General features: G+C 29.7%; 5 protein-coding genes across 6 annotated transcripts; all 5 read right to left on the bottom strand.

Annotated features, from left to right (window-relative positions):
- Window positions 1–16612: 16612 nt before the first annotated feature.
- On the bottom strand, window positions 16613–21298 carry LOC124922158 (protein STRICTOSIDINE SYNTHASE-LIKE 10-like). The gene is made up of 3 exons (XM_047462886.1): window positions 20937–21298; window positions 17717–17995; window positions 16613–17340 (listed from the first exon to the last, which is right to left on the bottom strand). The coding sequence occupies exons 1-3, from the start codon at window positions 21275–21277 to the stop codon at window positions 16773–16775; spliced, it is 1188 nt and encodes a 395-aa protein (XP_047318842.1). The 5' UTR covers window positions 21278–21298; the 3' UTR covers window positions 16613–16772.
- Window positions 21299–37072: 15774 nt separating this feature from the next.
- Window positions 37073–42286, bottom strand: LOC124919241 (ethylene receptor). The gene is made up of 6 exons (XM_047459438.1): window positions 41311–42286; window positions 39606–39974; window positions 39252–39518; window positions 38791–38918; window positions 38498–38695; window positions 37073–37797 (listed from the first exon to the last, which is right to left on the bottom strand). Exons 1-6 carry the CDS (start codon window positions 42214–42216, stop codon window positions 37434–37436), a joined length of 2232 nt encoding a protein of 743 aa, XP_047315394.1. The 5' UTR covers window positions 42217–42286; the 3' UTR covers window positions 37073–37433.
- A 4352-nt stretch (window positions 42287–46638) lies between these two features.
- On the bottom strand, window positions 46639–49619 carry LOC124919239 (magnesium-protoporphyrin IX monomethyl ester [oxidative] cyclase, chloroplastic). The gene is made up of 5 exons (XM_047459437.1): window positions 49068–49619; window positions 48940–49004; window positions 48521–48848; window positions 47134–47232; window positions 46639–47051 (listed from the first exon to the last, which is right to left on the bottom strand). The coding sequence occupies exons 1-5, from the start codon at window positions 49560–49562 to the stop codon at window positions 46788–46790; spliced, it is 1251 nt and encodes a 416-aa protein (XP_047315393.1). The 5' UTR covers window positions 49563–49619; the 3' UTR covers window positions 46639–46787.
- Window positions 49620–51760: 2141 nt separating this feature from the next.
- On the bottom strand, window positions 51761–55881 carry LOC124922155 (probable protein S-acyltransferase 4). The gene is made up of 5 exons (XM_047462884.1): window positions 55453–55881; window positions 55175–55363; window positions 54103–54411; window positions 53188–53409; window positions 51761–52430 (listed from the first exon to the last, which is right to left on the bottom strand). The coding sequence occupies exons 1-5, from the start codon at window positions 55564–55566 to the stop codon at window positions 51993–51995; spliced, it is 1272 nt and encodes a 423-aa protein (XP_047318840.1). The 5' UTR covers window positions 55567–55881; the 3' UTR covers window positions 51761–51992.
- A 3359-nt stretch (window positions 55882–59240) lies between these two features.
- Window positions 59241–67458, bottom strand: LOC124919238 (rhomboid-like protein 15). 2 transcript variants are annotated; one of them, XM_047459435.1, is made up of 12 exons: window positions 67240–67458; window positions 66728–66893; window positions 63394–63697; window positions 63214–63246; window positions 63043–63134; window positions 62864–62937; window positions 61666–61760; window positions 61523–61595; window positions 60392–60558; window positions 59878–59923; window positions 59737–59793; window positions 59241–59558 (listed from the first exon to the last, which is right to left on the bottom strand). In XM_047459435.1, the coding sequence occupies exons 1-12, from the start codon at window positions 67261–67263 to the stop codon at window positions 59475–59477; spliced, it is 1215 nt and encodes a 404-aa protein (XP_047315391.1). In that variant the 5' UTR covers window positions 67264–67458; the 3' UTR covers window positions 59241–59474. The 2 variants fall into 2 exon arrangements, with proteins under 2 accessions (XP_047315391.1, XP_047315392.1); XM_047459436.1 differs by having other exon boundaries at window positions 61523–61592; window positions 67240–67457.
- Between the last annotated feature and the right edge of the window lie 4631 nt (window positions 67459–72089).

Here is a 72089-nt window from a genome sequence, read left to right as displayed (position 1 = left end):
GAATGTGTTAACGTGAATTATGAGGATAAATGTGTTATTAAAATGTGAACTACGATCCGGGAATGTGAGGAAGTATTTACGACAAAATGAAGATAATGTTAGTTGTTCGAGGTCCAATTAAGATCATAAATGAAAATGATGTATTTCCAAACGAAAGTGTTCGAGGTAGACACTTTTCATCTTCTCTTTATTTAAAACAAAAATTTTGTATTTATTAATTAAAAAAATGTGGGTCTAGGGCAGCCCAACATTGTGGGCCGGCACTGGTTTAGATATGGAGCTCGAATGCTCTTAGACCATCTTCAACCGAAAATCTCATTTTCAAACTCATTTTGATGTAAATGTCACATCAAACAGTAATTCTTTTCCAATCAAAAAACTCATTCTCAAACTCAAAAAATATTCTTATAATATTATTTTTTACATTAACTTTTATAACTTTTTAATATTACTCCATATATTTTACAAACTTATAAATTACACCACAATATTATAATATCATTCAATTATTTTAAATTTAATTATAAAAAATCATTAAAAATCTAATATAATTTTTATAATTATATAAATAAATTAAATTAATAATTATATAAATAAGTTTAATATAAAATATAGGATAAAAATAAAAATAAAATATATAACAAATTAAAATATAAATAACTTATATAAATAAGTTTAATATATAAAATTAATTAAATAAAAGTTGAAGGACTAAAATATAAAAATATAAAAAAATATGCGAGTGTGTACGGTAGCCGGGACAAATATGTAGGGGAGCCCACCCTGAATTTGACTATAAAACCCTTTTTTTTTTTTTTTTTTTTTTTTTTATTGTTCAAATTTTACTATACTAGCTAATTATTTAAATGTTTTTTTTATCAATTTATTAAAAAATGATAAAACTTAATTTTATACACAAAATTTTCTCGTTATTTTTTAAATCTACCTAGAAATATTTTAAGCTTACCCCAAACCCTAATTCCTGGATCCGTTCATGATGTCAATAGCAACACATATTTGCGTAGAAAGAAAAAATGAGAAATCTCATTTTGAATATACGTTTGCAGTTCAATTGAAGGTGAAATCTCATTTTGGGTATACGTTTGCAATTCGGTTAGAGAGGGTGTTAATACTCCAAATGAACGAAATTCATGTCATAAAAAAACATTGAACAACACAAGAAGTAAATGACAACCTATTCAAAATGATTCAAATATATTCTGAAACCAAGTTAGAATCTTAGTATACCCGTTCTTACGCTTGGTAATTAGTTCACCATATTAAGTTTGAATCATACCCTCCTCGTTTATGGCTTGATATATATAAATTTTAAATAGTTTTTAATAATTTATTATTAAAAAATAAATTAAAATATTGTATGAATAATTTTTTATTAGCACATATTTTTTTATTTAATTATTATACTAATTTAATTATTTTTTAATATTTATATAATTATTTATTATATCAATTAAATTTTTTTTTTATTTTTTTTGATAAATATTAATTCTTACTAAATTTAAATAATTAAAATTATTATAAATATAAAAAATAAACACTTAAATAAATTAGTTAAATAATTTTTCAATATTTTTATTTTTTAAATAAATATATAATAATAAATAATATTAGAGCAAGTAAGACTTTATATAATTTGATTGGTATTTTGATTGAATGAATTTTTTTTTAAACTATTTTTCTTCTCACGTCATGGATGTTGTTAATTTATACGATTAATCTGCATGCATTATATATTTAAGATGTTTTTCAAACTTTATATACTTAATAAATTTAATAATATAAGTAAATATTGAATTTAATTTTACAAATTACAATAAATTTCAAAAATTTTAATAATATTATTTTTGTTTAAAATATTTATATATAAATAAAATTTTGTTTATATTTTTTTTTACGTGATCATGCTAGTATATTATAATGATAATGGATTAAATACAAAAATTTAACTATTTTAATGGTATTAAACATATTTGTTTAAATACTTAAATAAAATAATTTAAAGTTTGTATGTAATTGTTTAATAATTTATTACACCTTTTTCATATTACACCTTTTTCACATAGAAACACAATTCCAAATCAATCTGAACTCTATTCACCACCTGCAATTGAGATGAATTCTTAAACAAACACTAATAAATTTTGTTCTCTAATCTTTCTATATATTAGACAAAGAATATTGGCTATATGGATATTTGAGTCATAAAGTGGGTTTGAGATAGAGGTCGGCAAGGCTGGTCCGACCAGGCCCAACATGTCGTGCCAAACAGTTATATGTGTCAGTTATATGTGTCGTGTCTCGTGTTAATTATGCCGTGTCCATAACTAGGGTGAGCATATCTTGGGTTGACTCAAACCCTAACCCTAAGCCAAACCCAAAATATTAGTTTGGATAAGTTAATTTGGGTTGGGTTGAGTATGGGTTAGGTTAGAGTTACCCAAATTAAATAAATTTAATTTAATTCTCTCTTATCAATAAAAAAAAACTAACAAACTTACAACTCTAATATATTCTCTTAATTTTTAATACATTGATCTTTATTACAGTCAAATGAAAAATAATTAATACTTTTAAACTCATTAATAATATATTTATTAATTATAGGCTAACCATACAGAACTAACATATCATTATTATTCTAAAACTCTTTACTAAATTAATTTGTTTCTGAAAACTAATAGAGTTTTCCATATTCAATACTTTATTTAGTATAATTGATTTAAGTAATACATATTAATTGCACCTATTATTTCTTCAACTAATTTAGTAATCAAAATATCAAATAATTTAAAAAAAACAAAATTATGCTAAACATATCTAAAAAAGCGTATAATAATGTTAAAAACATATTAGACAGAGCAACAAATAAATTAAACGGACCGAAAATGTTAAATGTGTCAGAAGAGTGTTAAACGGGTCAAAATGTGTTAAACGTATCAAAATGTGTCAAATGTGCCAAAACGTGTTAAATGTGCAAAAAATGTGTTAGACGTGCCAAAATATATATAAAACATGCCAAAAACGTGTTAAACATGCCTAAACGTGTTAAATGTGCCTATAACGTGTTAAATATGTCAAAAACGTATTAAACATGCAAAAACGTGTTAAACGTGTTGAACATGTCAAAAACGTGTTAAACATACCAAAAACATGAAAACGTGGTAAACGTGTTAAACATATCAAAAACGTGTTAAAAGTGTAAAAAAATGTTAAACATGTCAAAAACGTGTTCAACGTGCCAAAAATGTGTGAAATAGATTAAAACGAATTACATACTTATTATAACTAAAAATGTCTTAAGCAAATCAAAATAGGTCAAACGAATCAAATATTAGTTAAACGAGTTAAAAACGTGTTGAATAAGTCAAAAACGTATTAAATTAGGTAAAACGAATTAAATAATTACTAAACGGATTAAAATGTGTTAACCGGGACAAAAATGTGTTAAATATTAAATGAATAAAAAACGTAATAAATGTGTTACAAACTAAAATTTAGTTTGGGTTACCCAATCCATACCCAACTCAACTCATACTCAACCCATATTATTCATTAATATGGGCTGGTTAATGGGTTAACCAAATTTAATTTGGATTGAATGTGGGTTGAGTAATATATGTTGGGTTTACCCATTTGCACACCCTACCCATATCGTGCATAATTAGAAAATATATCGGCCCATCACGGCCTGTTGGCCCATGTCGTGTCGTGTTGTGCCGTGTCGGGTCGTGCAACAGGTCATTGTTAGGCTTCTAAAAAATTAATTTTAAAAAAATGGAGTCGCACCCTTTTGAGTTGCGTACGTATCTTACAAATTTGCGTAGCTCAAATTTGTAAGAATCATACCCTCACACAGTTATAACTTAGCTTGGATTAAATCTGATGTGTTCTAAAATCAGTTGTAAATCGGTATCGAATGTGCCTTCAGTTTCTCGCATACAACTTTGATATTGTTCATTAATCTCCGTATTGAACAAATCCTTCAAAAGAATACACACTTACATATTCGACTCTTTCATATTTCTTCTCTTCGGACTGAGCAATCTCTTGAATTTAGAGAATGCTTGTTCTGAATGAAGACTAGACAGGGACGAATGCACACATGAGTTGAGGTGGGCTTAAAGCCCATGCTTAATTATTTAATTATTTTTTAATATGTATTATAAAAAAAAAATTGAGATCCCTAATTCTCACTCCATTTCAATGTTTCTCACTCATTTCCAACTATATACATAAGAGCAATGACAGGGAACGGAAATTTGGTGCCGCAAAAGTCCGCGCGAAAATAGAATATTCCCTTTTAATTATTGAATATTCTCTCTTCTTATTAATTAATTTCTAACTATATCTCTACTAACTAATTTATCTCTATTCTCGCGATTAATTATTTCACTCATTTTTTTTAATATTTATTATCTCTCATTTAACTTTAACTTTAACTGGTAAATAAAATATAATGTGTTGTATTTATTAATTATTTTTTTCGCTAAACCCTAATCTCTAACTCTTAAACCTTAAATACTAAACCATAAATTCTAAACCCTAAACCCTAAACTCTCTTTTTATTTATTCTTTATGCGCTTTTTTTTTTCTTTCTTATTATTTTTTTAAGTTGACTTATTAATATTTTTTTAGTTTTATTAAGTTTATCTAATATTTCTATTCTCACGATTAATTATTTTCTAATTAATTAATTTTTTTTGATAAATTCATAATTCAACTAAATAAAAATAAGAGATATTATTTAGGATTTATAATTTATAGTTTAGAATTTATGATTTAAATAAATTAATTAGAGATGAGAGAGATAAATTAATTAATTAGTAAAAGAGAAAGAGAGATAAATTAATTCATATAGATAAATTAATTAATAAGAAGAGGGAGAAATTAATTAATAAGAAGAGAGAATATTCCGTATTTTAAAGGAATATTCTATTTTCGCGGACTTTCGCGGCCCAGATTCGCGTTCCTTATCATTACTCATACCAATATGTATATATATAGACACATAATATTATAATATTTGTATCCTTAATTATTTGTAATAATTTATTTGGATGAAAATCTTTAATTAGTGAAATATTCTACTATTTTTTTATTATTTTATTATTTTTATTTATATTTTTATATTTATTTTTCTAATTCTCAAAACAAAAAGAATCTCATTTTAAAAAAAAAATTCTAATTATCTTCTCTAATATCTATCTTCTTAATTATTCTTAATTAGGTATATTAGGTTTATAACTGATTTAATTTTATTATGTTTAATTAAATATCACAGCCTTGAAAATGTATAATATTAACATTATTTAGTTTTTTCTTTTTAATTTTTATTTAACTAGTTAATAAAATATTTACTAGTTTTAACATTACAATTGTTACCCGAGCAAATATTTTCAACAATGAATAGAACTTCGCAATAAATAGAGGATAATTTGTTTTGACTATTTGACACTTTATATTAAACGAGATTTAAGTAATTATGTTAATATATATTTTATTATTAATGAATTTTATGTTTTAAAATTCGGGTAAATATTATAATATAATGTCTTCTTTTATATATAATTTATTATACAAAATTTAAGCCCACCCCAATACAAATTCCTGGATCTATCCCGGAGAGTAGATACAGGAGGGGTGAAAAATCCCAAGCTACTAATTGTAAAATTGGAAGTGTAGAATCCTCTTTGAAACTAGTTGGAGAAATCATCGAAATTCATCATCGTAACTCGCCGCTCATCGTCGTGCAATTGCGTGTCGTGCAATCATTGTGTGGTGTCGTGAAATCATTGTGTCGTGCAGTGCAATCGTCCATTCGTTGTGTCATGTTGTGCCGTGTCGTGTCGTGCAATCGACATGTTGTGCAATTGATCTTTCTACTTAGCATCGATCCTGATCTCTTGGAATATTGAAGAATATACACTCAATTGTGATTTTTGCTGTAATCATCTTTTAGGGTTTCTCTACTCTCATCATCAAAAGCCATTCATCTTGAAACCCTGGTATTATTTTTGAACTTCTTGTGTAGAATATATAATTGGGGATTCTTCTCTAATAACAAGATCTAGACATTCTTTTAGTTGTATTTGTTCTGTTTTCTGCTATGAGTAAGAAAACAAAAGAATTCAAAGAAGTAAGGGAGTTAATTCTGGAAAAAATAAGAATGTTACAAGAAAAAAGATTGAGAGGATAGTTGATGAGAGTTATTCAATAAAAGTAGGAGGGAAACAATGTTAAATCAATAGATCTGCATAAATTCTTGTAAAAAATAATATAGGAAAACATAGCAACAAAGAGGGAGTATGGAAGGTTGGTTATAATGAAAGAGTCAACCTGTTTGGTCTTAAAACTAGATTACCAAACTCCTGATGCATGCTAAGAAGGGAGAAATCACAATCAATAAAGAGAAAAATTAACAAATAATAGTCCAACTCAATATTCATTATCTCTAGAACTGAAATTTGCTGAAAAAATTAGAATATGAGAAGATAGTTAAATGGTCAGTTGATGCAATAAATGAGCTGATGAAGGCTCCAAAATCCAAGATCTACACTATCAGGATTAATTCAACATGGAAAGTCAATGAGGTAAGTAAGAATAAATCGAAAAAAATTCTGAAAAACCATGCCTACAAAGGAAAATTCTACTTAGGGATATCTAAACAAATGTAAAGGTACTCAACTCTTCTTTTGAATTCAAACTGCCTTCTAAAGTAGAGGAGAAATGTATTGTGAAAACTAAGAGTTTGTGGTGGTTGGAAACTTTATTGGAAAAAATAGAGTATCATTTCTAACTATCAAAGAGTAGGGATGTCAATGAAGCGGTTCGGGGCGGGGAATGCAATTACCATCCCTGCCCCGTTTTAATTTCGGGGACGTTTTTAATACCATCCCCGCCCCGTTCGATTTTTTCGGTTTCGGGGAATTCCGCGGGGCACCGTTTATAATTTTTATTTAAAATAAATAAAAATTATACAATATAATTATATAAACGAATTTTTTAATATAATAAATATTGTAATATATTAAAATTTTATATTATTATAAAGAAATAATTTTAATACTCTTATAAAATATAGTAAATAAATAAATATATTGGTGATTTAATATATTTAATTATGTTTATGGTATTCGGGGCAGAATCGGGGTGAAAACGAGGTGAAATCGAGACGGGTCGAGGCGGGGGACACAAATACCATCCCCGTCCCATCCTTGTTCGGTTTCGGGGAAAAACCGTCCCAAATAGGGCAATTCGGTTCGGTTTTCGCGGGGCGGTTTCAAATTGTTATCCTAACCAAAGAGGCTCTAATTAAACCCTAGATGATACTTTGTTTTTCCAAATAAAGTTTTCAACCACCACAAACTCCCGGTCTTCACAATACATTTCTCATCTACTTAAGAAGATAGTTTGAATTCAAAAGTAGAGTTGAGTACCTCTACCTTTGTTTGGATATCCCCAAGTAGAATTTTTCTTTGTAAGAACAGATTTTTTTTCTGCTTTATTCTTTAATGTCTCGTTGACTTTCCATGCTGAATTATTCCTGATAGTGTAGGTCTTAGATTTGGGGCCTTCATCAGCTCCTTCATTGCATCAACTAACCATTTAACTATATCCTCATATTTTGATTTCTTCAGCAAATTCCAGCTCTGGAGATAATGAATATTGAGTTGGACTGTTATTTATTGAGTTTTTTTTTACTGATTGTGATTTCATTTCTTGGCATGCATCAGAAGTTTGGTAATTTGATTTTTAAGACCAAACAGGTTGGCTCTTTCGTTATAACCAACCTTCCATACTCCCTCTTTGTTGTCTTGTTTTCATGCATTATTTTCTACAAGAATTTATGTAGGATCTGTTGATTTAACATTGCTTTACACCTGCTTTTTTTGAATAACTTCATTAATTATCATCTCAATCTTTTTTCCTACAACATTCTTAATTTCTTCTAGAATGAACTCCCTTACTTTTTAGATTTATTACTTTTGCTCTTTCCCTTCCCCATGATGGCATAAACAGAATAAAGAACATGGTAATTGTAGAAACACTAAGAGATGATAACAAATAAACTGCAATCGAGGACAAATTCTAGTGGCGCTTACAAATGCGGAAAAAACCCTAAACTAACAACACTTAATAGCTGACTTACATCGAAAGACTATATCGTGCCACTAGTGACAATCGTGTTGTGTCGTTTGTGCCTATTGTGCCGCCCGTGTCGATCGTGTTGTGTCACCTATGACGATCGCACTTCCTTTAATCAATGGTAATTCCGACGCTGATTTAATGACTTACGGTACAAGACAAAATCGTGCCGATCGTGTCGCCTGTGCCGATCGTGTCGTGTTGCCTATGCCGATCGTGCCTCCGTGACGATCGTACCGTGTTGTCTGTGCCGATCGCGCTTCCTTTTAAATCTCCAGAGCTTTTCTCGTATTTTATATTTTAAAAACTTTAATTCCATGTGAGGGATAAACTCAATAAAACTGGATTAATGAGAGTACTAAAAATTGAGTATTGAGAGTAAGGACCTGTGGAATTGGGTCTAGGGTTTTGAGGCTCAATTTAGTGTGCTTCAATGTTAAGTAAAAAAGAAGGAAAAAATGATATATTATATTATATGGAGAGAGAATGATATATTTTAAAAGGGAGATAATATATATATATATATATATATATATATTATAATATAATATATAGAGAATAATTATTTCCTAATTATGAATTCTAAAAGCCTATATATATTTTACATGGTAAACGAGTTGTAGAAGGTGGTGAGACTAAAACCTAGAACAAATAGAGAGTTAAAATTTGTAATTATAACTCTATTAAATCGATTTTTCGAAAGAAGAACGTAGGACATTGTTGGTTTGAAACTGGGTAAAACGCTTGTGTCATTATTTTGTTTATTCTTTGCTTTTACGTTATTGTTCTACATCCATTACGATTGCTATATTTTCGCCTTTCATTCTTCGAGTGATAGTTTTCACAACATGACCTATAAGTGAGAAATGAGAATTTAGAGTAAAAACTGAAAGTAAAGATCAATTAATGATTGAAAAAAAAATAATTGAAAGAAGAATAATTCGAAAATAAAGAGAAACATCAAATTTATAATATTTGTAAAAATGTTACAGTTATTTATGTTACCATTTTTTTTTTCTTCGCTAACGGCCGGGTCGTGCCGTGCAAGATTAACAGACAAAAAAATCAAACCCAACAGCCCATGAAATATTATCGTGGGGCCGGTCCATTGCCCCGTCAAAAAACTCATTGTGCCGTGCCGCTAGCACGGCTCACTATTGACCTCTAGTTTTAGGCCCCATTCGTCATCCATTTATAAAAATAACTTTAATAATGGATAGACATAACTCATTTAATGAGTTTAGTTATATTTTAACAACTTTAAAATTTATTTAGTAGGATAGTTTAAATGAAAAAAAAGTTTGTATAAATTTAAGAATTTGATATGACTTTATAAGTATAAGGATTGTGCTAGTTTTTTTTTTTTTTTTTATCATTTTAAAAGTATAATTATAATATTATTACATATGAGTTATTTATTTAAATACTTAAATAAATAATTGAACTTATATATAACATCTTATTCATCAATTTCAACTATTTTACTCTCTAACACAACTCTAAGTTATTTTTTTAAATATTTTTTATTTAATATAAATAAATTAATGTTATACATATTTAATTATTATTCTTACATTTTATAACCAACCAAAATATAAATTTAGGAGACATAATGATAATTATCACATCACTACTGAGATAAAATACCACTTTCTAAAATATAAAACGTCCCATTCAAACATGAACTCTCATCTTTATAGATTAGAGTTACGGTGATAAATATCCTTAAATTTTCAAGAATAAGAATATAAACAAAATATTATTTATTTATAAATATTTTAAATAAAATTAATATTTTTCAAATTTAATTAATTTAAAATTTGTTTTAATTTATAAAAATTAAATTTAATTCAAAATTTAATGTTAACTTATATTTTAAAATTCATTAGATATCTAAAATTTAAAAAAATTATAAATTTAAAAACACTTAAAAAATATGTAGGTTTCTTTCCTAGTGAGAATCAAGTCAATTACATAATCATTTAAGTTATTATAGATCAAAGATTTGTTAATATATTTTGTTCTACTCTAAAATAATATTTAGACGTGTTTTACACTATTAACGACCTCTTATCTATTATCGCGACATTTTTTACCACTACTTCGACAAACCAACTATCAATCATACCATGAACATATCATATCGTGACCTCACACTTTCACACACCTATTATCTATTTCAAACAATCACCAATCTCAATCGACCTCTCATATTATGACCTCACATTTTTCACAGATCTCTTATCACACTCGATAAACAAAACATCAATCTCAATCGACCTCTAATATCGTGAGCTCACACATTTTCACATTTTGGTCAATTAAAATTTCATCCATATTATTTTTAACCACCGATATTATTTATTAAGCATTATTAGATATATAATTAATTATTAATATATATATATATATATATATATATATATATATATATATATATATATATATATATATGAATTAGCTATAAAAATTTAGTCGATAAAAAATAAAAAATAAAATAATAGATAAATTTGTTTTCACTATTAAGATTTATTATATATATATATATATATATATATATATATATATATATATATATATATATATATATATATATATATATATATTATACTATTAAATTTTTAAATAAATTTTGAATTATTAATTTTATTTGCTTAAATTTATTATTAAAATAAAAATAAAGAAATATGTCAATTTTTCTCCTAATTAACTAAACTCTCCTTCAACAAATATTTTGTATAAATATTTAATTTTTATATGGTTAATTATTCAAAAATATATATATTGTATTTTAAAAATATTTAATAAATAATAATTATTATAATAAATTTAAATTAACTTTTTAAAATTAATTAATTTTTTATTGTTAAGGTTGAATATATATATATATATATATATATATATATATATATATATATATATATATATATAATTTAATTAAAAAAATGGTTAAGGAAAAAGAACAAATTAATATATAAATTAATTAGGATAGAGAAACCTAATTAATAATAAGAAATAATATAAAAGAAAAAGTCAAATAATTTGTGGATGAAATACCCTTCCAATATTTAAATAAGTATCATATTATATATATATATATATATATATATATATATATATATCAAAATCTTTTAAAAAGAGAAAAATAAATCATATTTATCTTCTAATAATTTTATATAATAAATAAATAATATGAATTTATCTAACTAAATATTTGAATAATTAATAAAAAAAACTTATTATAACTGAAGAATGTCAATTTTACCTTTGAGCTATAACGGAATATTCACGTATATCACTGAACTAATTTTTGTTCGTTTTTACTATTGAAGTTGAGTTTAATGTTCATCTATGTCACTGCTGGACAAAAACATCCAATTCCGTTAAGTTTTTCATATATTATATTTTTATTTTTTTATTCATAATTTCTAAATAATAAAATTTTTATATTTTTAAAGGCATTAACCAAACAATATAGACATTTTGAGAGACACTAACAATAATTTATTTATTTTTAAAATTTATTTTTATTAGCGTTATTATTTAAAAATGTTAATAAAAATAAAGGTTAAAATTGACATTATTCCTGTTTAAAAATAAAATGGTTACAAGTTATTTTTTATTTTTTTGGGGATTATTAGTGGCCCAACCAAAAGAGCAGAAGCATATATCCCCACTTGGGCCACTTCTATGACCCCAATAATTGACTATTAAAATTTTAATTAATTAATAAATATATAAAATGAATCAATTACTATTATTTTTTTCTCAACTATATTAATATTTTTAATATATATTATAAAAGTTTCATATAACAGATGTTATAATTATATATTTAATTTATATTTTTTTTTGTTAGTGTTTGTAATGAGTATAATTCTTGTAATTTTATGGTCCAAAATTTTGTATTAGGGAGGGTTGAGCCCTCTCATTCTCAAGGTCATTAGTCATTACTGCTTATGAGTTATCGTGATAATAATTATACTTACAAGTTACTGTTTTAACAGTAATAATTGTACTTACGAATTATTAATGGTTGTATTAACGGTTACGAGTTATGTTTCGACGATAATTGTTACACTTACGAGTTGTTTCAACTTTAATAGTTGCATTTACGAGTTATCGTTTAGACGATGATAATTATCTTACAAGTTATCTCGATAATAATGACTTTTCTTTATGAATGATGAGATGACTTTAGGAATTATTATTATTATAAAAAATAATTTGATAATGAAATGGTAAAAGTGAGGTGTTTTTCTTAGTGTTGTAGAATATTACTTAACTTTGTTGAGAAGGTTTGGATCAATAGTCCTATAATGACTTCTTTGTAGATAAAAACTTAACTAGCTGAGAATGACAAATACAAGAATCTATATATATAATGATGCTTAATTTTTAAAGTGTTCGGATTGCTGGGTCGAGAGTTGTGGTTAATTTGGATATATGTGAGAGTAATTGGATACTTGGGTCGGATTGTGGGTTGACCCGCCCATAAACTTAAAACGGTTAAAAATAAAATTAAAAATGTTATAGGTATGGTTCGAACTTGCAACCTAACAAAACAAGTACAATCTTTTAACCAACTAGACTAATAACACTTTATATTTTAAATTAAACCCAAAATTTTATAAACGCGTGACATTTTAATAATATAAGTTCAACTTTTTAACTAACTAATCTATATAGATAATGATGCTTAATTATTAAAATGTCTAGATTGTCAGGTCGAGAGCTGTGGTTAATTTGGATATATGTGAGAGTAATGGATACTGAGAAATTTGATTAAATAACCTCAAAGATGAGGTTATTTGATTTGGTGGTGGCTTGCTAATTTTTTTGCGCTCGTGGTCTTTTTATTTTTTTTGGACGATATTGCCCTTGTAGCGAAACGCTAAGTCCCTTAACGTTTCGCTAAGTGGATTAGGGTTAGTATAAATACTCTAATATTTTCATTTCCTTAGTTTTCTTTCTCTCTCTTCTCCTGTCTCTCTTTCACGGCGGCCGGCGGTGACGACGGCGACGGAGGTTGCAGGCGGCGGTTCAGTTCATACAGATCTATACAGATTTACAAGATCTAACCTAATCCATTTATGTTTTTATCTATACATATTTACAAGATCTATATAGAACTAACCCTAAATCTATTTTGCATGCAGGTCTTCGATTCTAGGGTTTAGTGTATACAGGTCTCCGATTCTAAGGATTGAAAGGTCGATAAAGATGTTCATTTCAAAATCTAATTCGAGTTATGTTCATGTTTACATTTTATTCATTTCAAAAATCTTTTCATATTTCGTTCTGATTCATATTTGGTCATATTTGTGGATTCTTATTTGTTATTTGGTTCATATTAGTTCATGTTTGAGCATTTCGTTAGGTTATTATTTGTTATTGGTTGATATTTGCAGAAAATCTCTGATTAGATCGTATGTGTTTCCGTTTTAGATCTGCTTAGCGTTTCGCTAAGTGTTTAGCGTTTCGCTAAGTGCTTAGCGTTTCGCTAAGTGCTTAGCGTTTCGCTAAGTGCTTAGCGTTTCGCTAAGTGCATTTCGCTAAGTGCATTTCGCTAAGTGCATTTCGTTAAGTGCATTTCGTTAAGTACATTTTGCTAAGTGCATTTCGCTAAGTGCATTTCGCTAAGTGCATATTTATTTTGATTAATAAATAAGTAATGTAATGCTTATTTATTTTGCTAATGATGTTTGAAGGATGAATATTGTGCTAATTTAAAATATATTTTAAATAATTTGGTGCAAAAATTACTGTAAAGTGTAATTTAATTTATACTTTAATTTTTGACAAACATAATTTTTTTTAAAAATTTACCCATTTATCATAACCAAGATGAAAATAATAATCCATAAGAAATATTCCAATAAAGATTCATATAAAGAAAGTAGACTATTATTGGTTAGATATATCATATATATCCTGATCATAATGCACTCCTTTCATTACAAAGTTGTATACATGCATTTAAAACAGGAAAACACTGATAAAATCAAACATAAAACCAAAAAAACTAATAAAAATAGGAAAGAAATTCACATAAGTTCTCCATTGAAGAACCAAAAGATGAATTTTAGATGATTAAAGTCATGAAACAAGTGAGAATTACACACATACATACATATTATTACATACATAGAAAATAGCAAAATCTATTAAGGTTCAAGCTTCAGCGACACAACTCTGGCTTGCCGATTACTCTTCGCAGACTTGACGAAAACAACCGCCAAACAAGGAGGTGCCCACCATGGCCTTCGTACTCTGTGTTCTCCTTTCAAACAAGCCACTGAAAAAAAGTTCATTTTTTATTATCAACAAACTAAAGCTAATAAGATTATAGTTTTGGAAGAGAGTAAAGGAAGGATAAGAAATCGACCAACCTTTAATTCGCCTCAGTTCTTTGCAAAGGGTTATAAAGTCACCCCATTTCATGTGACATTGTCTTATAAACCTAAGTATATGTTCTATCGTGAACATTGACATGCATTCTAAGTATTCCCCATTTACACTAATTTCTTTGAATATTTGACGATAACTTCCTAAATTTATCTCTTCTAAATTTTTGCACCAAATTATTTAAAATATATTTTAAATTAGCACAATATTCATCCTTCAAACATCATTAGCAAAATAAATAAGCATTACATTACTTATTTATTAATCAAGTAAGTTATCGTTAACTGCATTTCGTGAAATACACTTAGCGAAATACACTTAGCGAAATACACTTAGCGAAATGCACTTAGCGAAATGCACTTAACGAAATGCACTTAGCGAAATGCACTTAGCGAAATGCACTTAGCGAAATGCACTTAACGAAATGCACTTAACGAAATGCACTTAGCGAAATGCACTTAGCGAAATACACTTAGCGAAACGCTAAGCATTTAGCGAAACACTAAGCAGATCTGAAACGGAAACACATACGATCTAATCAGAGATTTTATGCAAATATCAACCAATAACAAATAATAACCTAACGAAATGCTCAAACATGAACCAATATGAACCAAATAACAAATAAGAATCCACAAATATGACCAAATATGAACCAGAACGAAATATGAAAAGATTTTTGAAATGAAGAAAATGTAAACATGAACATAACTCGAATTAGATTTTGAAATGAACATCTTCCTCAACCTTCAAATACTTAGAACCGGAGACCTGCATACACTAAACCCCAGAATCGGAGACCTGCATGCAAAATAGATTTAGGGTTAGTTCTATATAGATCTTGTAAATATGTATAGATAAAAACATAAATGGATTATGTTAGATCTTGTAAATCTGTATAGATCTGTATGAACTGAACCGCCGCCTGCAACCTCCGTCGCCGTTGTCGCCGCCGGCCGCCGTGAAAGAGAGAACAGGAGAAGAGAGGGAAAGAAAACTAAGGAAATGAAAATATTAGAGTATTTATACTAACCCTAATCCACTTTAGCGAAACGCTAAGGGACTTAGCGTTTCGCTACAAGGGCAATATCGTCCAAAAAAAATAAAAAGACCACGAGCGCAAAAAAATTAGCAAGCCACCACCAGATCAAATAACCTCATCTTTGAGGTTATTTAATCAAATTTCCCTGGATACTTGGGTCAGATTGTGGGTTGACCCACCGATAAACTTAAAACGGTTAAAAATAAAATTAAAAATACTATAGGTATGATTTGAACTTGCAACCTAACAAAATAAGTACAACCTTTTAACCAACTAGGCTAATAACACTTTATATTTTAAATTCAACCCAAAATTTGATAAACGCGTGACATTTTAACAATATAAGTTCAACTTTTTAACTAATCTATATATATATAATGATACTTAATTTTTAAAGTGTCTGAATTACCGGGTCGAGATCTGTGGTTAATTTGGATATATATGAGAGTAAATGGATATTTGGGTCAGATTGTGGGTTGACCCGCCCATAAAAATTTTACCGTAATATTTTTTTCACGATTTTTTATATTATTATTACTCGTCCAAATGTACGAGATACATGCTAGTTGGTTAATTATGTTAGTATAAACATCTTTAATAGTAGTATCTTTTGTCTAACATGTTCTTATAATAATTTAGTTAATATCGTGCGACGTTCTATATAATTTAGGCTCAAGACATGACAATTTTAATGATATCAAACACGATGAATCTTGCAACAACAAAGTGATGTAAGTCACTTTAAGAGTATTAACATGGGAAGATTGTGACTATGAATGAAAACACATAGAAAACGAAATATGACTAAATTGGGTTGAGAGATTGTGATGTCTCATCTCAGAAATTTACAATAAATATAAACTCATTATTGCGTTATACGACAGTCTTAGGTTAATCCAACAAATCCATGGGCTAGACCACTCAACTTTGGAAGTTGGGTCAGGGTAGTTGAACTGAACATTTAAAATTCACTAATATTTTTAATTTTTAATAGACATGTTTATTTGAAAACTATATCAATTATGATAGGAAATTCCAACACTTTACAACTTACATATAAACACACACACATTACATTTTGAACAGCTAAAGCTTATATAGAAATTTACAAGAAATTACTAGAAGTTGAATACATAATCATATTAGAAAGGTTAAGTTAGATGGGTAGTATGCCAACAAAGGGCATTTTTATGGATGCAATCCACAAAATTCCATCTTTCTCCACCACCTCACTTATATACTTCCAACCATTTCCACTACTATCTTCCAAAACTTTCACAATCTTCCCATTTTCATTAAGCTTCAAAGCTAATCCAACTCCTTTCCATCTTCCCAAATATGAATACCCTTTTGTTATATCAAAAGGAAGATTTGCCAACATTTCTCCTACCCAAGGTTTGGAGAGAATCCAATTCAACCACTTGGTTTTCCTTGCATGTAATCCTACCCAAATCTCTCCTCTATCATTCCTCTTTATGTTATCGGGAAATCCTGGGAGTTCCGCAAATAGCTCTATTGTGCCTGCCTTTTCAGTTTCGAGCCAGTACCTTAATATTCTACAATTTGTGGATTCTGCAATGAGGATCGAGTTGGTGTCTTTGCTTAACAGGACTCCGTTAGGAAAAGCCAAATCTTTTATGAGAATTGAGATGTTTTGGCTTATCGGGTCGTATCTCATTAGACTTCCAGATGTGTCGCGACTAACTATGAGTGAGACGTAGTTCCTGAAAAATAGTGGGATTAATTTCATATGAATAAAAAATGTTTATGGACCCATAATACAACTTTTGGAGTTGGATCTAAGTCTAGACAATAAATTTTTTTGGTAAACACATTTTTTTCTAGTCAAAGTAACTTTGATTCAACTACATCCATTTATAGAGACCAAATGGAGTTGTGAAGTAGCATTGAACTTGTCATAAATGTTACGCGTCATTTTGATCAAAACGTTGATTTAAATGAGATTATATTCTAAATTATAACTTAACTAGATATATATTTATAAATTTGTTAGAACCTCTCATCCATTATATCTAGATTCAGCTCCATAAATGGTTTTCAAATATGCCATTGTAAATTGTAAAGAATATAGAATATTACCTCCTTTGATATTGAGTGCTGCTGATAGTAAAATAAACCAAACCAGACTTTTGATCAATGTCTATACCATTGGTGAATTTTAATGCTTGAGATGTGTTTTGGGCTTTTAATAGTATTGGAGAAGCCCAGCCTCCTTTTAGGCCCACAACAAGAAGGCCCATATAAGCATCTGCAATATAAAGATCACCAGTCCTTTTGTTGAAACTTAGGCCCAATGGGCGCCCACAAATGTGTTCCATTTTCACATGCTCACATGGACTTGGACCCCCACATCCTTCCCTGTCAAACCATTTATTATTGTTTTTATTAAATTAAATATTATATTGCGTCATAGTCATACTAAAAATAAACCCGAACTAAAATAATAATAAAATATTTAATGATTCGAATAAAAATGAGTTAGATAAGATATTGGGGAAATCAAGATAAATACAAGTAAAATTATTCAATGCAAAGAAAAAGGGTAGGTAAGAAGGAAAGGGACTTCTCTTGAGGGAGCATTCATGTCCTATGTACAATTAATAACTTTATTAATGATTTTGTAACAAAAATAAAATATATTATTAATGAACATATTTGGAAACAAAAGATTTTAATAAACTTATGGTTGAACATTAATGAAAAATATATATCAATTTAATCAAATATATACATTTTTAATGCAAAATAATATGTACTTTTATTTCATAAAAGTTATTGTTTATTGATAGATTTGTAATTTGATTTACACATAACTTAACTAAACAAATAAATACTTCACAATCATTTTATTTTAGAAGTAAGTTTTTTTCTATTTTATAAATAAATATTAATGGATTCTCATTTAAATCATGCATTTTTAATAAAAATTGAACATTAAATTTAAGCATAATTAAATATTAATATTATTTTCACTTTCAGTTATCTTAATAAAAAAACTATGTAGTGTAGACCATATTTAAAATATCTGATATTAAATAATGATTAAGATTTAAATTAATAATCTCCTGTCTCAATATTCAAAAAAATAAATTAAAGTAGATCAATATTAATAGTTGATCTTTATTTAGAAAATAAAATTTAATATATATATATATATATATATATGAGGAGTGATAGAGGGAGGGAATTTGGTGAGGGAATTACTTGGCATCACCTTCATTGGTTAGAAAATGTAAAAGTGAGAGGAAATAGAAAAAAAAAAGAGAAATTATTTGATTTTTTCAGCGAATAAGATTATTTATGACCAAGTCATTCCCTCACCAAATTCCCCCACCTAATCATTTCTCTCTTTATATATATATAATATACTGATTATCATTTAAAAAAATTTAATTTATTTTGAAAAACAAAAATACATTTCTAACAATTACATTTTTCATCTTATTATTCAAAACATTAATTAAAATATTTTCGCTTCACTATTCATACATTTTTTAAAAATAAAATATTATTATATAAAAATTTAATCTATTCTAAATAAATAAATTTTCATATAACTATCTTTTTTATATATAAAATCAAATTATTCAAAATAACCACACATGAATAAAACCCTTAATTAAGTTATAACAATAGGAGAAAATATGTAATATAAGAAATTAAATAAATATTTATTATAAGTATTTTTAACATTAAAAAAATTAGAATAATTCATAAAATGAGACCACGAAATAAAAGATATGATGTGCTAAAGAATTAAATTTCTAGGTGAGTAAATTAAGTCCCATCTGTCACAACCCATTATTAGTTCATTTCATCATTATGACTATACAATTAATAGACATATGTATCCCATTCCAATCATAAATGCTTGTTATTATTATGACATTTATTATACAAAAACATTAAAATTTATTCCATCAAATGAAAACATTTAGCATAAAATAAATTTAAAGAATGATAATAAATGATGTGTATATGATCATTACATAACTAATAATATATATTTTTATACAAGTGCAATTTTGTTTTCATTGTTATATATCTCTCAATCAAATCACATTTTTCCTTATAGAATATTTATTTTTAACTACCATACATAAAATCTACAAAGGCAAACCTTTTTTTTAATATTAATGATCTTTTTTTATTATTGTGATTTTGTTGTATGTTTTCTTCAACTTGTATTTATAACCTCTTTTTTTTCTTTATAAAAATATTTAGTTTGATGTTGGGATAAATAAAATAATTCTCATTTTTGTATTTGCTTATTAACTAAATAATGAAAATACTTCAAAAAAATAAAAAAAAATTATTAAAAAAATCATTTCGTTTCAATCAAAGAAAATAGAAACACAAAAAAAGCGATTGGTTGAAATTTATTTAAACAAAACTTGAATTATTTTAAAAATGTTGACTGGCGTTAATTTTAAATTAAATATTATATTTTTTTATAAAAATACTTACAGGTTATTTATAATTTATAATGATAAAATAATATTATTTTATTTTTAAATAGAAAGTATTTTGTTAAATAGACAAGTAAACAAAGTCTGAGGAAAAAACTAGTTTTTTTTTTAATATTAATTATGTGAGTTAATTGGTTTTTAAAAAGTGTACGAATTTCCCATTTAATATGTCTAAAAAATATATTTTGTTAAATATAAATTTAATTTAATTTAATGAGTGATAAAATTAATTATTTAAATATATTTGATGACTGTTTTTAATTTCAAAATATATCCATGGAAACGATTGTATATAATTATAAACTTATTTAGGCCTTGTTTGGATTAGGTTATTATAAAATAAAATGAATAATAATTAATGATAATTTTGTAGAGTAATAATTTGGAGGAGATGGAAATATTTTTATTTATTAAAATTACTTAAAAATATTTTTATATAATAATAAAATAATAAATAATAATTTAAATATAAGATATTTTAATATTTTAAGTAATAAATCAAATAATATAATAGAGGAGAAAAATGAAATAAGTTTTGAGTGGATTGTAATTTAACAGAGTTTCAAACTTGTTTATAATTTCTTTTACCGACATGTTTGAGAATTTAGATAATAATAAATTACAGTTTAAACTACATAACCGACCGTTCTATTTCTAGTTCTAGCAAAGTGGTAAAACCTAAATAATTTTTAGTTTATTATATTTTGTTAGAGCCAACCAATTTTATAACCAATTTAACTGAAAACCGACACTAATCTAATGAATTTTTGGGTGAAAAAAATAGAGTGATCACCGGCCGGCCCTAGTTAATTAGCAAGGATGATTCAGACCTGGAGGGAGAAGCATTAACGGCGGCGAAGTCCGACCAGCGTCGTTCAAATTGCAGCCATTTTAGGATCCGGCCATCGGAAACGCCTGTGTATGGGCCTTCACCATTTGCATCAAAGGTTAGGCTCTCCGGTCCGAATGCGCCGCCGTCTATTGGGATGGTTTCTCTCTCTATATTAGAGTTATTAGGAAGAGAGAGAATGATAATTGTGTTTAGACAAAAGAGAGAGAAGGAGATTGACAGGAGAAGGATTACTGTGGAAGTAGTAGTAAAGAAAGATGAAGAAGATGAAGAAGAGAAGAACCTTGAGCAAGAGAGAGAAGGAAATAGAAAGTTAGTCATGGATATAATTGCATTTGCAAATCATTTCCAAGACTCAATTTCTTTTATACCCATCATGCATTTTCTTTTCTTATATAAAATTTCAAAGTTTTAATTTTTTTAATATATATATATATATATATATATATATATATATATATATATATATATATTAATTCTTAATTTTTAAAATATTCGGATTACCGGGTCGAGAACTGTTGTGGTTAATTTGGATATATATATATATGAGAGTAAATGGATAATTGAGTCGGATTGTGAGTTGACCGCTCATAAACGGTTAAAAATAAAATTAAAAATGATATAAGTATGGTTCAAACTTGCAACATAACAAATCAAGTACAACTCTTTAACCAACTAAAATTTATATTTTAAATTAAACACCAAATTTGATGAACGCGGGTCATTTTAACAATATAAGTTCAACTTTTTAACTAACTAATATATATATATATATATATATATATAAATATATATATTGATGCTTAATTTTTAAAGTGTTCGGATTGTCGGGTCGAGAGATCCGATTAATTTGGATATATATATATATATATATATATATATATATATATATATATATATATATATATATATATATATATATATATATATATATATATAAGAGTAAATGGATATTTGAGTCGGTTTTCGGGTTGTCCCGCCCATAAACTTAAAACAGTTAAAAATAAAATTAAAAATTCTATAGGTATGGTTCTAACTTGCAACCTAACATAACAAGTACAACCCTTTAACTAACTAGGCTAATAACACTTTATATTTTAAATTCAACATCAAATTTGATGAACGCGAGACATTTTAACAATATAAGTTCAACTTTTTAACTAACTAATATATATATAATGATGCTTAATTTTTAAAGTGTCCGGATTGCCGGGTCGAGAGTTGTGATTAATTTAGATATATTTGTGAGAGTAAATGGATACTTGAGTCAGATTGTGGGTTGACCCGCCCATAAACTTAAAACTGTTAAAAATAAAATTAAAAATGCTATAGGTATGGTTCAAACTTGCAACATAACAAAACAAATACAACCCTTTAACCGACTAGACTAATAACATTTTATATTTTAAATTTAACACCAAATTTGATAAATGTAGTTGTTCATCAATAGTTTTTAATTAGTCATAATTCTCTTTTGACTCTGCGCTATAGATTTTACTATTATTAATGAGCAATAATGAAATAATTCCGTCATATTTATAGAGATAGGGGACATAAGTAATATGGATATAGTAAGTCTCGCTTGGGCTACTTTAATGGTAGTCTTTACATTTTCCCTTTCACTCGTAGTATGAGGAAGAAGTGGACTCTAGAGGTCAAACTAATTAAGTTGATGAATCAAACTGTATCAATTGTTTTAGAAATCGTTCTGAAATGTGAGATTAAATAAATACTTGAGTCGGATTGTAGGTTGACCCGTCCATAAATTTAAAATGATTAAAAATAAAATTAAAAATGTTATCATATTTTTACTGTAAATTTTTTTCACAGTTTTTTATATTATTACTCGTGCAAATACAGGAGATACATGCTAGTTTTATTAAAAAAACGTTTTACCTCTAACATCTTATTATTAGACAATTTAATAATGTTGGTGATAGGATCGGCTTTATCGATAGAGACGGGGGTCTGGCTATTGATGAAGGCTTATGAAAAACGGTTTGAAAGAAATCTTGTTAGGGATTTAATTCGCTTTCTATTCTACGCAAACCCTTGTAAACACTTGAAACAGAATCAAAGCAGAATTGTTTACTTAGGTTTGAAGCTCAAGATGAAAAATGTGAAGATGACAGAAATAAGAGGACACAACAGTTTGTTTATGGATGTTCGGAGCAAACTCTCCTACGTCACCCCTTCTTCCAACCACCGAAAGAATTCACTATAATGTTATTCGAATCAAATACAGTTTGCACACACTTAGCTCACTATTGAACAGAACACCCTCTGTTCAATTTACAAGATAAAGAATATCACTCAGCTAACGGTGTTTTTTATTCTAGCTCTCTCTTGATTCACACATAGTACAATCAGAAAAGCAACTTACGGCTTGAATATTCAAAGAATTGATTACATTTGTTTCAGCAAGCAAGATGATCGAGTTGTTTTTCTCTCAGTAATTCGAATGGCAGTTCGTCCGTTGTCCTTCAGATTTGATAAATACTGGCCAGAGACTAACGGTCGAATCTTTAGAATGATATGTGGCACTCTTCCATTGGAAAGCCTCTATAGTACACAACAAGTTCTGAGCACAAGAATCGTGGCCGTACACCAACTAGTAGTGCGCCGAATATTCCATCAGAGATGTACCTGCAAAACAAGTAATATGAGGGAAATTCTCTTACGTGGCATTCGTTGGTTGGTTGCATATAGCTATCGTACTGATCTTCACTAGAAAGTGGAGCAGGAGTAGATTACAGATATAGCACATGGGTAGGCGGGTGTTAGCTTCAAGCATACTACATAAGTATAGCATTAGACATATTTCAGTTAGACGACCTCGTCTAATGAAATCAAACGTCCCTGTCTAAGAGCAGAATCCATTAGACCGCCTGGTCTAATGGGATTAGACTTACGTTTAATTACAATCATTTTAGACTAATTTAAAGGAGTTAGACTACACGTCTAACTTTCACCAATTAGACTTCACGTCTAATCTTCCACAAACCATTAGACTACACGTCTAACTCCACTAAGTTAGATTGCACGTCTAATTCCGGTTCTACTTCAGACTTGTCTAAAGGAGTTAGACTTACGTCTAACTTTCAGGTTCTATTAGACTGCACGTCTAACTCCACGAGTTACACTACACGTCTAATTACGGTTCTACTTCAGACTTGTCTGAAGGAGTTAAACTTACGTCTAACTTTCACAATCCATTAGACTGCACGTCTAACTCCATTAGTTAGACTGCATGTCTAATTACGAGTTCCATTAGACTGCACGTCTAACTCCGCGAGTTAGACTGCACGTCTAATTCCGAAAATCTATTAGACTGCACGTTTAACTCCGCTGAGTTAGACTACACGTCTAACTCCGAAATCTATTAGACTACACGTCTAACTCCGAAATCTATTAGACTGCACGTCTAACTCTACGAGTTAGACTGCACGTCTAATTATGAATATCTATTAGACTGCACGTCTAACTCCGCGAGTTAAACTGCACGTCTAATTACGGGTATATTAGATTGCACGTCTAACTCCACGAGTTAGACTGCACGTCTTATTACGAGCTCATTAGACTGCACGTCTAACTCCACGAGTTAGACTGCACGTCTAACTCCACGAGTTAGACTGCACGTTTAACTCCACGAGTTAGACTGCACGTCTAACTCCGCTGAGTTAGACTGCACGTCTAACTCCGCTGAGTTAGACTGCACGTCTAATTCCTCTAGTTAGACTGCACGTCTAACACCGCTTAGTTAGACTACACGTCTAACTTCGCTAGTTAGATTGCACATCTAACTCTGTGCATCTAATGCCAAATCGGTCTAATTAGCCTCATTAGAACCAAGTCTAATCAAATTGTTCTTTAATACACCTGCATCAAAAACAATTAGACGCATAAGTTATTTCATCATCAAAATCCCACTAGTCAAACTATTTCAACACTTAGTCAAAATAATTTGACCCAACAGTTGGATTATAATTTAATTTAAAAATAATAATTTAAGAAGGCTTAAAAAAATATATCTACGTTATAGATGATAATTGAGTGATCGGAACAGATATCTCATCCTATTCTATTTCGAATTGATTAAAAAATATTATTTAAAATAATTTAGAGTGCATATCTTAATAATTGTTGATTGGAACTTTAGATTTCTCTCTATGAAAAAACCGAAATCGAAGTAGAAGACGACCACGAAGAAGACGACCTTGAAGAAGACAACAACAAGGAAGACGACCTCGAAGAAGACGACAGCGAAGAAGATGACCGCGAAGAAGACTATCGTGAAAAAGACGACCACAAAAAAGACAAGCTCGAAGAAGACGACCGCAAAGAAGACTACCGCGAACAAGATAGAGAAACTCAATACTCAATACGTGAACTGTAATATTATTTAAACTAAAATGTATTGTCTTATAAACTAAACTATAATATGTTTTAAACTGAACTATAATACTATATAAATTAAACTGTAATGTTATAAAATTTGAACTATAATGTATTTTTAACTAAAATGTAATATGTAATGTCTGATAAATTGAAACATAATCTCATTTAAACTGAACTGAGTATGAGCATGAACAAGTGGATTATTGATGTGAAACATTGTGATATTGTTTTAACTCTGGTTTTGTGTAAAACTTGTTATATTAGAGCTGTTGTACAACAACTCTCGTGTAAGACTTGTTTTACTTTAGAGTGTTGTAAAACATCTCTCGTGTAAGGCTTGCTTTACTTTAGATTTGTTGTACAACAACTCTCGTGTAAAGCTTGTTTTACTTTAGATTTATTGTACAACAACTCTCGTGTAAGACTTGCTTTACATTAAAGCTGTTGTACAACAACTCTCGTGTAAGGTTTGCTTTACTTTAAAGCGGTTTTACAACAATTCTCGTAGACTTACTTTATTTTAGAGATGTTGTACAACAACTCTCGTGTAAGGCTTGCTTTACTTTAAATCTGTTGTACAAAAGTTCACATAGACTTGATTTACTTTAGAAATGTTGTACAACAGTTCTTGTGTAAAGTTTGTTTTATTTTAGAGCGTGTAAGGTTTGCTTTACTTTAGAACGGTTGTACATCAACTCTTGTGTAAAACTTGTTTTATTTTAGAGTTGTTGTAAAACATCTCTCGTGTAAGATTTGTTTTAAACGAGAGTTGTCTCTCCTGTAAAATGTGTGCTTTCTTTTTGCTTTATTCTTATCATTTGGGAATAAATTTATTGTTCTAATTTCGAAAAGTAAATAGTTAGTATACTTTGAGTTTACATTGACTTCGTGTTTGAGGACTTTAAATCTAAACCAAGGCAATATTTTAATTGATCTTTTCCATTCAACAAACATTATACTCATTAATCAACTATTTATTAGCTTTTGAAAGTAAAAAAATGGGCCAACAAATGCAAGAGGGGAAGAATTATGCAGCGAGCCTAAGCCAGGGACAGTGATGATGATTTGGGCTAATCAAAGAACAAGAATAGTTGTCTAAAGAGAAGGTGTGTAGTTCTAGAAGACTTCAACAAGCTTGCTACATAATTCTTCCCCTTTCGTGTTTGTTAACCTTTTTTTTACTTTCAAAAACAATAGATAGTTGATTAATGAGTACTAGTCTTTGTTGAATGACACGTGTATGTGTAAGGTTTGTTTTACTTTAGAGCGGGTGTATATCAGCTTTCGTGTAAGACTTATTTTATTTTAGAGTTGTTGTACAATAACTCTCGAGTACAACAACTCTCGTGTAAGATTTGTTTTACTTTAAAACTGTTGTCTAGTAGCTCTCGTGTAAAGTTTGTTTTATTTTAGAGTTGTTGTAAAGCAGCTCTTGTGTAAGACTTGTTTTACACGAGAGTTGTCTCTCCTGTAAAGCGCGTGCTTCCTTGCTTCATGTTTGTCATTTGGGAATAAATTTATTGTTTTAATTTTAAAAAGTAAGAGTTGGTATACTTTGATTTTACATTGACTTTGTATTTGAGGACCTTAAATCTAAAACAAGTCAAGATTGTACCTGCCATTTTCCATTCAACAGAGACTAATACTCATTAATCAACTATCTATTGTCTTTTGAAAGTAGGGATGGTAATTTGAAACCGCCCCGCAAAAACCGAACCGAATTGCCCCGTTTGGGATGGTTTTTCCCCGAAACCGAATGAGAATGGGGCGGGGATGGTATTTGTGTCCCCTGCCCCGACCCGCCCCGATTTCCCCCCGAATCTACCCCGAATTTGCCCCGAACACCATAAACATAATTAAATATATTAAATTATCAATATATTTATTTATACACTATATTTTATAAGAGTAGTAATGTTATTTCTTTATAATAATATAAATTTTAATATATTATAATATATATTATATTAAAAAACTTGTTTATATAATTTTATTATATAATTTTTATTTTATTTTAAATAAAAATAATTATTAACGGTGCCCCGCGGGATTCCCCGAAACCGAAAAAAACCGAACGGGGCGGGGATGGTATTAAAAAATTCCCCGAAATTAAAACGGTGCGGGGACGGTAAATGTATTCCCCGCCCCGAACCGCCCCATTGCCATCCCTATTTGAAAGTAAAATAAAGGTTAAAAAACACGAAAGGGGAAGAATTATGCAGCAAGCCTAAGTCAGGGAAAGTGATGAATATTTAGGTTTATTAAGGAACAAGAATGGTTGTCTAAAGACAAGGTGCCTAGTTCTAGAAGACTCCAGCAAGCTTACTACCTAATTCTTCCCCTTTCTTGTTTTTTAACCTTTATTTTACTTTCAAAAGACAATAGATAGTTGATTAATGAGTACCAGTCTTTGTTGAATGACACGTGTATGTGTAAGGTTTGTTTTACTTTAGAGCGGGAGTACATCAGCTTTCGTGTAAGACTTGTTTTATTTTAGAGTTGTTGTACAGTAGCTCTCGAGTAGTAAGGCTTGCTTTATTTTAGAGTTGTTGTACAACAACTCTCGTGTAAAATTTGTTTTACTTTAAAGTTGTTGTTTAGTAGCTCTCGTGTAAAGTTTGCTTTATTTTAGAGTTGTTGTAAAGCAGCTCTCGTGTAAGACTTGTTTTACACGAGACTCGTGTAAGACTTGTTTTACACGAGATTGTTTTACACGAGAGTTGTCTCTCCTGTAAAGCGCGTGCTTCCTTGCTTCATGCTTGTCATTTGGAAATAAATTTATTGTTTTAATTTTAAAAAGTAAGAGTTAGTATTCTTTGATTTTACATTGACTTTGTACTTGAGGACCTTAAATCTAAAACAAGTCAAGATTGTACTTGACATTTTCCATTCAATAGAGACTAATACTCATTAATCAACTACCTATTGGTTTCTTAAAGTAAAAAAGGGCCAATAAATGCGAGAGGGGAAGATTTATGCAGCAAGCCTTCTAGAGTCTTCTAGAACTACGCACTTTGTCTTTAGACAACCGTTCTTGTTCTTTAATTAGCCTAAATCGTCGTCATTATCCCTGTCAATGTGGTGTGGTGCAAAATCGTTGTCACCTCTTCTATTGCTCGTCCAACCTCCAATGTGGTGTGGTGCAAAACCATTGTCGTCTTCTCTATTACTTGTCCAGTCTCCGTCAGAATCATTATTCTGTTCTTGGAATCCCTCTTAATGCTTCTTCAATCGATATTAAAAAGGCGTATCGACATTCAATAACGTGAGCAAAACTCCAACTCTTCCGCCCAATAACCATGCGATCAAATAACCAATTTTATCATCCAGATTCACGTCCATAAACGCCATTAAGCTGTTACAAGTGATAGACATTCGACAACCGACGTTTTTCATTAGAAGGAGCGATAGGAAAGCGTGTCTTAGAATATTGATAAAATGACTTTTTGTCTCTTTTGTTTGTGTTATCCTGATATTCTTGGGGTTCCTCGTAATAAAAGGAATGCATTCTTTCTCGAAGATCAGACCATCCATCTTCGTATTCGTATATCCTTTCTCTACTTTTCTACGAATTTTGTTGTTGTCCTTGTGAAAATTGAGGTCTTTGTCGTACTGTTTCTCTACATCTTGGACAGTGTTTTTAAGAAAAAAAGAAAAAAACGAATGATTTGATTGATGATGGAATAATCTGAATATCCCTTCATCTAACAAGGCCTACATTAAATTTCTAAATGTGATACGAGAAATTTGACATGGTTTTCAAATGAAACAAGAAGATCTAGAATTACAATTTAGTATAATTATAACACAAACACAAGCAAGAGTGAAACATATTAGGAAAAGGTAGAAAGCTCACATAATATGCAAGGCATATGCTTTTGAAAGTTTCATCAGCTTGCGACTCCTTGCTAACATCGGGATGAAACTTCAATAAATTACATAGAACAGATGAAATGTCCAAATATTATTATGATAAGAAGGAATAAATAAGAGGAAGAGAGATATGATATTGTGTTTAACCTTAAGTGTAAGATGTCGAGATGCTCTTAATATCGTTTGAAGAAGAATATTTAAGTGGGATTCCAAGAATAAAATAGTGATTTTGATAGAGGTTGGACTAGCAACAGGGCAGGCAACGACGGTTTTGCATCACACCACATTGTCAGGGATAGTGACAACGATTTGGGCTAATCAAATAAATAGAACGGTTGTCTAAAGGGCTAGAAGACTCCAGTAGGCTTGTTGCATAATTCTTCCCCTCCCGCGTCTGTTGGCCCATTTTTTTACTTTCAAAAGCCAATAGATAGTTGATTAATGAGTACTAGTCTCTATTGAATGGCACGTGTATGTGTAATGACTTGTTTTACTTTAGAGCTGCTGTACAAATACTCTCGTGTAAGGCTTGCTTTATTTTAGAGATGTTGTATAATAGTTCTCGTGTAAGGCTTGCTTTATTTTAGAGATGTTATACAATAACTCTCGTGTAAGATTTGTTATAATTTAGTGTTGTTGTACAACAACTTTTGTGTAAAACTTGCTTTACTTTAGAGCTGATGTAAAGAAGATCTCGTGTAAGACTTACTTACTTACTTTACACGAGAGTTTTCTCTCTTGTAAAGCGTGTGCTACTTGCTTTATGCTTGTCAGTTGAGAATAAATTTATAGCTCTAATTTCAAAAAGTAATAGTTAGTATAAGCCAAGACAAGATTGTAACATACATTTTTCATTCAACAGAGACTTATACTTATTAATCAAGATCTATTGGCTTTTGAAAGTAAAAAAGGAATCAACAGACGCGAAAGAGGAAGAATTATACAACAAGACTTCTGGAGTCTTTTAGAAGTACGCACATTGTCTTTAGATAATCGTTCTTGTTCCTTAATTAGCCCAAATCGTCGTCACTATCCCTGACAATGTGCTGTGGTGCAAAACCGCCGTCGCCTCCTTTGTTGCTCGTCTAGCCTCCAATGTGGTGTGGTGCACAAAACCGTTGTCGCCTCCTTTGTTACTCGTCCAATCTCTGTCATAATCAATATTATGTTCATAGTATCCCACTTAATGCTTCTTGAACAGATATTAAGAAGGCATTTCGACATCCAATAACGTGAAAAATAACATGAGAAAAACTCCAACTCTTCCGTCCAATACCCATGCGATCAAATAACCAACTTTATAACCAACATCCAGATTCACGTCCATAAACGCCATTAAGATGCTACAAGTTATAGACATTCGAAAACCGACGGTTTTCATTAGAAGGAACGATAGGAAAGCCTGTCTTAGAACATCGATAAAACGACTTTTTGTCTCATTGTTTGTGTTATGTTGATGTTCTTCGGGTTCCTCGTAATAAAATGAATACATTCTTTCTCAAAGATCAGATTCTCCATCTTTGTATTCGTATATCATTTCCCTACTTTTACAAATTTTACTTCTTCTACGAATTTCGCTATTGTCCTGGTGAAAATTGAGGTCTTTGTCATATTGTTTCATCGACATCTCATTAGACAGTGTCTTTAAGAAAAAAAAATGATGATTTTATTGATGATGGAATAAATTCGAATAACCCTTCATCAAACAAGGCCTACATTAAATTTCCAAATGTGATACGAGAAATCTAACAGTGTTTTCAAATGAAACTAGAAGATCTAGAACTACAGTTTAGTATTATTATAGCACAAAGTAGAGCACAAATGAAACATACTAGGAAAATGTAGAAAGCTCACATAATATGCAAGGCAGATACTTTTGAAAGTTTCATTAACTTGCGACTTCTTGCTAACATCCGGATGAAACTGCAACAAATTACATAGAACATATGAAATGTCAAAATATTATTATGATAAGAAGGAATAAATAAGAGTGGGAGAGAAATGACATAGAGTTTAACTTAAAGAATAAGATGTCGATATGCCTTCTTAATATCGGTTGAAGAAGCATTAAGTGAGATTCCAATAACAGAATAGTGATTTTGATGGAGGCTGGACGAGCAACAAAGAAGGCGACGATGGTTTTTCCCACACCATATTGGAGGTTGGACGAGCAACAGAGGTGGAAACGACGGTTTTGCACCACACCACATTGTCGGGGATAGTGACGATGATTTGGGCTAATCAAGGAACAAGAGCGGTTGTCTAAAGGCAAAGTGCGTAGTTCTAGAAGACTCCAGCAAGCTTGCTGTATAATTTTTTCCCTCTCGCGTCTATTGACCTTTTTTTTACTTTAAAAAGCCAATAGATAGTTGATGAATGAGTCCCGGTCTCTCTCGATTCCCTTCATCTCTAATTTTTGTAATCCATGCGCTTTACAGGAGAGACAATTCTCGTGTAAAGAAAGTCTTACACGAGAGATATTTTATAGCAGCTCTAAAGTAAAGCTAGTTTTACACAAGAGATGATGTAAAACAGTTATAAAGTAAAACAAACATTACACGAGAGTTGTTGTGTAACAGCTCTAAAATAAAGTAAGCCTTATACGAGAGCTACTATACAACAATTCTAAAATAAAGCAAGTGTACAACAACTCTAAAGTAAAAGAAGCCTTACACATACAACTCTAAAGTAAAACAAGCCTTACACATACACGAGAGTTGTTGTACAGGTAGAGTTGTTATACAACAACTCTAAAGTAAATAAGAGTACAGATTAAATGTCAAAATATTATTATGATAAGCAGGAATAAATAAGAGTAAGAGAGAAATGACATAGAGTTTAACCTTAAGAGTAAGATGTCGATATGCCTTCTTAATATCGGTTGAAAAAGCATTAAGTGGGATTCCAATAACAAAATAGTGATTTTGACGGAGGCTGGAGAAGCAACAAAGGAGGCGAAGACGGTTTTTCCCACACCATATTAAATGACTTTTCAAATTTTACATTAATATCATCGTTACAAATTTACATTAAATATATTAATTAATTAGTTATACCAACACTCAACCACGCCCTCCACCACGCCATCATTAATTTAATTTATACTCCAAATGACTCTTAATCTTTCATTTCTTTAATGACAAATATTTTCCCTCTCTATTCACTTTTTATTTCAAGATTAACATCTCTTATCTTTTTTTTGTTTCAACATTTTCTCTAATTTTTGTTAAAACTTCTCTCTAATTTTATTGAAATTCATGTATGTATATTGTTCAACTTCTACAATACAATTATACAAGTAAGTAATATGTCCATATGTGTTTTTAATATTTAGTATTTAATATATTTAGAAAATAATAAATAAAAATTCATATTTTAATCGGGTGATGGGTACCCGTCGGGTATCGGGTACCCGACGAACCGGGGATGGGGATAGAAATAGATATACCCATCAGGTTTAGGGTTAAGAATGGGTAATAAAATAAAATTTGGGTTCGGGGATGGATACTTCACTACCCAGCGAGTAGGGTACCCGTTGCCATCCCTAGGTGGCGACGATAATTTTGCACCACACCACATTACCGGGGATAGTGACGACGATTGAGCTAATTAAGGAACAAGAACGGTTGTCTAAAGGCAAGGTGCGTAGTTCTAGAAGACCCTAGCAGGCTTGCTGCATAATTCTTCCCTTCTCGTGTCTGTTGGCCCTTATAAGACAATATACATTTTAGTTTATATAATATTGCAATTCATGTATTGAGTATTGAGCTTCTCTATCTTATTCACAGTAGTCGTCTTGTTTGTGGTCGTCTTTTTCGAGGTCTTCTTCTTCGTGGTGGTCTTTTTCGCAGTCGTCTTATTTGCGGTCGTCTTCTTCAAGGTCGTCTCTGCTTCGATTTTGGTTTTTAGTAGAGAGACTGAGAGAGAAATCTAAAGCTCCAATATGTGAGTTATTTTTAGATAGGAGAAGTCTATGATTTGATTAAAAGTGAAGAAAGTGCACGCTAACTTTTTTTTATTTTTTCACGTGGCTTTTTTTTCAGCCTGGCTGTTGCATAGGGGAGTCGATATGAGTAGCTGACTCAGTTTCGCTCTCCTTATCATTACTCATATATGTAATATAATTATACATAATAATAATAATGTAAATATGAATTTACACGGTGTTACTCCAATAATGTAGTTTGGTTAAGTGATAAAAATATAGAAGATAATAATGTAACTTGCTTAAGTGATAAGATAATGAGACGAATTAGGACAGAGAAATACGTTTAGCTTAAGTTATAAGAGTATGGAAGACAATGGCCTTGTTCTCTTTGGGTTTTTAAAAAAATTTATCCAAAATCAATTTTTCAATCAATCACTTCTCAACAATCACATCACTCATTTCATTAACCAAAATACTAAAATACTCTCTACTTTAAATTATTATTTTTATTTTATTCATATATATCAATACCCTTTAAGGCCTTGTTCGTATTTGGGTTTTCAAAATAACCCAACCAAATCAATTGTCACTTCACTCCCCTTCTCATCCTTCAAATCAATCAAGTCATTAACCAAAATACTAAAATACCCTCTATTTTAAATTATAATTATTTATTTTATTTATATATATCAATACCCTTTAAGTTTTTTTACCAAAAAACATCATCATTTCCTTAAAATTATCACCAATCATTACCAATAATCATTTTTCTCTCTTTCCAGGTTATTTAAATAACCTGGACCGAACAAGTCCTAAGTCTTTTTACTAAAATTAATCATCACTTCCTCAAAATTATCACCAATCATTACTATTTTCTCTCTCTAGATTTTTTCAAAAACCACAGTTCGAACAACGCCAATGATATGGATCAAGACGAGGAATGCGTTTATTACATATGTCCCATTTTATTACACCATTATATTATATTCTCTATAAAAATAATGATAAAATTTGATAAATGAAAATTTTAATATATTAAAAATTGGAAAAAAAACTCACTTAGACGTATGCACTTGTACAACTAGCTCACTTAAACGTATGTACTAATAAAATGTCATTTAAACGTATGTACTATAAAAAATTGGCTCATTTAGCCTCTTTTAGTAACCATGGTTAACTTTTATTTTTAAATTTATATATTTATTAATTAAATATTAATATATTTTCTCTCTCTTTACTTTTCATTTATTATTTCATTTATTACTAATAAATGAACCCTCTATTTTTATTATATATATATATATATATATATATATATATATATATATATATATATATATATATATATATATATATATATATATATAAAAATAAGCATTCATCATTAATTATTTTAACTCTATATTTCTTTTTCTTTTTTTTTATATATTTTTTTATATTCACATTAATTATTAATTATTTTAAAATTGTTTGATCCCAATAATTAAATATAACAATGAAAATTCTTTCAAAAATAAAATCATTTAACACAAAAATAAATTAATTAATAATTGAATAATAATAAAAAATCATTCATCAAACACCAAAAAAGTAATAATCAAATATTAGACAAAACAATTCTTTTACTACTAATATAAGTCGTGAATAAAAATTAAAAAAAATTATTAATTTAATTTTTATTTATATTAAACTAAATAAGAAAAAACCTTTTTTCATTTTTATTATATTAAATTAAATAAGAATAAACCCTTCAAAAAAATATTACAGTAAAACATAAAATTCAAGTTGTTAAATTTTTTTTTAAAAAAATAAGAATTTAAGAAATATAAGAAATAAAAACTAATAAAAAAATGAAATATAAAAGAGAAATTAATATTAAAATAATAAAAAAAATTAAGAATAAAATAAATTATCTAATTTAATTAATGGAAAAAAAGGAGAGAGAAAATATATTAATATTTAATTAATAAATATATAAATTTAAAAATAAAAGTTAACCATGATTATTAAAAGGGGCTAAATAAGCCAATTTTTGATAGTACATATGTTTAAATGACCTTTTATTAGTACATACGTCTAAATGAGCTAGTTGTATAAGTACATACGACTAATTGAGCTTTTTTCCTTAAAAAATTATATTATTATAAAAAAAATCTAACTTAAATTTTTTTTATAAAATTTGAAAAATAAATAAATTTATATAATTATATATTTAATTATGTTTATTAGTGAGAGAGTAGATATACAAATGTCACCTCTGCCGCAGTATCCCTAGTCAAATTACCGATAAAAACAGAGAAAAACTGCGGGACAATTCATTTCATTTTTATGTAAGATTAGTTCTTAATAGACTTTTGAGGAAATAGAAGTGAGAAGTTATGATCTTAAATAACTTTCGCACTAAATAAATATATTTATTTATTAAATGTTAGTTATTGTGTTCGGCTCAATTTTCAAGAAAAATCCTATCCTAACTGAACAATTTGAGTCTGATACTATCAAACTGAATTAAGTTGTCATCTCTATTATCCACATTTGTTAGGTTTTTATAATAAAATAAAAACTATTTAAAATGTTTTGTTATAAATGTAAAATTGTGAATAATTCACACATTTGTATTAATTTTAGAAAGAGTCTATCACAACAATATTGATTTGTTTTCAATCATAGCATCAACATTTAATCTTTCTCTCCAATCTTATTTTTTCTATGAGAATCAAATGAATAAACATAGTAATAATAAGTTTGATATTTAGCTTATAATATATTTTCCACAAATTTATAACCCAATTCACTTTTATATATATATATATATATATATATATATATAATACTTTTTTCTGTTAAGTATTATGAATCCAAATAAAATAAATTTAAAAACATACTTAGTTTGATACAATTTAAAAAAAATATTAATAATTATAAAACATGTTTTTAAATTTACATAATCATCATTTAATCTCGTACATTCAATTTATTAATTAAAATATTAAAATTATTTATTATTTTATTATTATATATTAATAAAAAAAATTATCAAAATATTAACATCATCATTATTTGAAAGTATAGCCTAAATATTATTTTATATATTGCTATGCTACTCTTGATATTTCAGTTATATAATAAATTCAAAATCAGTATAATTAAAATGTATCCATTAATAATTGTTCAAATATAAAATAATTAACCTTTCTTTTCAAACATTAAACAAACTTCTCAAACTGTTTTCAAACAAATTATGTATAATATTTTTTAGATTTCATTTTACTTATATTTAATTCATTTTGATTAAAAAAATTTGTTAAAAAAAATGCTTTTGAAATGTTGATGATTTTTTAATTTTATTTTTCAAGATTGTTGGTGAGTTTACAGTACAAAAGTACAACTGTTTACTTACCCACAGTGTCACATCAAAAACGATAAATACTACCACTCACAAAAATTATGGGCCAATTCGTCTTTTAATGTGACCTCTTATAGAAGGCACAATAATGATATTTTTGTACCCGTTTCTAAAATTCAGGGACCAAAGTTAAATCTACATCTTCAGTCTTTATCAATTCAATTAATATACCTCGATTCTAGAAAAAAAAAATTAAAAATAATATACAATTTAAATTCTTTTTTTTTATCAATCAAAATATATTTACTTTATTTTTATAAAATTTAAATATATAACATTACGCAAAAATTTAGTGCAAGTTATTCAAAAATAAGCAAAATAAATTTCATTCATAATTTTGAAATTTAGTTTAGGAGTTGTTTTCACAAATTAACAAAACAAACTTTTCTAAAATAAAGTAAATCAAGGTGCTAATAAATTCTTATACTTAACATAACAACAACTCTATTAATACAAACTTAAAAGGAATAAATAAAGTTGCTAAAAGAGTAGAACCGGTTACAGGAAAAAGAATTCTCAAATAAATTCTTATTAAATATTATAACCATACCATATAATTTAGTATATAATACACATGAGTTATAGCATTTTCAGCACCCAAATAGTTAGAACTAAAACAATAAACTAGAAGAATAGCTAAATAAAACAAGGCAACATAAACAACAACAACAACAAATGATGCTTTGTCTAACTCTTGTTCCATTTTTTTCGCCTACTAAAATTAAACACAAGTCGTGTAACATGAAATTCCATCTCGCAAAATGATTTGCAGATGCAAAGTATAAGAAGAAAAGCTCACATCGAAAGCAGCCTATAGTAGTAGTCTTCTTCTCCAAAATCCCCAAAAAGATATATATATATATATGTTTTTTTCATGTTTCGAATAGGATTTTACGCTCTAAGAGCTCTGACAAAGAACTTTTCATTTTATCAACTGAAAAAGGTTTTAAAATAAGTCCATCTAGACCGACATGTAAACAGAATTCCTTTGTTATCCTATCTGTGTTTCCAGTTAAGGCTACAATCAGAGGCCTTTCCTGATTATGATGTTTTATGTACTTGTCGCGTGCACGAAGGATAAGTTCATAGTCATTTGTAACTGGAGCAGATAAGTCCATGAGTATTACCTTGTAGTATTCGGATGATATTACATGTAAACACTCTTCGGTTGAGCTAACTGCCATTACTTCACATCCCAGGTGCAGTAAAAGTCCTCTTGTTAACATCCTGCTTACCCTGTTGACAACATTTTATTTATCTCCATGATATAAATAAGTTTGTTACAAGTATTGGCCTATTACTTGGAAATAGAAATGAATTACAATTCAATTCTTCTTTTTTGTGACAAGTCACTATTTATAATTTCATATGTATTCCAACATCATCTACATAATTGTGTAATGTAAGATTCAGGTAGTAATGGTTGAAGATTGTGTAGGTTAAAATATTGCTCTTCAATTAGTACAAGAGAAATTTCAATTCTTCCATAGATGAAAGATTCACTATTTATGTAACAGTAAACCAAAAATAAATAATAATAATAATAATAATACATTTGGAGAAGGTAAAATTTTCCATTAGCCACAAGGACAAATAATAATCTACATTGAGATACTAAAAATTAAATATTAATACATTTTATTAATACATTAATTAAATATAATTTTTTATGTTAGTGTATCTAGGAGACTGCTGTACAAATTTGGTGTCACAACATTTACATCTCTATTTCATTACCATGTTACAGCCCCATTTGGAAACACATTTTAAATATGTTTCTGGATATAAAGGGCACTTACTGTCTAAATGTTTCTTATCGAGATTCAGATACAAAAAACATTGAATAAAAGTGTTTCCAAACATGGCAGTCAATGGCTTAATATGAATTAAGACAACCTTCGAATAAGAGGTATATGAGAAGATCAATATTACTAACCCGTTATCATCCATGAGAAGAACCTTTAAACCTAGGAAGCTCATTGGCCCAGACTGCACAGGAATTTTAGGCATAAAAGGGAGCTTGGAGTCATTTCGGTGACCAGCAATTCCCAATTTCACAATACAATTTGCAGTACATCCTTTCCCTAGTCCTTCACTTTCTATCCAAATATGACCCTCCATGAGAGTCACGAATCTGATAGATTATAAAATGTTTGAAAAATCAGTTTCTTTTAACATTACCAATGGACATAGACAATTGTGAGAATCAGTAAAAACAATAGCAAACACCTCTTGCAAATTGCAAGGCCAAGGCCACTCCCACCAGGATTCTTTGTTGCTAGAGATTGATTCTCTGCGAATTTGGTGAATAACTTTGGAATATCTTGTGGATTTATTCCTGGCCCAGAATCTTTTACCTGTTTAAGATGAAACAATTTCCCTATGTTACATATTTAGAATCCAGGGCCTCGCTTGTTGAAGCGTTACTTGGATTTAATCCAAATAATCCCTTGTCTCCTCATAAATCACTTCACTTCATTAATGAAATCAACCAAAATACCAAATTACCCTTACTTAATTTTATAGCATTTTAAATTATTAAATAATATGATATTTTGGTCGCTTTACCCAAATAACCTACTTTTTCCATCAAACAGTCATCTTTTTTTTTCAAATAACTCAAAATATTTCCAAATAATCTCCAGGCATACATGTGAATCCATTGTGGATAATAATAATTGGAAACTTACCTGGACGCGTAAATAGAAGTGATTATCACTTGGCATAGGAAAGAAATCAGTTGCTCTTATATCTCTTAAAGAGTCTAACTTTGCAACCGCGCCTGTAATTGAGATGCTGCCTTCTTTTGAAAACTTCACAGCATTGCCGACAATATTCAACATAATTTGCATAAGCCTCTTATCGTCACCAACAGCATACTCTGGTAAATCAGGAGCTAAGCTCAATGAAATAAACAACTTTTTGACCGATGCAATAGGTCTTATCAAGTTGAGTACCTGCAGAAAATAGTCATCATGACTGATTATGCCTATCGACTTTATAGACTTTAAATCAGATTAATGACAACTTGTTGAAAACCCCACCTCCTTGAAGAGGGCATGAAGGTGAAAATTTCTAATGTCAAGTTGAAGACTACCATCTTCAAGCCTTGAAAGATCAAGTACATCATTTATTAAAGTAGCTAAAAGGTTACTGCTCTTTAAAATTGTTTCAACCATTAGTCGCTGCTCAGGGGTGAGGTCGGTTTCCTGCAATAATGAAGAGAGTGCAACAATGGCATGCATAGGCGTCCTCATCTCATGGTTCATAACAGCCAAAAAATCATTACGGGCTCTAATAGCAGTTTCTGCTTCTCTTCTTGCATGATCAAGTGCAACATTCTGCTCCAAAAGAAGGTCTCTAGCTCTCATTGATTCTTCTAATATTGCAGCATGTGAAAGGGCAACTGCTACCTGTCAACAGTAATAGAACTTCAATGGGGCATCTCAAACCTCAATAATTGCTAAAAAAAGATGAAGCACCAAAACATTGAAGCTAAGAAACTGAAAATATCTTCAAGCATTAAACCCATGGCCCGATATTACTCTTCTTAAGTTTCTATCTAACCTACAAGCTTAGGATTAATTTAGAGGATTAGCCCAACAATAACATCCAGCAACAGAACATTGAAGCTAAGAAACTGAAAATATCTTCAAGCATTGAGCCCATGGGCCCAGTATTACTCTTCTTAAGTTCCAATCTAATCTCAAAGTTTAGGCCTAAGTTAGATGATTAGCCCAACAATAACATCCAGCGCCAGATAATGGAACCTAAGAAATTGTAAATAATTTCAAGCATTGAACACATGATGGAATACTACTCTTGTTAAGTTCCTATCTAGCCTGAAAGCTTGGCTTATGCATTAGAAATTAGCCCAATAATAACATGCAAACAATACACCTCTTTCTTCACATGTATGCTGAAGATACAAACAGATCTAGAAGTTATGCATAACAAGGCTTGAGATTAATTTCAAATCTAGAATTTACTCATCATTCAAATCATCAACCAAAATACTCTCTATCTTCTTTTTTCATTATATATTTATAACCCTAATGTCTTTTTGTTATGATTCTGAGTGATTAAGAACGAGATAACGATAATTGTGAAAGAAGGAGATGAGAATCGAGAGACTTTCGGAGAATGAGGATGAGACGCTTCAGTGAATGGAGGAGAGAAAAAGACTACAACCATTATTCATCATATTATTAATCTGTATTCCTTATTGATTACATTGTCTTACATTTATATTACTATTCTAACAAACTAACTAAACTACTAATCAACAGACTAATTAACATATTAACTACTAACTAATACTAACTACCTCTAACTATCTAGCTACATACATGTGACACTTTTACCCAAATAACCTCATTTTCAATAACCTACATCAAACAAGGTTATTACAAAAAAAAACTTGGGTATTCAAATCAAATAAGGCCTAAGTGAAAGAACACAGTATTTGAACACATGATCTCTTAGAATGTTGTCACATAGTGTTAAGTTACCATGTCAACTAGAAAGCTCTGTTAGGGTATAGGTCCATCCATTACTAATACTAGCCAGAAATAAATCAAATTAGGGGTCCAAAATCATTTGATAAAAGTGAATTTTAAAAAAGAAGAAAGAAAGTGGATTCTGCAAGTTCCAACAAAATGTACAGAGAGCAATTGCATCTCTACCTCATTAAACTGAATGACTAACAGAGCACACGGTGGTATGTTTTCAGAAGAGAAAGTTTCAGACCTGATCAGCAACTACTTCAACAAGCTCAAGCTCATGACCATGCCATTGCCTTGCACTATCTGAGGGAAGCATCAAAACCATCAAAGCATACCGCTTTGTTGACAGCTCTGGCCAATCGTTGATTTGGAAGTTAGAGAGATGCAAAAGTGGTACTCGAACCGCAACCACTTCTCCAGGCATGTATTTTCCTGCTATTGGTCGTAATTTTGCCACAGGGGAGTTTGGGGATATTTTTACGGCACAATTAGTAGAGAATACTTGATTTATCACAGGAAGTTGAATGGGTACAGTAAACCCCACTGGATTTTGATGACGTAGAGTGTAGGAAAGTTGAAGCTCCAGTCCAGTACGTGTTGGCATCCATAATGCACACTCCTCTAATGCCAAAGTTCTACCCAACTCAACAAGAGTAGTCCTTAATATTGTATGTCTATCAAGAGTGCTTCTAATCTCATGAGTCAACATTCTAACGTGTCTACCAGTTTCTTCCTGTGTACGAATCAAACCCATTTCTCGATCAAGTTCTGCAGCCTTGTTTTTCAGAAAAAGTTCCCTAGTTTTAACACTCAATAAATCAGGAATAATGTGCACAAGCATGAGGGCTGTTGCACAAGATACCACAGCAGTCAAAACTTTAGCCGTAGTCATGACAATTGCTACAGTTCTAGTATGCATGCCAAATGTCCATAAATTAATAAGATGTGTTGCACCACACAACACGATGAAAGCACCAAACTGGACAAGCACCCATCTATAGGGGAAGACAGCAGATTTCTTTACAAAGTAAATGAGCTCCAGTGGTATAGAGAAATATGCAAGTGCAATGAAAAAATCTGATATATATTGATACTTCATCAATAGTTCATCAGCCGGCCATTGAGGATCAATGCAATTACAGGACTCCATCACAATTCTGACAACTTAATATTCCTCTTAAACAAGCCTGCAACTGGAAACATGAATCAAAGTCAATTTGTAAGATCACCAGATCCACATTCATAAATATAAATTCATTATTCAATTACCGTATCTATATTTCTAAAACATTCATTGGAATTCAAAGGAAAATAAAGACTAATGATGCTGTTGAATGATTTTCTTAATCCCTATATTTTTTTATTTCTATTTTAGATTTATCATTTCTATGTTATATCTCTGTACAAACCACTTAACAAAATGGCGCTGACAAATAAAAAGAGAGCAGCTTACACATAAGATAAACCTCCTCAAGTGTTAAATGTATGTTTTATGAATTTCATATGGCATTACTTAATTACCGTCCGTCCCCATGTGAGAGAAAGGGTTCATAGTAAAAAAAAAAGTTATCTCAAAGAGTCGCAAGTCATATTGTCAAAACATCACATCTGACAATATTTTCATATAAAATCCATGACGAAAATGATTCAGATGAGGGAGTTCAACTTATGTCGACCAGCATGTGTACCTTAAAGGAAGGGCCAAAGGCCTAAAAGCAACATTGAAGCACCATTATCTAATACTATTATTGAATGAACTAGCACAAATGATTGAACACTGATATAAACAAAGAAGAGGCAAACACAATGAATTGACAACTGATTGTGTGAAATGCATATTGGAATATATTAACTTCAAATTCTGCTTTTTCAAGCAACCAAAAGTTAAATTATGAGAGAGCTAAAGTGAAATGTGAAACAAATGAAGAAGTAGGAATCCAGAACTCAGTGTCTTTCATAAATCAATGCAATTAACCATATTAAGAAATGTTATATGACATCAAAACTCCTCATGTGATAGCTAGACAACAGTACCTTTAGATTCAACATAATCTTGATACAAATTCAACTTTTAACAAATATGGTCAAAATATCATTAGAATCAATTAATGATAATCACATAGCTCAAGTAGCAGCTAGTGGAAAAGAACAAAAGAAAAACAAGGATAAAGCTCATACACCAAAGAAGGAAACAACAGTTTATTTAATTTACTCTAGATTTCCATATTCTATCAATCTTCCATTAATGGAATCTCATTAACTTTACAATGTTTTCAATTATCATTGATTTTGATTGATTCTACCTTCATGAATTTAATATTTTCCATACAATCTAGAATATCAAATTGAAAATTGCTACAACTATGACATATCGTATTCCTTTTTTCCTTCACATATTTTTTCAATAACTTCAACTTGAATATCCAAATGAAATACAATATCATCATCTTCTAGGTCAAATTAATTAGTATTATCCATTTCAGTTAGTTCGACCGGCAACAGAAATCTCTAATACCGAACACCGCTACCTTTTCAACTTCTAATCTCTGTACTCATTTCTCGGCAATGTAATTGACAATCTAAACCGATAGTATCGTCATTACTTAAAGATAATCATATCAACTGAAACAAAAAGAATATATAATCAGGAGATAAGCTAGATACAATTAATCAAGTCTACAATAGCAATACCTGCGACCTAGAGAGAGAAGCGTGATGGAGATGAAAGAATAACCGGTGATATGATCATCTGATGATGGAGATGAGTAAAGTAATCGGACCATTTCAGTTGTAGCTATCGCTTGATTAGAAATATCTTCACGAAGAACCTGATCTATTGAGAAAAATCAACCGATTGATTCTCGCTGTAATTGTAGTTCGTGTGTACGTACGTAAGAACACGGAGAAAAGCTTTTCACGATTGATCTTCTTCTTCTTCTTCTTCTTCTTCTTCTTCTTGCTCAACAAACGCTAAAAGGCTATTATAGTCCACTTTATGTTATCTTATTAACCTTCGTATCTATTTTAATTACGTTTATACCATTGCCTATATTTTCTCCTGTTCCGTTTAGCCGTCAGTACCACCGCCATTCAATGCGGTGACAACAATTCTTTTTTTATTTATTTGAGTTAAATTATAAAAATATATATCTTATTTAATTTTAATTAATTTAATATTATATTGATGATTTAAGTAATTTAATTAATGATATAAAATAAATTATAACAAATGCAAATAATCTCGTATCAAACAGGTTCTGATTCTCACAAGCTGAAAAAATCAAATTGAGTCCAAATACAAAGTTTGTGGATTAAAGAATAGATAAATACAAGATAAAATAAAATGCATTAGAAGATGTGCCACCAATGAGAGAGATCGGTCATAATTATATAAAAAATCAATATTGTTAGATTTTTCATGTTGGGATATGTGTAGATTGGTATTGAGTTTTTTTTTGTTTTTTTTTTTTTTTATTTAAGAAAATTGCTTCTTTTGGAAAAGTATCTATGATATTTGGTCTGTTTGGATTATTTAACATAATCAAATACAATTTTATTTCCTCTTTCCTTTCTTTTATTATTTAATTTATTAATTCAAATAATATCTATTTAAACAAAAATAAATTTATTTTATTATTATATAATATTTTTTATCAAAAATAAATGTAGGACTTTTTGAAAAATCACAACTAATCATTTTTTTTAAATAATTTAAATTTTGGAGTTAAGTCTAAGTAATTTTTAATTACCTCTTATATGAATAAGTGTAAATGAAAATTGAATTTTAATTTATAAATTTTATTTTTAATTTATAAGTTTGGTTGATATATAATATATATATATATATTAATTTTATATTTATTATATTATAATGTGATATCCTAGTAGGAAAAAAAAAAGAAGGAAATAAGACAATTCCATCCCGGATGTACTTTATATAATAAAAAATATATTTTATTTATTTAATTAAATATATCATAAATATAATTTATTTTTTAAAGATAATATTTGATGGTATTTTATTTTGAACATATATTTTTTAATTAATTATAACATTATAAATTAATTAAAATTGAATGTTATTTAACAAAAGAATATTTGAAATTTTAGAATATTTTTTCTAGCAATGTCATGGACTTTTATATTTACATTATTAAATCTCTATTATAACATAAATGATGCAAAGTGTTAAGTTTAATTCACTATTTATTTTTTATACTCCAAATATACATTATATTCTATTGTAATCCTCAAAGATGAGTATATAGTTTATTTCTCAATTTCTTTATTTATGTAAAGTAAGTGTTTGTTTTATTTTATTTATTACCAATTAAAATCAAATTATTAAATATTATTGTAAGTCATTTTTTTATACAAATTAAGGAGAACCATTGTAATGGAGAAAAATACACTATCTATAAACATATACATATACAGTAGTCATATATCCGCTTTAATCTTAAATAATTGCTAGTTTAATTAATTATTAATTAAAATATTTATTATTATTTTTAATTAAATTTATACCTGTCAATATATTTTATTCAAATAATTAACTTTTTAATTTATCTACACAATAAAATTATTTAAAAGTAACTATCATTTTTAATTGGTTTTATAGCTGATTTATTTAACCTATTAAATAAAATATTATTTGAGTTTTAATTAATTTTATTATTATAATATTATTTTATATTTAAATTTTATAAAAATAAAATAGACTATTTTGATATTTGTTTAGTTGTTGATTTTAGTGATTAAATCATAATAAAAAATAAGACGTGATAATAAAGTGTTTGATAAAAAATACAACCTCAAACGATCTCTAAGTAAGAAATAATTGTCAAATTAAAATTTTAAAATGTGCAAGAATAATTTTTTTAGACCATATTTTATTTGAAACAACCAAATATAGAGAAAACGAAAATAGAATTAAAATGAATGAAAAAATATTATTAAATTTATTAATATATATAAAAATAATTAAAATATATTTTATAATATTGTGTATCTAAACTAATATTTCAATGAGATACTAGAACAAAAAAAATTATAATTAGTGTTATTTTCAAATTCAAATCTAACTCCAAAATATATTCTAACAAAGTCACTTAACTTTGTCCATAGCCACTTATAAAATAATTAAAATAAAATTATATAATTTAATACAATATTCTTTTTCAAAAAGTTAGACCCACAATAATTGATGAAGTTTGATTTTCACTTTTATGACTTTTTCAGCTATTGCACTTTGGTTATTTAATAAATTTAGATAACTTCATTGCTCCATAACTTTTTTCTAAACCTTATTTTTTCACTAAAGATAGAATATGAAGACTATGTACATCCATAAAACAAACAAAACAATTAAAAAAAATAACATTGACAAAATTGTTAAACTATGAAGGGTTATAAAAAAAAATCTCATTTCTTAACAGGTTAGTAAGGTTGCCAAATGGGGATATAATTAGAATTTGGATGAATAAAATACAAATTAATTTTAAAAAAAAAACATTTATCATAATCTTTATACAAAGTTTGACAATAAGAGAATTTGCATGAGGAATCAATCTAGCATCTCAAGAGGCATACATATTACATATTATTATAAAAAAACAGCCAGATTGAGTCATTCTTAGTTCAACATGAACAACAAAAGTTATAATTCCGAGCTATAACAAATCGAAAACAAAAGATAATCAAGAAAGGAGTTTGATATCTTCAGTAGACTAGTTGTGGTTCAAACTCGGCCAAATCAACTGATCCAGACTCAACCGGGGGCATTAGATAAGCAGCCACAATTTCAGAAACAAGTGCAGCAACTAGTGGAACCCTCTTCAGGTTCTGAATCAATGGAATGTCGTCTGTTTGACCGATAGCCAACAACTTCTCGTTGATCGCCACCATCCTATCCAACTTCCTCTTGAATTCTGGATTCTCAACATCCAATACCGCTGGGAATATCCTCGCAGATGTCCGATTAGTCTGCAATTTTTTTAAAAAAAAATTATGAAAAAGACGGTAATAGATAGAGATTACACAAGGTTCTTGGCGATAGAAGACTCACCTCAATGATTACATGCATATCGAACTCCTTTGTGTTTAAACCAATTCCTTCGTAGAAATCATTGCGTTGACAGTCGTTTAGATACATCGTCACGTACACCTGCATCAAATGTTATCAAAGAATTATTGATCAAAGTTAAAGAACATGTATTGATGATAAAACAAAAGGTACAAGTAACCAATTTTTTGTTGTCATTGTTTTTAGGATTTTGATTAATTTCATGAAATAGTTGGAAAATTTGATAGAAAAATCTTAATGGGATAGAGGTAGAGATAAAGTTAATGATCCTATTCTTACTTAAAACACTATAGTGTTAGTTTGCTAAATAAATAAATAAAATTATCTTTTGAGAGATCATTTGTGACATAAATGCTATAATAATACTGAAAATCTTCTATCAAAACTCTATAATAGAAATAGTATAAATCCTTATATACTATAGAAAAAATTGACATGATTTTTTTAAATATATGATTATACTAAAAATAAAAATATTAATGAAATTATTACATCTTAATATATATGTTTATAATATATAAATTAAAAAGAAAAAAAAAAAGAAGCCTTTTATTTATAATATATAAAGTGGGTTTGCCTTTTTTGAAAATTTTTATGTTTCTGCCCCCCCCCCCAATGAAAAAACTCTACTTCGGTTCAAACTTCTAGTAATTTTATTTTATTTTATTTGTTCTCTTATTTCAATTAGATTATCAAAGTAACCAAAAATAAACCAAATTGTACATTTAAAAAAAATCAAACTAGGAAATAGGACCTCAACTAATACTTTAACCACACTTTTATAACCTAATAAAAATGTATCTTACTCAAAATCCAATCTTTTTCATCATTTCACCTTATATATGTATCACTCTTTTATTCATCTAAATATCAAAATACGCTTTAATTTGATAAGTTCTCTCTTATCTTTCTATTTCATATATTTAATGGTCATTAAACTTTTAAAAACTAGAATTTTAAAATATTAAGTCAAACCAAAAAATTCTAAGATCAAACAAACTCTTAGAAGCTTGTTTAATGTATGATTTTATTACATAAAACTCACTTATCATCACTTTATTAATTAAAATACTAAAAATAACCTACTTTATCTTTATAAAATTTAAATTTCTACATATAAAAAAACATTATAATATTTCAACCTATTAAAAGACAACTAATCTAAACAAGATTTTTTCTTAAAAATTCCAAATAACCCAACATCAATCAAGCTAAGGTATTATTAATAAGAATTGAGCCTAATACCTCTACCTACAATCAAACTATACCCTAATCAACAATATTTTATTAGGGAACCAGTAAAATGAAGAAAACCCATTAAAATGAAATCAATAAGCCATGAATGAAAACAAGGGAAAAGAGAGATTACCGATAAGCAAAAGAATCTTGACCAAAGCTTAGCTTTCCAATCATTAAGGAATTGAGGCTGTGCTTTAAGAAGAGCTGAGAAGAAATCTCCATGGCGGTTCTCATCTTGACACCAATTCTCAAAATACTTGAAGATTGGATAACATTGGTATTCTGGGTTCTCTTTTAGGTGACGATAAATTGTTATGTATCTCCAATATCCTATCTTCTCAGACAAATATGTAGCATAGAAGATGAACTTTGGCTTGAAAAATGTATACTTTCTTGCCTTGGTAAGAAACCCCAAATCCAAAGCCAAATTGAAATCAGACAACCCTTTGTTCAAGAATCTGTATCAACATATCCAATCAATCTATCTATCTATCTATCTATCTATCTATCAACAATCATCAAAGGAATTTGAAAGATTCAGAAGCATACCCAGCATGTCTAGCTTCATCTCTAGACATTAAAGAGAAAATCTCAGCCACAACTGGATTAGTTTTCTGCATAAATGGATGAAAGTATTAGAAATTAAACAGGAAACTGAAATTGAGATGTAATCGAACCTTAAGTCTTCTTCCAAGTTCTTTGTAGAGAAGGAAACCAGAGAATTCGGCAGTGCATGAACGTTCAAGAAACTCAACAAAGATCTGTCGGAGAGGTCCTTGCATGTTGTCGGCGGCTTCCTTAAACTCTTTGTTTCGAACAAAATGGGTTTGATTATAATCAGTTTTGAATTCCTGTAACAGAGCTTCGAATTCAGCTTCGTTTAGGTTTTTGTTTATCTCAACATTGAACAGCATTTCCATCTCTTCGAAATCTGTAGTGTAGAACCTGGGAGTCAGCAATGATTCGTTAATTTCTTTCTTCCCTGCAATTTTCTTCTTCGGCGACTTCGTTGATGACTCGCCGGTGGTGGTGGCAGCAGACATGGTGATTGTACTGAAATTTCTGGAAAAGGGTTTGAATTTGTAGGGATTAATGCTGCCAAAACGGGATCTTGAGTTGAAATCTGTTATGGGTTTTACTAGACCTCCTAATGACATCATCTCGGCTGCCATTTTTGGTGATGGAAATGGAAGCAGGGATTGAGTGAGTGATGAAGATGAAGAAGAAGAAGAAGAAGAAGGGTTTATGAAATGGGGAAAGATTTGTGGTGGAAAAACATTATAAGAAATGGAAGATCGAATACTATTGGTTGAAGAAGATGGTTTGGGGATTTCCTAATCTCATCCGATGAAATCCATCTTTAAATGGGAATTTGACACGTGTCATATCTTCTTCTTTGAAAGTATTTTCTATGGGCTTGAAATGTAGTTTGGTGGATTTATAATTTTTTTGATAATCTAGTAGAAAAATTTCTTAGATTATTTTGTCATGTTTTAAATATTGAGATTAATTAGACAAATTAAATGTTTTGTGTAGATAAATGATTGAAGAATCTCTTAATTAAGGAAATAGTTTATATCCAACTCTAAAATTCTTGAATTTTAAAAAAAAACTTTCTACTACAAATGACATAATTATCCTTTTAAAACTAAAAAAGCAAATTTATTTTTATTTTATTTATACCTTTTTTTTTACTTAGAAAATCTGAAACCAAAACATAGATCATTTTAATCCTACCCAACTCACTTTTTTTTATCATTGTCTTAAATTTAAATCATATTTTGTAGATTAAAAGTTTCATATTTGATTCTTATTGACAAAGTATCAAATAAATAAAATAACGTTACAAAATTAAACTCGAATAAAAGAATGAAATATCTATGATAATCAAACTATTAATACACTTAAATAAACATGATTAAGAAAACACAAAATTCACAACCCTACCAAGGTTTCGTCGAGCTTCGTTTGATGCATAGTTTTTAGGATTTAAGAAGAAAACTTTTTTCAAATTACCACTTTTGAACCATACATAAAATGGTGATTATTGTCATCCCACAATAATCTGGATGTCATCTGATGGATCAAAAATTCCTGAAATGACCCGAATTAAAAACATAATCCTAATTTTTTTCCTTCTGCCTTCATTTCCCATTTCCTTCAATCTTTTATCTCTTCAACTCCATCCATCAATAACAGAATGAGTTCACAACTTACTAGTATTGATTATAACCAGGATAGGGGGAAGGGTATACCTATAACAGATTTAGATACAAATGAACAAACTTATAATAATTTTGAAGGTCAAGTCTCCGAAAGTGGAATAGGCAAACCAAAAACTCTTCAAATCAATGTGGTAGTAATATTTTGAGATGCTTCCTAAAATATAATCGGTTTTTAGCATCGGTGGTAAGATATTTGACCAATATCACCGTGCATTAAAACTAGATGTTGAGGCATTGGTTTGTTGTAGAGATTGGTTAGTTGGACAAAAAGTTAGTGGTTTGTCTTTTTTTTTTTAATTATTTGTTTAACCATTTGACTAATATTTTTCTTTGTAAAAAATAAGGTGGGTTGGTCTGGTTAGATGATTTTACTGAAATTATTATGAGTTTATTCATAAATGGGAATGAATTAAATGATTCACCTACTTAAACTACTAGAAAGTATACCACAATAGAGAAGTGGAGTTTGAAACTTCAAATTACTTTTGTGATGCTTGAAAACTTCTTTTTTTTTTTATCATATATTGATATCACACTTTTCGTTATGTAATATTTATTTTGTTAAAATTTCTAAGCACCTGTTTCTATTTTAGACGATTAGACTTTAAATGAACATAATTATCATATTTAAAAGAACAATTATAATAGTAAAAAATCATTTCAGGTTGATCGAATTGGTTCGAATTCGGATCGTGTTCGGGTTGGGAATTTTTTGTAATGCATATACTCCAATCCGAATTGACAACCCTGAATAAAACAGTTCATTAAGCTAAAATATGTGTAATAAAACTGTTCATTAAACTCAAATCTTGTTATCTCATGAATTTATATGTTGTACCACATAGTTATGGCCAAGATATCCTAACTAGTGAATTGTCTAATACAAATCCTTACTGAAATCACATCGCCATCAAGAACAACGTCAATGAACAACTACAAGGACGATCAAAGAATATTTTCGCAAAATCAAATATTCAAATATCTCGTGGAAGGAATCATCAGAAACACAGTCAATTGATCTTTGAGTTTTTTGAATTTCTTTTCAAAATAATTCTTTATCCCATCATAATCACTTCATCGTTCAAATCATTTATAAAAAAAAAATACTTTAATTTTACATACAAAAAAACTGTTTATTTAGGTAGCAGAAATGTAACTTTCATTTTCACAAAGTCTTAAGAGCCAAAAAGACCAAATACACCTATAAATATTGTTCAAAAACTAGGAACAAAAGAAATGAATCATACAGTTTCTCCAATAGGCAGTCTTTTTGCTCTATTTCAAATTAATGAGAGCACTCAAAGGTGATTTACAACACTATAAAGAACCACAAGAAGCCATAGTTACTTCTAAATGTATCAATTTTTCGGGTTGTTATTAATCTTCCTTCCTGCTAGCCCCGTTTTCTATAACACCAATTTGGATGACGTGATTCTCCACTCCAATCAAAGACTCTTCTTCAATGGGAAAGATAAACTCGATCTCATTGTCTTCCCTGATTTTAACATTCTCTTCGATATCACCATAATCCAAATTCTTCAAAATCGAGGGGAGTGATGAAAGGGCGTCGTCGTCTTCTGTCAGTTTGGACCGCAATTCGTTATCTAATTTTTCTTTGGAGTAGTCCTCAAGGTTATCCCTTATTATAGGAGTAATGTGATCCATACAAATTGCTTCTTCATGGGCTATTGACCGAAAATCAATCAGTGAAGGAGGAATCTTGGATAAGAACACCTCCCTTAGATTGCTCATTGTGCCTTTGTTGTATGGATTCTCTTTCTTGTCATAACGATTTCGGAAGTTTTCGTATGTTGTCTGCCAAAACGTAAATATATTTCACAACTTTGCATAACATACAAGTTACAACACAAGTATATATATAATATTTTTAATTCAGAAAGGTAGCACCACCCTTCACATTACCCCAATTTTAACTTAAGACGTTCCTCCTATAAGGAATCGAACTCATAACCTTGGGTCTTTTAGACACGACACTTGTCACTTGAGCTACCCTAATAGTTACAAGTTACAACGCAACTCGGTTGGAGTAAAGTAAAAAACTCGGTTTCAGATTCGATTTCCACTAAGAATGCTCTAATTTAAAGGGGGTAATAGTTAGGATCATTCTAACCACCCGAGTCACAAAAGAAAAAGAAAAGTAACAAACTCGTTCTAAAATGAGTCATTATGCAATAAGTGTGGATGTAATTAGAAGTAATAGTTTCATTTCCAAGTGTTTTAGAAACGATTATCAATACCAATTAAATGAAAGAAAATGCAAAAATAAAATAAAAAATATCCCTTTTGCCAAAGTTCAAGGGACTTACCATCATTTTTTCTCCCAAATGAATTAAGATTGAAGTTTGGCGAGATGTAAATGAGCAAAATACCCTTCAACTTAACGAGATCAAAAAAGAATAAAACAAACCCCTCTAAACTAGAAATGAATGAGCCCGAGAGATTAGTATCCCCGACAGAGCGTGGAATCATAAGAACATGCCAAGAAGTTTCATACATAGATATCAAACATGCTATTAAAACATTGCTAAGGAAAACAGGGAGGGGGGTTTACCTGATTTGTGCAGATGAGATAGAAATGGAAAATTGTGAGGCCACCCACAAACCAAACAGCAATGAAGCAGTACACGATGAGGAAAACAGAGAAGATATCGTGTCGCATGGCCTTCAAGACTTTCCCTTCTTTCCAGATGATGTTCATCCAGGAAAAAGTAAATACAAAGATGCATAAGATGGTTGACGTCAATATGAACATGTAGAAGAATCGATAATTACGCTGCAAACCAAAAATGAAAAAAAATAAAATAATGAGATGTTTTCTTTTTTCATATACAATTCCATGAAAAGGACAATGTTTTTGTCATGACCCATTGGCAAAGGCATGTCCAGCCTTAGAGACAACTTCCTATAGAAGGCTCTAGAAGATGAATATAGCAGTTATTACAATGTAGTTGGTTAGTTAGAGCCTTAGAGGTGTTTCTATATATAACACAATTGTAAGTTTAGCAGATTAGGCTATATTGATGCAAACCTATTTGATTGATGAAGAAATCCCTTATCCCATCATCAATCAAATCATCTACTAAAATACTGAAACAACCTTACTTTATTTTAAAAAGGATATTTTAGTCAGTTAATCAAATAACCCCAAATAATAATGATATCATATCGGTTTATTTGAGAAAAAACCTACATCAAACAAGCTCCAACTTTGTTATGTTAAAATCTCATGAATGGAATAATCTTTGACCAAATATCAGGTGCTTTTAATGAGTATCCAATATGAGACCTTATGTGGTAAGCCACTTAGCCTAAGTGTGCGTTACTTACCATGCTTTTTACATTACACTAAAAGGATTTCCTTTAATATTTTTGGATCAACTTAATAATGTAGTAATGTAACATACTTTTGTAGAATGCTCCATGTAATTAGATCAAATGGAGAACATGAACCAGCAAAATTACTTACTATTCCAATGCATTGACCAACCCACGGGCAATGATGATCAAATCTCTGAACGCAGTTGTTGCAGATGGAGCAATGAGAAGCACGGGGAAGACGATAAAGCAAGCAAGTATCGCAGAACTTTACTTTTATCATGTGCCCATTTACAATCACATCTTTAGTTCGAGGTAATTTCAAATGAGGGGTTCTTCCATTAACCCATTCCATGGATGGTGTTGGAATCTCACAAGGATCATCCAACTCGGGTGGCTTCGAATTTCTTGGCAAAATTCCAGGATCTCTACTGGCAGTTAATAACAGAAATGTAATAGCCTGCATCATTTTAACAATGTTAATGTAGAAACACAAAGAATCAACTTCTTGATTTGACTGAAAAAAAAAAAAAGTGATTAAGAGTATTGCAAGGATCATGCTTCAAACCAATCTGAATTTATTAAGAGTGCTTATTTGAATTAAGTTCATTTAATAAATTTTACTTAAAATCACTTAATTATTTATATTCAACTAAAATAAAATAAAAATATATATTTCCAATCTGACTTAATTTGGTAAACTCTGAATGACTTAATCGAAAAAACAGTAAAAACATCTAAAAGAAAACTTGAACCCTAGAAATTAATCAACTAACGTCATTATAATACCGCCTTTAAATACTTCCTCAATACAAGCTCCACTTTTTATCAAATCAATTTACATACCAATTACTTCAAATTTAGATATATTCAACATTTATTTTCCAAATACTTAATTAATTCGACATTTAAAATCCATTATTCAACATTCAAAACTTGATTTTCAGTTTGATCAAACACACTCATAACCAAAACAAGGGAAATAGTACTGGCTTTCATATGAAAATAGTGATTTCTCATCAATATGTGGATCCAGATCGGTTCATATTAGAAATTAAACAGGGTGTATCTCCACTTTGTAGGACTCAGATTGAGAAACAATTAAACTAAAGAAAGAATCCATTTCTTATCTGTAAGGATCATACCAAATATGCTACCATTTTGCAAAGAAATCAATTCAAACATGGAAAGTGATTGATTAATATTAATGAAGAAGAACTAACCAGAATAGTAAGAATAGATCCAACAGCCAAGACAGAATACCAAAGAGTGATATGTTGAGCACCAGTCCTGCTGATACTAAAATATACTTTGACAAGAAAAGCTATTGCAGGACCTGCAATTAGCAAGATAGACAAGAAAAGAGATGCTCCATCCGGACCAAAGATCAATCTTCCTCCTAAGAAGAATTTCTGAAAAAATAAATCAAAGGAATTGTATAAAGTTAGAAGAAAACCCATAGGGTTTCTAATGGAAATCTTTGTAAATTGGTATGACTTACGTTGGTTCCTTTCCACAGCTGATAAACCCTTTTAGGTTTTATCTCAATTTCTGACATTACGTTGTTGTTTGTAGAAGAAGATGAGCGAACAAAAGACTTGTCGCCCTCAATCATACTTACCTTGAATGACTAATTAAGAACGACCCATCTAAAATCGTTGGATCCAGAATCAAATTGAAAGAAGAATGAAAAGAAAGTCGATCAATTGAATGCAGAAGTGACAGCTAGCTACTCGAGAAGAAGAGGTGAATTTCTGTGGCTGTTTGCCCTAATAATATCTTTCTCGATTATAGAAAGCTATTAAGAATGAATGAATGAATGAAAGATAGAGAGAAAGTCTTAAAGAAGGTATATTTGCATGCAGCTGTCTTCTCTCTTTCTCTCTCCTCTCTCCTCTGTCAACAATAATAATCCATGGAAGAAAGAAGAAAGAAGAAGAAGAAAGCTGCCTTTGGCGGATGTTTCAAGCTTCCCGGGCAATATTTAATTTATTTTTATTATTTTTCAAATAATTTATTATCAAATTAATACTCAATAAATTTCTTATTATATTTGGAAATTTATTTATTTATTTATTTAACCAAAACTCATTAATTTATTTGGATTCTCATTCAATTTTAATTCACACTATTTATCTATAATACGTTAATATTTATCAAAATTATTATAATATTTATCAAATTACTATAAATGTTAAAAGAATGTAACATATCAAATTTAAAAACTTTGTCAAATTTGTTTTTGTTTTTTTAAATCACTCTTATTTATTGAGTTAAACAATTTATTAAAATATAAAATACAGAAAAAAATCTTTTTATTTGAGATATCATATAATAGAATATATATTTCATTATTTCTTATAACTTGTATTTAAGACATCTTAATTTAATAATTTGTTTGTTTTAAAATTTGAATTATTTAAAAAAAAAAATCAATTATATCAACTCAAAACAAACAATATTATAATGTCAAACAAGAGGATATTTGACTTCAATTAGAATTATCTTTAAAAAATATAATGAATATTATTTGGATGAATAAATTAGATTATTAAAATCTTAGGCCAAGACCATGTCATCCTTATAACTTGATAAATTAGTAAATAAAATAATGATATTTGTTTTTTAAATAGTAATAATATGTCTGTCTTTTGAAATTAGTTGGTACATCTCAAATCACTATTATATATATATTTGTTTAAAACATGCCCTAAGTTTAGATTTTAAAGGTAAATGTAAAGCATGTGTTTTAGTTAATTAAGATTATTATAATACCCTTTAAACTAGATTGTTTGGTAAGATTTGAGATTACATCATATCATTTAGTATGTAAAAGTCAATAATACCATTTTATGAAATCATGGGTTTTGAATTGAAATGTGTGATATTGACAAGATTGTGTGAGTTATTGATTTAATTTGGTTAAAATAGTTTCACAAAAATAAGTAAATCATTTATATATATATATATATATATATATATATATATATATATATATATATATATATATATATATATATATATTAAATTTTTATAGAAGTTCATATTTGTTTTATTTGTTTATTAAAGATTTCATTGATAAAGATTAAATAAAAATGTACTAATCTTTTTGTGCATTTTTTCTCAACTACTTAACTATTAATTATATTTTTTTTTCTAAAAAATAAATTGGAATATCTCAAATAGACATCTCACTAGAGAATATATTTTTATTCCTAAAATAGATTAATAATTTTTTTATAAGTTGACAAATAAACATTAAAGTCTAACTTTTTTACATCAAAAGCTTGTAAATGTGTGGATTATATTAAGATTATTTCTAAATAATATATCACTGGCTCATCAAACATATTGATTTTAATTTAATTATTTGAATTATTAATTAAAATATTAAATATTATTTATTTTTTCAATTATATTTATTATAAATTTAAAATAAATGAATATAAATAATATGATTTAATAAAACGAAGTAATCTACAAGTATTAATTTTTCTTTCTAAATAATTTCAATTTTTCGATAATTGAATATCAAACAAGCTTACTCAATCTATACTTCATTTTCAATTTATGATTATTTTTTATTTTGCTTTATACTTTTAATTGTAGTCATATATATAAAAAAAACAAATAAAAGAAAGATTTCATTAATTTGAAGTTATACAGTTGTTTTTCGTTTTTTAATAAAAAACTAAAAATAAAATCGATAAATTAAAATAATAATAATAGAAAATTAAGAAAAAGCATATTGTCCGATTTCTCCAAGGTTTTGAATGTTTTATTTTATAAGATAAAAACATCGTGCGCATCAAAACCAACATTCTCCTAAGATTCTTTTTTATGATTAAATTAATAATAATAATAATAATAATAATATTATAATTATTAATAAAAACAAAAAGATAACAAGTGTTCCTTAATTAAGAATGAAAGTGGATGTCTTGTCACGTTTATGTGGCTAACGTGCTCTCACAATGTATTAACTCAAATATTTGGTATATCAAAAAAACAAAAAAAAAACTCAAATGTTGGTATTATTTTTTTTAGAAAATATTACTCATTAATAAATAATAAATAAAAGAAAACATCTTAAACACAATAAATAAAATTTATAATATTTTATTTTATTTAAAAAAAAATAGAAAGATAAAGTCATGTAAGAAAAAGATTGTTGAGTTTTAATTTATCATACACAATTCTTTTTAAAAATTTAGTAAAAAACCTAGATGACCAAACATCCAAAAAGTTCTAAGAGCTGATTTTTTAAAATTTTAGTAAAATAATTTAAACTTCTTTTATTAAAGTGTTTTTAAAATTAATAATTAAAATTATAAAAAAAAAAAAATTAAAATTTGTGATATTTTGGGAAACTTTAAGTACAATTGAGTTTGACACGAACATAAATTTATATACCTAATTAAAACATATTCAAGAACATTTTTAATTAATACTCTAATAAGTTATTAAAAAAAATAGTTTTTAAGTAAATTAAAAAAAATGTCTAAACTTAGCTCCAGCGCAACTGGACGTTTCCAGGGCCAGTGATTTAATAATTGAGAAATAAATAAAATGTTATAAGATTGTTTTTGAAAATATTTTTAAAAACCTTGATTTTTTCAATTATTTATACTCTTTTAAAACATCTCTTATCACATATTATCAAATAATTTTATTAATTAACTAGTTATTTTTACATTGCATTTCATTAAATTTAAATTTTAAATATAAAAAAGACATTTTGACAATCTTATAAAAATCTCAAATAACTTATATTTTTACAAAAACAAGATTTGTTTTTCAAAAATCTGTAAAATAAAATAAAAAACCAACATTAATTGTGATATGGCATAATTTCAAGTTCCATTCTTCTGATACGCAGCTAGCTAGTTCTATAATTGTGTAATGCTAGAAGGGTTAAAACAAAATTGGATTTTAATTTTACAGAAATCTTAACCAATCAAATAACGTTTTTTCTGTTCAAACTCAGCTTCAAACGAACATCCAAACATTCGAACACTTTTGCTTGAAAGGATTGACAACAAAAAAATATTTATTCTAATTCTACTCAAAAAAATATTACACTTTTGATATAAATGAAATGCTTAAAACTTCAATACATATTAATACTTGTAAGTGGGAAAACTAAACCAAGGACAAGTCAAATAGATCAACATCTTATCATGAACTAACTCAATTTTTCCATAATCTTAGTCTTGGTGATCAATAAAAAATGAACCTAAAATATATGAAAACAAACCCCAATCATGATATTTGATGATATTGAGAATAAGTAGCCATAACACAATTAGGGTTCATTAATTCTTTTGATTGGGACAGAACATTCACTTACATGAGAAAGTACACATCACACTAGCTAATTGTCATCAATTAATGGTGTACATTCTCAAGCATCAGATATAATATAAAAACAAAAAAGTAATAAAAAAAATCCCCACTGAATTGTAAGAACTGGAAAATGGTCATTGTCTATAATTTTCTATTATGGACATTGTTTATACTGACTTATTGAGGTTGTTGGGTCATCAGAATTTCAATAGCTACATTCAGATCACCATCAGCAGCAGCTACTGCAACTTCCACTTGTGTCTGCAAAATTAAAATGACAAGATTAAGGCCTTGTTTGATCAGTAATCCAAGGGCTTGTTTTACGTGTTTTTTCCCAAAAGATATTAAGATTATTTCAGAAAAAAATCTACATCAAACACGCTCAAAGAATACAAAGTTAAAATCGTGAAATGAATTTAGATAGAAAATAGGATGTTACCTTATCAAAACCCATCGCCACTAGTTTTTGGACGTCATTATTGGACAAAACTGGGGCCTGTATTCATGAGAAACATTAAAGAGAATTGCATAAAACATATATTTAGAAGGTTCACAGCTTATAAAGTCAAAAATTGAAAACCTGTTGAGGGGTTCTAGTAGTTGCGTTTATGTTATCAGCGAACTGCCTGAGAAAAAACACCAATTCTGTGAGATTTCCCATCTATATGTGGATCCAGATTGTTGCAAAAAAAAATGAAGCTTGAAAAACAAAGTAATTGGATCATCTTTGCCAGTTTTTTCTTGGTTCCAAATGTGATATACTCAACTCAATTAGCCAAAAATATATTCATTTTTCATTCTACTTTCCAACTTTTTCCAAGCATTTTCTAATAGTTGGTTTTAGTGGCCTAAACACTGATGCAAAAAGCATAGCCAGTACTATAACTGTTGCATAATTTTTCATGGAAATAGAAGGTTTTAATAAGTGAAGCTTATTATAATAAGAAGATTTTATTTTTGGCACAATCCTTGATGATGACTTAAGAGATCAAATAGTTGTTTTCAAAAGCCTAGAAAAGAATGTAAGAGTAGACAACCAACAACTTGAAGTAATCTCAATTTCAAGTTGTTTGGTTACAAACCCTTTCTAATACCTTCCATTCACTTCGGTTTCCACTGTATGAGAAGGATGATCTGAATTGCTTGAATCCAATAGTCTGGCCTGTAAGCTAGAGTCAGAACTTACAGGATTAACAGCTTGATTTTGAGGAGCACCAAGTGTCCTTCCCCTCCCTGGGAATCTTCCATCATTTTCTTCTGACTGCAATTTGACAGTTCAAACAGTAAAAATTATAAAAAGCTGAGGGATTAATTTTGACATTTTGTAAGCCAATGGGTACTTTTGGAATTCAAAATAAACTGAAAACCAAGGCATGATTGTCAGTTTATAACTGCCTAGTTAAGGAATGTAGTTATAATAACAAATATTTTATATTTTATACAAAAAATAAAATGTTGTATACTCTAATGTCCATATTCTTAAGAATAAGTGACCAACATATACATACTATTTGCCTTATTTATATTATTAGTTCTTAATGGGATAATGCATTTAAACTTGAAGAAGTAAAATTCTCACTCGCTTCTCAAGAAGATCAAACACATCATAACCATATCCAGGACAATCACAAGATAATGTGAACATATTATCTTGCACTATTAAGTACTACTATTAGTCTACTACTATACGGTACTATCCTCAAACTACTACTAATTACTATACTACCCTTATCATACTACTGCTACTAATATATCCTACTATTACCATTACATTGTTATGTTGCGTAAATAGGTATACCTAAAACCTGAAAGAAAATCTCTCGCATTGCTAGAATACCATACTAATATCATTTTGTTAGACTTATGTTTTAGTCTGGACATTAAGGGAAGTAAATGGTCAGACTTATAAACCCAAAAGGGTCTCCTTTTCAAATTGGAAAAGAAAGTACAAAAGGCAATTAAATAGATATATAGAGTTTAGCAAAAAAAAAAATATATAGAAAGTTTTTGATTTGATAATAAAAACTAATAAAAGAAAATGTACAAGTAATAGCAGGTAAATACCAAACAAAGATACCATGCAGTAGTTATGCAACTTCTCAAATTAGAAATGTAGACTGCTCTTACAGAATATTTATAACTAACTGGCTTTGAATATAAAAAAAAAATATTTATAATTAACATGGATATGAAATTCTGTAAAGAAGATAAGATCTCTTAAGTACCTGAACAGTTGTCTCCCTTTGAGGAATCAATGAGGTGATGTTCCTCCAAATGTTTCCAGACAGAATATCACTGCTAATATATTTGGTAAACATTAATCTTACAAGATCAAGCTAATTTTTCTGAAGGAGCAGAACCAACCAACCTTTGAGTATCATTTGGATTAGAGTAAGTTGGTAGGTAGCCTGAAGGACTTGCACCAGTGCTGACTATGAACTTTGGCCTCCTCACACAAGATGACTGAAAAAGTATTCAGAAAAGTCAGGATATGAATGAACAAGTTTTAGAAGTCAGAATCAGAACAACCTAATGATAGCAACCCAATTGAGAATTCAGGGCTTTGATAAATGTTAAAAGAGAATCATTGAAATTTGTGACAATGATGGAGCAGTAGAGTTGCATAAGTCGCGGTGAGAGGTTAACGAGTTAAAGAGAGAGGAAGACAGGATGAGGAGAACCAGAAGATGGTAGAGCTTGTTTGATGTAGTTTTTTCTTTTAAATAATTGGATTTAAAAAAAAAAAAACTGTTTGATTAAAGAAGTGGATTATCTAAAATACCCTTTGTGTTTAATATTTTAAAATGCTATAAAAATAAAAGGTATTATAAGAAGGTCTTTTTTTAAGGGTATTATCTATATATTATATTTGATTTTCTTTGACAAAGACAGTCTTTTTTATAAGGGTGTTTTATTTTTAGTTGATGAAGTGATTGATGATGTGATAATTTGGACTTCATCAAACAAGGCCTTGATGCAGTTAAAGTATTCACAACCACATATTATCTTGAGAGTTTCCAGTTTGCCGGACTTCGTCTCAAGGAAACTTTGGTTTTTAACTAGCAACTAGGAAAAAAATCAATTATGTCCCCAAACACTTCATTGAAGAGCATATGTAGATCCATAAGCCTTGCTAATAGCAAGTTTGCTCTTGACAATTTTATAATTAGGGAAAAATTCAAAACTAGCAATTTATTTTTTGAAAGGAAAAATAAATTGCTAGTTTTAGTAGTAGTCAAAACTAGCAATTTATTGTCATGGTTCTTTTATGATTTTACTTTCGTTGTCCAACGAGTACCCTGAATTGGATAATATTTCAGATAAAAGAGTCTATGCAATTTCCATCTTTACCCTATATTGGATATTATGTTAAGTTAGAGAACAAAAAAAAAAAGGCAGGAGCTGTAATAGGTTTCACAAGGTTTGGCTAGTTTGCCCATCTTGCTATTAGCATAAAATTCAACTCTGTATGCTCAAATTCAAATAATTAAAGTATATATTTGTTAATTACTTGGTCCAAGCAGTAAAAATAATACACGAGTACATTTGAAAATAAAGTTACTTACTATCCAAGAGAAGGATTCAATATTAGAATAGAATGAAGGTCCAGGAATTATGAAGTTGAATAATCCATAGGTATCTGAAAAGGAAAAGAAAGGTGCTGTAATATCAAACCCCTTGAGTGAAATGACGATAACTACGCATCACAACAAAAATTAGAAACTAGAGTAGTACAGAAGCATACATGCAAAACCAGATAAAATTCCGCAGAGATGACCTAGAAAAGATACGTTTGTCATGAGAAGCTGAAATATAGCCAGTAATATCCATGGATACCTGACACATACATCATACTTCATGATCAATTACTAAAGCCTTCGATATTACACATCAAGAAGAGAAGTTTTTTTTATACCATTTAGCTGGAATATTAAACAATCCAAACACACTGCATGAAAAAAATGACATAAATTAGTAACTCAAAAAATATTAATTGCAAAAGGAAAGGGAATCAAAGGAAATCTGATAATAAAAGATTAAAGATTCCCAATCAAGAATATAGAAGGAAAAAATGTGAACTGGCACAAAATCAAACCTTCTATGCTGTGCCCCACTCAAACTTGTCTCTATAACTATCATAGAGAATAAGACTCCAGAGAAGCCAATAGCACATTCGTTCAAGAGATATTCATTAGAGTACAAAGGGTTGTGAGCCACCACTAATGCAATAAAAAGATGAAAAATGGCATTGGTTGTAGCCAAGAGAATTATCAAGTATAAGAAACGAACAGATCCCATAATTCTCTCCAGCTCAGAACCCAGTGGAACCAAAGCCATCATATTGAATAAAACATGAATCAGAGAACCATGAAACAGGATCGCGGTATAGATCCTGTAAACTGAAACATAATAATAAAATAAGAGTCAGGATATAGACAGTCACATAAATACTTTTAACATTAACATCAATCATTATTTGTGTGAGGTGAGGTGAAATTTAAATGCTTCATGTCTCACTAAACAATGAGGCCTCTAAGAAAACTAAATCAAAGTTAACAATTCAACATGGCTTGAGTTAAGAGTTGAAGTGTTCAATACTTTATCATTTCAAGAAAAGAAAACTAAATAGAAGTTCTAATAATATTATTACATAATATTAGATCATCTGGTTATTCGATGCAGAACTTCTAATAATATTCTAATCATATCTCATCATGAGATATTTAATCAACACTAATTAAGGCTGTGGTGATAAATGTATTAGCAGTCAATCTAACTGAATCGAGTCATTTCTCTATTAAGTTGCTTTGGAAATATAACTAATTTAATCACTTAATTCGGTAAGAAAATCCAAAAATAAGTACTAAATTTTAAGAAAATCCCAACTTAATACTGAAAATTAATTTGTTGAATCATACTTCAAACTAGATCGAAAATTTATATTTCATGATATCTCATGTTTTTCACTTAATATATTAAATACATAATCTTCCGTTCTTACCGGACAGGCTTGGTTCATATATCATGAAATAAAGACGATACTAGTGAGGTCATAAATGGATTGATCCAAAAAGTGTCAGAAATTACTCAGCATACTTTCAAGATTTATTTTATCCTTTTTGGTCATGAATTAGGCATGGAACAACATGAAAAAAAAATGATTATTAACCTAATGTGAAACAAATCTATCTATTAAGGAAAATAATTGAGAAAATTATTAACAATGTTGCATAAGTTTTAAAAGCTAGGATGCTATTCAACACTAATAAATCAAATAAACCTACATGACCTGTTTGATAACCGCCATTTAGGGTAATTGTAAATCATTTACTTATTTTTGTTCATCACTTCTCTTTATCTTCTATTTACCAGAGACCTTTGAGTTTTCTCTTCCATTGTCCAAACTGGATGTGTTGAACCCTAAAACATGAAGTAAAAGTGGTAACAACTCTACTAGACTACATTTCCAGTGGTATTTAGCAGCAAGTTAAAAGATTTGAACATCACATGAAGCTAGGGACACAACCATTATGTGTCACACAATCAATAAATACAAGTGAATTTTGTCTGGCCTGGGTAGTCTCACCAGATAAACCTGGATCTTACTTGGGCTAAAAATGTTCGCATGTTTAGACCATTTAGTGGAACACTTGAAGCTTTCAGAAAGATGTTAGGACTTGTGGAGCAGGGCCAGGGTTTAGAAGTCCAGAGATGAGAATTCAGAAACTTTGTACGAAGCTTTGTAGTTTTTTTTATTGAGACCAAAGTTTTGTTTTCCATGAGGAGGCTAGAACAGCATCTCACCGCCATGACCCTCATTTGAATCAAGGTACCAAGACTTTGTAATTCTATAGTTCAATGAATAGTACATCATAACTGGAATTTATTTATATAAGTCGCTAGTACTGTTGTACAAACCACAGTTTAGGTAGTTATTTGTACGTTATTGTAATAGTTGTACTATAGATGTCCGTTCAATCCACTTCAACTGGATAATTCATCGGGATATATAAAGTCCTAGGCCCTAAATGCATAACACAAGACCTGACACATTTTAGGAGAAAATTTTATTGTAGCTATATCATGATATTCTAATCAGACAATGTTAGAAAACCTAGCACAAATGATTTCACTGAAGCCTCAGACTTCCCTGGAATGGGCTCATAATTCTCTCTGCTTTGTCAACCAACTAGCTAAGACGAAATCATAACTGAACCATTGAGATATAATCAGCAAAGTGAAGAAAATAATAGAATCAAGAACCATAAAGAGCAAAAGGGTATAATCCAACTAGGAAAACCGTCTTCCAAAGATCTAACGGTTACAAATTCTGCAGTAAATATCATCTAACAGCATAATAGGTTGTTTCACATTTTCCTTCTAAAAAAAGATGCTCTAAAGCATCCGGAATACTCCCCTGTAATGACTATAGATAAATGAACAAAAGTTGAACTCTGTCAAACATAAACTATAACCATTCAGAAATCTGAAAGCTTCTGTGATCTCTAGAAAAATTGCCAATTTGGATGTCTGGATTTTAAGAATATAACATTGAAGTTGACATTAGGATATCGAAAACCATGGATATCTAGGGACCCATATATCAAATCTCACTAAGTTTGAAAGCTCAACCGAAACCCAGGACAAGGTGTGATTTATATAATTTTGAAATTCTTTTCTCAGCCTTTACGGAGAAAAGACAAATAAAAGAGCACATGAAATTCCAAAACTCACCATAAGTAATACATCTTAAGAATCTTTAGCTATCAATCATATCCAGCATCAATATGGATTAAATGATGTAGTTCCTCACAACATTGCAGTCATTTATCTCCCTAAATTCCCCCTCAAAAAAATTGGAACATTTCCAGGATTCATAAGTAAAGTGATGATACAACATTCTGATAGAGTTTAGACTCCCCGGTTTAAGCAACCCAAGCAAAGGGGTGAGAAGCCAAAAGAAATCGCGACGAGAAGTCTAGAACCTTTCGTAATTTCATTCAATAATATTAAGTTGAAACTTGATATGTTTTTATACAAGTCTAACCCTAAACTGGAAAGGTAACTACGTTGCTACTAATTTTGAAAGATAAATACTATCCTGATAAACTGAAAAGGTAACTACTACTACCATCATAAATTGAAAGATAAAATACTATCCTATAACTAATTAAAATAAATAACAGTAATTAAATACAATAACCCTAATACAATTAATTTTCCGGCAACGTGTCGTCATGTGATTGGCCTTTCGGAAACCTAATCTCCGTTCCTATCACATTCCAAGTGAGCACTACTAACCAAATGAACAAGAGAAAGCATATTCCATGCTAATTGTGATAGAGGTGGAGATATAACTTACATTTATAACTCAAACGAACATAACGACATAAATTCAAGGTACTTTAAGCAATCATTTTGAGAAATACCTTGAAAATGTGAGGTGACATCAAAAGGTGAAAAACACACTTCAGCAAATGAGTCATATCCAACCAATAGACAAGCCAAATAGATGGCACCACAAACAACAACAACTGATGAAGAAAGAAATGGAATGCCTTCCCACCACTGCCCCAGTCTAGTTGGAAGTCCTGCCTGTTCACACATGATCAAAATGGAGAATCAAACCCTAGTAAATGCTATGAACAGGCCACATAAAGCAGAAAGATTAAACAAGAATTTTATGTTTCAAACCATAGAACAAATAAATAAACAATTAGGGTTTTGCATTTCGTTATGCTGGGATCTCCATCATCACAATGAAAGAAGAAAAGGAACTTGAGAACAGTAGTAAAATTAAACAGCAAATGTCGTTCGCTAGAAGGTTAAAAAATTGGCAAATAAATCTCAATCTGGTGATTTTACAGTTCATTATTGAGATAAGTTAGCGTAAAATGAAAAGAATAAAACAAAGAATTGCGATCTTCTTCTGAAAGTTCACCTCGGAAACGATGTTTGATCTCATTGTTTGTTGGTAATCTTCAAAGAACGATTAGCTTTGATGAACTACTACTTCTCCCAGATTAGACAAAAGAGTGTTGTAGAGAAGTAACGATTCGGATTTTGCTAAAGCTTGCCCCTTTTGAACCAAATGACCAGAGCCACCTTGCGTCAAATTGGTTGCTCCTGGACTAAGCTAGAACTTCAAGATTCCTCGAGCTTTATCGTTCTTCTCCCACCTTTTTTATTTTATTTTTATAGGTTATAGATCAAATAATCTCTTAATTTATAATAGATAATCAAGTGGGAAATTTGAGGAAATGACCTATAAATGGCTCTAAATGCCTATGTGTCGCCGCCTGATAATTAAAATTGATTCGGTGGGGAAATTTGAACAAATGACCTTAAAAATAGGGGTGAATTGCTTTTGGTGAGGGTGAATAAATTAAATAGCGCTGGTGACCTATTTTTTTTTCTGACGAAAATGACTCTATTGCGTCACGCATCCTCAGGTTGCGTGACGTAATTTTTTATTTTTTAAAAAAATTAAATTATGAAATTTTTTGGACGAAAATGCCCAGTTGCGTCACGCAACCCCGTTGCGTGACGCAATCGCGTCACGCAACCGCGTCACGTAACCCCAGGTGCATCACGCAACCGCGAGACGAAAAAAAAAAATTTTGAAAAAAAAAATAAAAAAAATTCGGTTGCGTGACGCAAGGGTATAATTGTCATTAAAAAAAAGAGGGTCACCAGCGCGCTATTTAAATTATTCACCCTCACTTCCCTCAATTCACCCTATTTTTAGGGTCACATGCTCAAATTCCCCGATTCGGTGACCATTTTATTTTTTTAGATGAAATTACTCTTTTCGCGTAATGCGAAGTGAATTAGGGTTTTATGTAAATATTTAATTTTTTTCATTTTCTTTCTCTCTCTTCTCTTTCTGTTCTTGTTCGACGGCGGCGAAAACTACGGCGACGACGGCTACAGCTACGGCTAGGGCGATATCGGCGGCGGCAGAAAATAAAGATAAGAAAACCCTAACCTTGAATCGATGTTTATAATACATAATTATGTTTTTATTTCCATATCTTTATTTCAAACTCTAACCTTAACCCTAAATCGATTTATGTTCATGTTTCCAGTATCTTCATTTGAAAATTCTAAATCAATTTATGTTCTTATTGTCTATTATCTTCATTTCAAACGATTTATGTTGTTCTTAATCAAACCCTAAATCAATTTAATATGTTCTTATTAGTTCATATTGGTTCATATTTTTGTTCATCTTATTGTTCATATGTCGATGATGATACTTGCAGATCATATGAGTTCCGTTTCAGGAAAGATACATCGCGTTTCGCTAACTACCTCGCGTTTCGCTAAGTATTTCGCGTTTCGTTAAGTACTTCGCGTTTCGTTAAGGGTCAAGATTTTTTTGTTATTTATAGTGAATCATGAACTTCATTTGACAAGGTATCTACATCACTCATGGTTTTGAAGAGAAGTTGTGTTAGTAAAACAAACCTTAATAGACATATTTAGATTTTACATTAATGGAAACATTTAGATTTTTCAGAAAAGACCCTTAAAGAAGCCATCATTAAGAGGAGATGCTTCTTCAAAGGGCTTTTCTGAAGAATCTAAATGTTTCCATGTAAAATCTATTAAGGTTTATTTTACTAACACAGCTTCTCTTCAAAATCATGACTTTGTTGTTGATACTTTGTCAAACGAGATAGATTACATATGAATCAAATAAAAAAATTTGGACTTCACGTTTTGCTAGGGACTTCGCGTTTCGCTAGAGACTTCACGTTTCGCTAAGGAAGTCGAAAAGGCGCATAGAAAGTCGAAGAGGCACGCGTTTCTGCACGCGCTATACCTTATATTTAAAAAAAGATCATTTCTGCATGTGAACATTTCATTTCTTCTATCCCTCGAGTCGTCTCTCTCTAACCTCTCTTCATTGAACTCTTCCCTACCAAGGCCGATCCTTTCTGTCCGTCTTCTCGTCCGTCATTAATCTCAGGTTTGTTTAGTTTTTCGGTTGTTGTTTGTCTTTTTATGGTTTTTTGTTTATGGGTTTTGGTTTTGCATGTTAAGTTAGGGTTTTTGCTTCTCTGTTTCTGGTTTTGGTTTAGATTTATGGTTTTTGCTCGTCTTATGTTAAATTTAATGTTCATGGTTTCTCAATGGGCATATCCCATATTAGGGTTTTGCGAAGTACTTCCCGATTCGCTAAGTACTTCCCGATTCGCTAAGTACTTCCCAATTCGCTAAGTACTTTGCGTTTCGCTAAGTACTTTGCGATTCGCTATGTACCTCGCGTTTCTCTAAGTACCTCGCGTTTCGCTAAGTACCTTGCGTTTCGTTAAGTACTTATGGTTTGCGATGATTTATGTATTTGTTATTACATTTTTGTTGTTGTTCCTTTTTTAGATGACAGAAACCACAGTTATTGAGTTTCCTGGTCGGATTTCTTGGAAAAGTGCCCTCTATCTGAAGAAGATTGTTATGAAGTTTGAGGAAATGGATCTTGTGGAGAAGGTTTATAATACCCAATTCAAATATATATTCGCATCCCCAGTGTTATATTTCTCAGTAACTATTGTACATCACATGTTGCTTAGGAGGGTAAACTCAAACTCCAAGGAGATAACTTTCAATGTCAATGGACAACAACATGTATTTGGTACGAATGAGTACACCTTGGTCACAGGCCTAAACTTCGACAGGTTTCCTGAGGTGAACGAAGAAGAATGCCGAGGTTGTCCACATCTATTAGTACAATATTTTAAAGGGAAGACGAGTGTACGAATGCAAGAGGTGGAGACTGCTTTTTTGAAATGCAAAGATAAGGAAGATGCATGGAAGATGGGACTGGTATGTCTGATTTGCCAGTACCTATTTTCATTTGACCTAAGGAGGGTGGTATTTCAAAAAATCCTCCACATGGTGGAAGATAAGGAAACTTTCCTCCGATTTCCATGGGGGAAGGTCACCTTTAGAGCCACTTTCAAGGGTTTGAACAAGAACATGAAATATCTCAGTCACCAATATTATGAGAAGAAAAAGAGTGATGATCCTTATGCTCTTTTTGCTTATAACATTTACGAGTTTGCACTAGCATTTCAAGTATGAACATATGAGGTCATCAAAGGCTTTGTCCCTAAATTTTCCAGAAAGAATCAGCTTAATGATCCTCTACGCCCAATGTTGTTAGTCTATCATTCCAACATGAAGAACACCTTGATCGAGATAAAGTCTGCCCTTGAGACCACATATCTGACTGAGATGGAAGAGTCCTCCATGGAGAAGAGGTTATATAGTGGTGTGGACTTTAAACAAATAGACGAGTCAACTGATCAATTTTTTGAGGGATTTATAGAATGGAAGATAGTCAAAGAGGATTTTGATGAAGAGGAGAGTGAACATGACGATGAACATGAAGAACCTACTCTCAAACCTGCCACCAGGAAGAGAAAGGCTGAATCTACTCTCAAAGAAGCAGTAAACCTAAAGAGGAAGCTTGCTTATGAATCGAGTCCTCCCAATACCAACATTCGTAGTCCCCCCACCGCGACGTCAAGTCCTGCATTACCTCTAACATCTTCTGTTGGATGTAAATGTGAAGAGCTGAAGGAGGAGCTCATCAAAGAGGTGAAGGAGGAGCTCAAAGAGATGAAAACAGAGCTCCTCAAAGAAATGAAAACCACTTACAAAGAAACTCAAGCACATCACCATGTTTTTATGAAAAAGTTGGTTGATAGTATGTCCGAACAGTTATTAGCCAAATCCAACCAAAGGATGGCCATTTTAATAGCCAAAATAGATAATATGGAGGAGGAGGAGAAGTAGAAGAAGAAGAGCAAGGTGGACAAGAAGGACAAGACTGAGGTAAAATAATAAAGCTTAGCGTTTCTCTAAGTACTTAGCGAAACGCGAGTACCTCACGTTTCGCTAAGTAACTCGCGTTTCGCTAAGTACTTAGTCAATTGTTGTTCATATCTGACCACAATGTTGTTCTATTTTTGCAGGAGATGAAGACGAATGAGATGGAGTTGAAGGATGGGAAGGTGGAGGAGAGTGTGGATGCGAAGGTTGAGGAGATAGTGGATGTGAAGGATAAAACTGAGGTAATTTATACTTAGAGAAGTTAAATGTTGTTTAAGGAAGTAAACGCTGACACAATGTTGTTCTATTTTTGCAGGAGATGAAGACGAATGAGATGGAGTTGAAGGATGGGAAGGTGGAGGAGAGTGTGGATGCGAAGGTTGAGGAGATAGTGGATGTGAATAATAAAACTAAGGTAATTTATACTTAGCGAAGTCAAATGTTGTTTCGGGAAGTAAACGCTGACACAATGTTGTTCTATTTTTGCAGGAGATGAAGACGAATGAGATGGAGTTGAAGGATGGCAATGTGGAGGAGAGTGTGGATGCGAAGGTTGAGGAGATAGTGGATGTGAAGGATAAAATTGAGGTAATTTATACTTAGCGAAGTCAAATGTTGTTTCGGGAATTAAACGCTGACACAATGTTGTTCTATTTTTGTAGGAGATGAAGACGAATGAGATGGAGTTGAATGATGTCAAGGTGGAGGAGAGTGTGGATGTGAAGGTTGAAAATGATGTGAAGGTGGATGGTGGGGAGGTTGATAAGGAGATTGAGAATGATGTGAAGGTGGATGGTGGGGAGAGTGAGGATTTGAAGCTCACCGATATGATGCAACAAATAATTGAGAATAAGAAGGATAAGGTCAAGGTTAAGAAGGATAAGTTCAAGGTTGAGAAGGATGGGAAGGTGGACGATGATGATGATTTCCAATTATACAATACTCCACCTA

The sequence above is a fragment of the Impatiens glandulifera genome, chromosome 1 (genome assembly GCF_907164915.1).
Source record: "Impatiens glandulifera chromosome 1, dImpGla2.1, whole genome shotgun sequence".
Lineage (NCBI taxonomy): Eukaryota > Viridiplantae > Streptophyta > Magnoliopsida > Ericales > Balsaminaceae > Impatiens > Impatiens glandulifera.
The sequence above is the reverse complement of the archived record's forward strand: the minus strand, read 5'-3'. Positions and strand labels throughout refer to the sequence as shown.

Excerpts from the sequence above, each read along its gene's own strand:
- LOC124919239 (XM_047459437.1), bottom strand. The coding sequence starts at position 49,562 with ATGGCAGCCGAGATGATGTCATTAGGAGGTCTAGTAAAACCCATAACA. Across the intron at positions 48,849-48,939 it reads GATGAAGCTAGACATGCTGG|ATTCTTGAACAAAGGGTTGT; the intron begins GTATGCTTCTGA and ends ATGTTGATACAG. Across the intron at positions 47,233-48,520 it reads CAAGATTCTTTTGCTTATCG|GTGTACGTGACGATGTATCT; the intron begins GTAATCTCTCTT and ends CATTTGATGCAG.
- LOC124919238 (XM_047459435.1), bottom strand. The coding sequence starts at position 67,263 with ATGAGATCAAACATCGTTTCCGAG. Across the intron at positions 63,135-63,213 it reads TTTAATATTCCAGCTAAATG|GTATCCATGGATATTACTGG; the intron begins GTATAAAAAAAA and ends TGTATGTGTCAG. Across the intron at positions 59,794-59,877 it reads CTACTAGAACCCCTCAACAG|GCCCCAGTTTTGTCCAATAA; the intron begins GTTTTCAATTTT and ends TCATGAATACAG.
- LOC124922158 (XM_047462886.1), bottom strand. The coding sequence starts at position 21,277 with ATGACTAACTTTCTATTTCCTTCTCTCTCTTGCTCAAGGTTCTTCTCT. Across the intron at positions 17,996-20,936 it reads GTTAATGCTTCTCCCTCCAG|GGAAGGATGTGGGGGTCCAA; the intron begins GTCTGAATCATC and ends ATGGTTTGACAG. Across the intron at positions 17,341-17,716 it reads AGCACTCAATATCAAAGGAG|GAACTACGTCTCACTCATAG; the intron begins GTAATATTCTAT and ends ACTATTTTTCAG.
- LOC124922155 (XM_047462884.1), bottom strand. The coding sequence starts at position 55,566 with ATGATTGAGGGCGACAAGTCTTTTGTTCGCTCATCTTCTTCTACAAAC. Across the intron at positions 54,412-55,174 it reads GATCTATTCTTACTATTCTG|GCTATTACATTTCTGTTATT; the intron begins GTTAGTTCTTCT and ends AAAATGATGCAG. Across the intron at positions 52,431-53,187 it reads ATCTCATCTGCACAAATCAG|ACAACATACGAAAACTTCCG; the intron begins GTAAACCCCCCT and ends ACGTTTTGGCAG.
- LOC124919241 (XM_047459438.1), bottom strand. The coding sequence starts at position 42,216 with ATGGAGTCCTGTAATTGCATTGATCCTCAATGGCCGGCTGATGAACTA. Across the intron at positions 39,975-41,310 it reads TTGAAGTAGTTGCTGATCAG|GTAGCAGTTGCCCTTTCACA; the intron begins GTCTGAAACTTT and ends TACTGTTGACAG. Across the intron at positions 38,919-39,251 it reads ACTTCTATTTACGCGTCCAG|GTAAAAGATTCTGGGCCAGG; the intron begins GTAAGTTTCCAA and ends CATCTTAAACAG.